The sequence below is a fragment of the Simochromis diagramma genome, unplaced genomic scaffold (genome assembly GCF_900408965.1).
Source record: "Simochromis diagramma unplaced genomic scaffold, fSimDia1.1 OVJJ01000302.1, whole genome shotgun sequence".
Taxonomy (NCBI): Eukaryota; Metazoa; Chordata; class Actinopteri; order Cichliformes; family Cichlidae; genus Simochromis; species Simochromis diagramma.
In genome coordinates this window covers 8,557,421-8,629,509 of record NW_024386792.1, presented here as the reverse complement: position 1 = coordinate 8,629,509, position 72,089 = coordinate 8,557,421, and the positions used below count along the sequence as shown (strand labels likewise).

Below are 72,089 nucleotides of genomic sequence, written 5' to 3'. Positions count from 1 at the left end.
TCCACCAAAAAAGGTGTTTTGTGTCTCTTCAGCTTCTCTGTTTTCGGGTGAAAGGCAGAGTAGACTCCGGACAGGTCGCCAATCAGTTGCACGGCAAGTCAAAAGGTGATTTTTAAAAACAAAAGAAAACACGTTCTATATACGCTACCTTTTTAGACTGTGCCTTTTTTGAGTCTTCACACAAAAATGAACTTTATTTCTTAGTCATGTCAAAGCTTTGAACCAGAAAATATACTCACATCTCCCAAGTGCTTTCAGAGAGAGTCTGCAGTTGTTTCTCTTCCTTCAAGCTTCAGGAGAAATATATTTACTCCTCTGAGCAATACTTAAGCACATGTGGTGCATTCATATCATTGTCTAGTTCCCTTAAGATCAGCGCCTCTGCTTATGAGCGATGATGACATATGCATATGTGTGATTTGCATATTTGCATATTTGTGCATTTTATGTTTTATGTTGATCACTGGTTGCAAGGGAAAATGCTGAATCCACACTATTAAAGTCTACTATGCTGTTCTTGATAGTTTCTTGCTTTCTTGCTTCACTGCTTCTCTACTCTGACTTCTAATGGACTCCAGGAAATTTACCCATATGGAAAAGAAAAAAAAAATCCTCATATTTCAAATGTTTATGTTTTCACATATAAGTCTTATAAGACTGTTTGTCCCTGCTATGAGTTACTTTAAGGCATTCATCATATGAACTCACATCGATACATAGCTGTTTAATAATATGTGGCAAAAAAGTCAAACTGGACACATTTTGGGTTAAACCATAGTACAAGGTTGATGGGGTCGTGTAAACACGTGTGAACCATTAATTTGATTATGCTTTATTGCTTACTATTGTGCTTTGTAATAGATTGTATATGACTGTATATACTTTAGGTGACACCTCAAGTGTCACGAATAAAAGGCCACAGCTGAGCATACGTGTTTCTCTAGTCTTGCTTGTCACAACTTCTGACTAGCTCAGAGAAACGTAGCCCTCAAATTTGCACACACCAAGAACAAAGAACTAAAGAAAAATAACACAAACATAAATACGAAGGCAGTGCCCACAGTCAAACACAGACTGCTTATATCAAACACTTCATTTGCGCTCTGACAGCTAAGTACATGTCTTGGATGAAAAAAACTGACAGTTCAAGGTGACGGCTAACTCCAGTCAATCCAGTGTATTGCTGTGTGATGTGAGCTTTGAGCACTGGATGTGTGTGTGTGTTTATGTGTGAGAGAGAGAGGAAGAGGAAGAGCGTGAGCCCACATGTGTACGTGTCTCGTCTTTTGCGTGTGGTCTAGGTAGGGGGTAGCTGACAGGTGTCCCTTCTTCTTAGCCATGCAATTTATCAACCCTCTGGAGGTAGGAACCTTTGCCCGAGTGCAAGTGTCCAAAACTCTCATGCTTCCCTCTCTTTCTAAACAATTAAACAACAAAAATAGATCAAACATTTCAAACCAAAAACCTTAGGAAGATAATAATGTCACTCTATAATAACAAGACCTGTTTTTTTTCTCCCCTGTCTCTCTCTTATTATCCATATGCTGACAATGGCAGCGAATATATTCTAACAAGAAAAAAAGAGGAGAAAAAAATAGAAAGAAAGTCACGGCATGCTGAGCAGCCACAGAGATTTTAAATCTTTTGTTCTTTCTGGCTTAATAATAAAAAGTGTTTCAGGGCTCGCTATGAGCCAGCTGTCAGAAATAAACCACGGCTATCAATATCACTCCCCAGATATCATTATTTTAGTTCTTTTCAATTAATTATGAGAGCGTGGTAAGACGGCACTTTAGATCTCATTTCAGGGCCTAAATTGGTTTGCGAGCATAAAAACCTTTATTGTGTGTGCCCCGCGGCACACGCACTGGCGCACAAAACAGTGTGAAGAGTTTAGTTATGGAAGTTAAATGTGGAATTTTGCAGCTGCAGATCACAACTTTTTGCCGGATATCAATCAGTTTATCATCGAATGGTTTTTTTTAGGTAAAGCTCTTAATAGTTTGTTTCACTGGATGATTTTTTTTCTTTTCATTGAAATGCACATTCCTTCACTTTCTCCTTGGTAACAGTAGCTTTCTCTGTGGGGAGCTCCTTGCCACCACCCCCGCCACCCTCCCACACTGTTCCCCTACCCCTCCAGTGCTATTCATTCAGTGCTGCTGTACCAAATCAGCCAGGGGTGAGGGCTTTGTGGGGAATGGGAGTGGGCTAAAGGGTTATGAGGGAAGCATGAACCATAGAGAATAATACAAGAATAAAGGCAGGCTTTAAGATAAAGATCCTATTTTTTTTTTCTTCCATTTTTCTTTTTTTTAAGCTTCTCTTGTGTTTTTGTTGCTCTGGCTTTGCTGTCTTCATCTGCTTCATCTCTCTCTCTCGCTCTCCTCTCCCTCTCCTTGGCAGTGGACGGAAGGAGTCAGGGTGATAAATAGGTGGTGTCCGATGTGCTTCTCCTCTCCTGTCGTTCTTCCTCTCCTTCTTTTCCACTCCTCCTCTCCGGATTCGGCTCACCGCACTCCCCAGGCTTACAGCGTGTTCATTCCTGTCAGCAAAAAGCGAATCACAGGAACAACCAGATCTACTGTGCACATGTGCACGCACACACACACACACACACACACACACACACACACACACACACACACACTTGTCGGCACACACACAGGAATAAATGAAGAGTCACACACAAACATAGGCCACAGAAGGCCTGATGAAATAGGCCAATGGTGGTATGCTAATGTGTAAAATGTACTCTGATGCATAGAAAGCCACAGTACTTAGCAGTTCTTGTAGAAATACACTCACAGCCACAGTCTATTAGTGTTCACAATGCACATAGTCTGGATGAATTAGCATCACCAGTGGCCAGCATTGACACTGCAGATAACAATTTATCTCAGGCATTTTCATGCACACAGGACAGAGGTGTTTGGGTTATTTTGAAAGAAATTTGGAGAGAAAGAAAGAAATTAGGAAAAGTTGATCCGTAGTTAGAGCCCTGAAGCTAGAGCTCATGTTAGCTTTATTCCTCCTAACACCTACGGACATGTTTCCTTCTACCAGCACCACATATTTAAACCTTGAAGATGGATCAGTCAAGAAGAGGCCCCTTGAATCTTCCACCTGTGCAACTCCTATCAGGACATCTCAGAAAAGACCAACATACCATACTCTGTTTTTGAGTTTGCACTAACACAGCTTGCAGTGTCAATGTACCCTCTCAAAACATCCCCATTGTAGTGCACTTCCCCTGACCTCATGTATCAGTGGAGTTATATTGAAGAACAATTGGTGTAAGCATCCCCTCAATGGTGCCATGCATCACTTGTTGTATAATTGAAGAGGCTGGGTGCCTTTTAATGATCCCCTGGCTGACCCTGGGCCTGTATTTGCATTGTTTTTCGCTTAGCACATGGCTAATAGCTAGCCTAAAGGTAAGCCGGCCTTACTAAGGATCGAACACCAATTTCCTCCACGCCAAGGGCGAGCTCACCACATCATTTGAAACATAAGAGAAAAGGTGCACGCTCACTCACAAACGTAGCCACCCATTCTCTGCACTGCACAACAGACTTCCTCAGACATGTGCACAAACACACCGTATTACTGCACCTAGCATGTGGCCTCAGGGTGTGTTAAATAGGAACAGTGAAAGGTGCTATTTATTTAGATGATAAGCATGAACCTGCTAATAGAAGGACTATGGGAGGTAGAACTGTGTTTTTTTCTTCCCCTTAACCTAGGTAGACTCCTTTAAAGAGGTCACAGACAGTGAAGTGCAAAGACAGAACATGGCAAAATAAAACTGAGTACAAATAAAACAGGCTAACACATCGACATGCCACACCCGCTGCCATGCCATTCTTTCCCCAGCCTGAACATGTCTTTAAATTGGGTTATAAAAATGTGTATCTATTGGCCTTATATGAGAATCCAATCTTCCACGAGGAGGGGGCGAGCAACAGAGCAAAGTGATAAAAAACAAATAAATCAATTTAGTTGCCAGATTTATTTTCCGATCAGAGGGAGCAGTGAGTGATAAAAACTGTATTACACCCAATGCTAAGCTTCGCTTGCATTTTTTATTTATGTGAACAGAATCTGTGTGTGTGAGTGTGTGAAATATGTGTGTGAATATATTTGTGCGAGATCGTTGCCTTTGTCGGCGGTGAGAGAAATTTTTTTGTGTGTGCGCTTAAGGTAAGTCACCTAGCAGATGTACAATGTCATAACCAATACACTGTAAAAGCCCACTGGGTTCCATTTAACAACAAAGAAATATCTACTATGGTATGTGCACAGATATAAACAATGTTACAGCTCCATCCCTGGCCCACTGCTGCCCTTATGCTGTGTCTATACTTCACTCTCTTTATGCTACTTATTATTGGAAAGTCAACAGGCATAAAAGGATAGGGAAGCCCAGCCAATGTTTTGGAGTGTCATTTGGCAGGTGTAGTGAGGAGGATATTGGGAGATGGGCAACAAAAACATCGCCTCGATTCACAAAACTACATGGGAAATAATTCACTTGGACTGTATGTCTCTAGGCACTCAGCATTTAGAATGGGCTCTGCCACTTTAATTGAAAGGGAAGGGGGAGACAGGGAAAGAGAGGGAAAAGCTGTTACAAACAAGAGCATGATTTATGAAATCCATCCTTCTGTTCGTCCGAGCGAGCTCATTATGTATGCGCAACGGAGAGAGTGTGAGAAGACGGATGAGTCGTCCCCGTGGCGGAGGAAGAGGAATGGCAGCGCTAAACTCCGCCGGTAATCAACTGGTGAAATTAAACATCAAAAAAACAGGAATGATTGTGTGCGGCAAAGCAATTTGTCTGCAATTAGCGACCAGTCGCATAACTCACGCACAGGCACACATAAACACATTCAGTCTTAATGGAACAAGACATGTCACTGGGTGTGTCTTTTCGTGTGTGTGTGTGCAGAAATACGGCGCAGGGTAACCATAAAAATAGTAAGTTAATAAACTCGAGAGACATTAACAGGATCTGGGGCAATTGGTGAACAGCTACGTCATTTGTCAGCAGCTTTTATTGAACGCTTTCTGAAAGGCAGCTGTATTTATGACCTTTTGGCTGTCATTTGTTTACACTAGTTTAGGAGAACTCAGAAAGGGCGTCAAAATATAGCTATATGAAAACAGCTTATATGAAAATGGCAGATATAGTGAAGTTATTTCATAAGGCGTAATATCTGTAACGACAGGGTCAGCGTCGCCTTTTCTCACAGCTTAGGAGCTCTCTTTATTCCTTGATTGCTCTCAGCAGCTTTGTGATTAGCTCTTAAGTAGAAACTCTTAGTAACGCTTAGTGCCATTTAGGAGGACTAAGATAAGATGCTTTGTGAATGCCACCATTTTTGTGAAAGTGTTTTATGAATGTATCCTGCATCAGTATTTGTAGAATATCCAAATTACCAACACTCACATATTACCGTAGCAGAGCGTGTTATTTAGTTGTAACTAGATTTCCTTTTAAGGGCATTTTGCAAGTTGTGTAGTTTTTAGCAAACAGGTTGCCAGCTCTCAGATCTTTAGCTTTTTAACTCGAGTGTCCTGCTCATGAGGTCTCGGATCTCTTATTTGTGAATCAAAAACAGTTAGACAAAGTTGCTGGAGGTCCTAGTTTGCACGTATGAGCCAATAATGAATATAGCCTAAGGTGTTTGTGTTGTTTTCATAAACAAGACTTAAAAAGCGTTATCCACAGGATTCGTGTGTGAGTCAGAAAATCAGAATACTCGCACAAATTAAAGCACAGTAGCAATAATTTCCTTAATTACTTTTAAATCTTCATTATTCTCAAAACACAGACATGATTGGTCAGAACCCAACGCTAAATCAAAATCTGTGCTTTTCAACACCTCAGAGCTGACACGCTGGTTCTACGTTTTTTTATTTATTTATTTTTATTTTATTCTTTTACACAGTGTCCATTTCTAACATTGAGTCCTAAACTCCATTAAAGTAGTTTTAGTACTGCTGCTAAAAACCTGATCATTTCCCAGTTTTCTGCCTTTATTCAAAATATAATTTGCAGTAGAGATTATGCCACATTAACAAAAGAAATTACAGACGTTCGCCTTTAATTCACAAATATCATTGCATTAACCTTGTTTAGGAACTACAGCCATTTTTATGCATTTTATACCCCATTTTAGGGGCTCAAAATTTAATTGGACAATTGACTGACAGGCAGTTTTATGACCAGGTGAGCCCTGTTCACATGTTATTTCATTCCTTTCTCTTAATATCCAGTCGTGATATTTACACAGTACTTGTGAATTGTTTATATTTTCCATTTTGTCTTCTGTATGATCCTTGTTCTGTCATTTGAGTTTGATATTATAAGTTTAGAAGTCTTGATTATTTTCTAATACTCTGTTTGGTTTCTTTATTGTTTAATCTCTATTGTATACGGTGAGTCTTTGGTTCTTTGGTTAGTTTTAGTTGCTGACGACTTTGTGGAGTTTGTTTTTAATTAGCTCCTTCTCTCTTTTTTTGTTTCTCCATCCATCTCATCTTCATTTATCTTTGTCTCCCACTGTTTCCTCATCTCATTCTTCATGTGTGGCAACTCTTATGTTCATGTTCAGTATATTTCTTATAGGTTATTTCTTTCTTGTTAAGTTTCTGTTTTGATTTCTCTGTCTGCTTCCTTTAGTTACTTCCTGTTTTTACTTTGAAGACTGTGCTCTTCTGTCATATCATGTGTAGTTTTACTTCATGCCTCTGTCCTCTCTGATTCTCAGCTGTTCTTGTTACTGACCTGTTTTCTGTTTGCCCAAATGGCACTAGTCTTCCTCTTTTCTTTTTTTTTTTGTAGTACTCTATTGTGTTTTCTCTGACTCTGTAATCAGAGTATTTCTTCCTAGCACACCCGGTGCTTCTGGATTTCCTTATTCTCCTTTTTCTGAACTCTCTGCATTTGGGTCGAACATCAGCTAACTCCAGAACATGACCATACAAAGAGTTTACAATGAAGAACAGGGAAGATTAGACTTTGTCTACCTAACTACCTAAAAATGTTTGGACAGTTCTAAAACAAAATCTTGACAGATGAAATAAAGGTTAAGAGAAAAGTTTGGAGAAGGAGAGAAACAATCAGGATTCAAAGCATTAACACATTTTCTGTCAAACATGGTGGAGACAGTGTTATGACATGGGCCTGTATGACTTCCATTGGATCTGGGCCATTGGTTTTTATTAATGATTTGACTGCTGATAGAAGTAGAAGTGCGAACTCTGAAGTTTACAGATCTGCACTTTCTGCTCTCTGCTGCAAAACCGATCGGACACAGCTTCACAGTGCAAATGGATAACGACCCAAAGCAAACTGGAAAAGCAACCCAAGAGTTCCTTAAAGCAAAGATGTGATATTCTTCAATAGACAAGTCAGTCACCTGATCTCGTCCCAACAGATCATGCTTTTCAGGTATTAAATACAAAACTGAAGGCAGAGAGACCCACAAAGAAGCAGCAAGTAAACATGGCTGCAGTAAAGGGCCTGGCAGAGCAGAGCCCCACATTTTTCTAGTACCATAACTTGCTAGTTACAAATATTAGCATCACACATCCAGTAATTGCAAAATCTGAAAAAATAATCAAAAACAATCACTTAATAATAACAGGATATGCGGGACGTCATCAAAGTGACTTTTTTCCCCCCATTCAAAAACTCTCCCTCACAGCATATATAGGTATTTTGTAATCACTGTAAACAATTTGCAGTGTGAGTATTTAAGAGAAACCATTTTCACGCATGCAGTGCACCCTGAACATTTCTCATCATTAACTGGCCGATCTGAATGCAAAAGTCTGAATCTGATATAACGCAGACTTTAGCACAGAGTTCATGTGAGAATACAGCAGCTTAAATGTCTGGAGAATTCACAGTGACAAAGTGGCCATCGGTTGTCTTCTGCCTGCTGCATGCTCTATGCGGGTGCCGCCGTAAGTGTCTCCAGTAGAGAAAATCAGATCCGTGTGATGTGTCTAATGAATTTGCCGTCATGTAATTTCATATTTTCTTCCTCCCCTCTTAATCATTGATTTTGCCTCCCCACTAAGCTTTAACAAACTTCTCTTTTTGTCTTTCAGATCTACTCCTGAGGTTAGTACTGACACATACTTAATACTAAGATATTAGCTGGCTGGGAACCAGCCAGTCAAAAGTTTCCCGGCCCTTTTCTACATACGATACCACTTTATTTGCTGTGCTAAAATAGTTTCCAGTTTTTATATGAATCAGGTTATGTCTGGTCTTTAAAATGAAAACTCCCGACAAGCATCTTTGGGCATTTTGAGAATTACACACACCCTACAAAGCAAATCATATGAACATTCATGTATACTGGAGAAGCCTCCTGCCCACTGGAAAAGTAGTTGCACGACAAGGTCAGCATATCCTGTCATTTGTTATTCACATTGAATTAACCACTGCTAGTCGAGGCTCATATCTCTGGTTTGCTTCGGAAAAGGGTCGCGATAGGAACTGATGAAGTCATGCAGTCACGCAGCAAATGTGGGTGTCTGCATCACTTCCAAAGCTTTCAAAGTTAAAATGAGTCCACAGAGTTACCAAAAGTCTCCATTTTAGGGATCCTAAAGCACTACAGCTACATGGATTTCAAAAGTTTTGCATCCCACACAAACATATTAGGGTAGAGTCAAACAAGACCATCACATTCCTCTGTCCCCTGAACAGAAAAGCACTTCTGTTCAACCCACAGGGGTGCTATGAGGGTGGGGGGCTTCAAGCATCTGATGATTTGTGTGAAGTGCTCGCGCAGTATGTTGGCTCTTCACCTCATGCCAAGAAGCAGGTGAAATAGAGTTGACCCTGATGCTGTTTTGCTGCAACTTGCAAAGGAAATGGAATCTCAGAGGGTTCATCAAGATCACACAAACCATAGGGCCGAACCCAAAACCAGATCTACCAAAGTTTCTTTTTTTGGACAATACCCGAGCCTCTCAATCTCTATTTACCCCTGCTGTCTTCAATCTATCTTTTCCTCCCTACCTCTGACCTTTTCACTTTTGAGATTCTTCATACCAATCTGCTCTTTCATCATGTCGTCTATTCTTTCTCAATCCCGCCATACTACTGACCTTTCAGTTTCATTCTTCCTACATTTCTCTGCCTCTCCTTTCCTCCTGGTCTAGGCTGTAATTCAGCTTGTTTCAGGGCCAGTTAGGCAGCCAGTGGAGTTAATCTGTCTTTTCAGGTCATAAATCACTGCTTGGCGTCTCTCTCTCTCTCTCTTTTCCTCTTTCTCTATCTCTCTCTCTCCCTTCTTCTCTCTCCCTTTTCCTTGCTCTTACCTGCTGCTCAGACATAGAGTATACTTTGAGGTTATTGTGCCTGACAGTCAATGCTGGTGTTCTTTGTATGCATGCTTGTGTGTGGTTATCACTTCTTTAACGTCCAACAGATAGAGAGTGAAACTGCATACTCTGGAAGTGCCACAGCCAATAAGAAAAGACTGTTAAAATGTCAAGACCAATCAGAAGTGATGCTTCTCTCTGCGGTGCAGTTTGCAACTCTGTGTGTGTGTGTGTGTGTGTGTGTGTGTGTGTGTGTGTGTGTGTGTGTGTGTGTGTGTGTGTGTGTGTGTGTGTGTGTGTGTACGTCAGCCTTTTTGCAAACACAACAAGAGCATGCTCTGGTAACAGATGGAATCTACTGGCTGAAATTTCAATCAAAAGCTGTGCAAAAAGAAAAACATTTTGAGGTTAAAGACATGCTCTTTGCACGTGCGTGCCCATGTGCGCATTTCTCTCTGTGCATGCCTGCATGTGCTTGCTGACATGTGTACAACCGAGCAGGTGCATGGGAAACTGTTGGCCTCTACAACAGACAAAACCACATCAGGAACTAGAGTGGCGGAATTGATGGGGGAAGAAACGCAGAAGAAAGAAGGGGAAGGAGAGAAAACAGATTAGCATAGCAGGAGGGAGGAGAGAGAAAGAAGGGGAACGCAGGAGGAGAGTAAAGTTGAATAGCAGGAGGGTGGGAGTTGGAGAGCGGGTGAATGAATGTGTTGTGAATCTATTGTGCCCGGCCCCTGAATGGAGTGTTAGTAAGCTAAGTAGTAACTGGTGATTTACTGCTCCAAGGCCATATCAGCTGAAGTGGCCAAACAATGCCCTTTCGCAAGCAACATTTACCAACTAGAAGAACCGTGTAGGACTCTGATCAGGATCAGAAGTGGAGCAAAGTGTTTGGGAGGACGCTTCGCCAGAGAGGGTGAATGCAGGGGCAAATGCTACCCAGACTGAAAACTGGAAAATCTGGGAGATTTTAGTGACTTTTCCAGTGCATTGTTTAAGTTCTGAATTCCATAAGAGAACTGATGGAAGATGGAGAAGTGGTTATCATCATATCAGCAGTGTTCACATGTACCACACAGCTGGATTTGTGTGCATTTAGGGTGTATCCCTGGCAGTGGGGATTGTATTTTGCTAATTATATTTTTAACCGCACATTTCTCTCTCTCTTTCTCAGCTTCTCACTTTCTCTGTCAGCTTTTCCCTCACACTCAGTAAAAAAAAATTGAAATGCCAGTAATTATGAGCAAAACCCCCCAGCTTGGGGACCCTGAATTCAGACCTAGCCATGACATTAGAAAAACAAGCCCTGTGACGAATGAGAGAAAATAGACAAGTAGCAGTGTGTGTTCATGTTGGTGAGTGTGTGTGTGTGTGTGTGTGTGTGTGTCCTTAGCTACATGTCTGCCATTCTTATTTGTTGAGAGAGGGAGATTCAGTTGACCACTCTGACTCTGTTGCACTGCAGAATTGCGATAAGGACCACACACACACACACACAGAAACACTCACTCACACAATCATTCATCTAATCTCTAGCTCCATTCCTTACTGCACTGCATTGTTGCTCTGCATATATAGTAGACTGCAACCAAGATAATCTGCATCAGAGTTTCTGCAGGAGTGTCACAGGAAAGAGACACTCAGAGAAACATGATCTCTTTCCACACGGAAAAGCACACACAAGTGCTGCATGAGCAACAGTTGGCTCTAACTTGCCACCAGAAACCCCACAAGACCTCCTTTCAGAGACCCCGGAGACCTCAGCCTCCATCCTAATACTCCTCCATCCCTTTCCAATTCATCCTCTCCTCAGTTCTGTCCCTCCCCCTCCTCTGCCCTTCCCGCCCCAGCGAGTTCTCAGTTCTGACAGAACAGTTAATCATACACTCTCTGCAGGGTCTCATCCTAGGTGCGTGCATGAGGCGAGGGTGTGTGTGGGTGCGTGCGCACGTGTGTGTCTGTGTGTGTGTGTCCAGATGTACACCTTCATTTTCAGCAAAGCAGAAGATTCGTCTTTCTCACAGCTATTTTTCTCTTGTTTTATTTCACTTAAAGAATCCTTATGTCCACGCCTTCATGAACAAGCACATGCAACTCAAACAAAGTTTTTCTTTTCAAATACCGGACGTTACAGCGGAAAAGAAAAGCTCGCCGTTTGGTGAGAATTTCTCTCTGGTTTCCTAGCTGATTGGTTTCATAATTAATCATTCATTTTCGTTTCATTCACAGCTACAGGAGGTTGTTGATTAGATCAAAGATAGAGGCTGTTGAGCTCGATTCCTTCCACGCACTTTTTCAGAATTTCTGCGAAATTCCACTCAGAGTGAAACATGAAAGCAGCGCATGAGTAATGTTAAATAAATCAACCAATTAATATATAAATAAGGCCTGCATATATTTTTGATCAGGCTGTTATAGTGGCAGAGAGAGTCGGCCGCATGTGTTTGCTGTGAAGTGATTTCGGCGTGTGGTGGAGTGCGCCTTTAATCGGAAGCAAAATGATGTGAAATCTTGTCTGTGGAGGAGGGTGGAGGATGTGGAGAAGTCCTACTGTCTCGAAAACAGGAAAAAAAAAACCTGTTTAAAACGGAAACCTGTTACTTACACTGAACGTTGCCACCTTTGCGCATAGTGCGCGATCTCCAGCAATGCATACCAAGTTGTTATAGGAGGGAGTTGTGAGGAAGCCTGTGTTTTATTTGAATCAGCGCTTGCAAGACTTGGAAAATATCTCAGCTAGTGAAGTGTGAACCTACTGGGCTTATGCTCGACTTTGATGCGTGAAACTACAAATGTGGTGCGAAATGTGTCTCTTTCAGTATGCTGGTTCGATTTTAAGTGGACTTTTATTGGCGCTGTCAGCCAAGAGAGGAGCAACCTGTCGACTATCTGATCAACTCAGTAACAGACCAGAGAATTTCCATTAATGTCTGAACTTTAAAACTGTTTTTGATGCTGCAGCACAAATAAATATCTTCACAGTGTATGATTTTAAAAGCTTTATGGCTTTTGGTTTTTAGAAGAGATCTACGGGATTTTAAAAAATGACTACATTAATTTCAGACAGGCTTGTGCGCCTTTGAAACAAACAGAAAGGGTGGAAAAAACATTCATCAAGGTGCAGAGAGGATGAGCCAGAACAAACATCAAATATCGGCAAAAACCACGTGATTTGCTTGTAATTGTCTCTGGAATGTAAATCTTCCAGTTGCAGCTCTCTGACACACACCTTATGTTTTGGGTATTTTCAGTTACATTTTTATCAATAAATGAACATAACTTTGATGTGTTTTATAGATTTCGTTCACCAGGCAAACCTGTTACAAGCTTTTATCTCTGCCAAGCAGGTTATGTTTTTGGTAGTGTTCGTGTCGTTCTGTGTGGAAACATGAAAACTCGAAATGTTTTGAATGAATTCTAATAAAACTTTGTAGGCGTGCTGAGTGGGGCCATGTTAACAATCCACTGAAATTTGGCTTACATCCACGAAGGTCTTCAAGGTGTACTCAATGATTGATTGGTTGAAAATTGACAAAAAAGACTTATAATTTAGAAACTATGATTCTTGCTAGTGTTCTGTTTCATTAACATTAACAAAATGCACCCTATAAAGATTTAAAATTTTATGTCACATCTGATCTCTAAACTCTCCCTCAAGGTCAACAGATTGATCAGAAGGACAAAGTGAAAAAAAACAACACTATTTAATACAGTGTTTCTTACTGCCATTGTTTGTACTGACAACATATAGGCATACAGGAAGTATAGATTTATGGGGAGAGATTGAGTAAGAGATTATGACTTTGTTTTATATATTACAGCAACAGGTTATAACCTTTTAAATGAATAACAACTGAATATTTGTATTTTTAGGGTAATAAATAAATAAATTTGTTACCAAAAACTTGTCATTGATTGATTGATTGATTGATACTAAACACTGAAATGAATGCTGTACTTGTTTTAAATCCACATGAAAAATAACAATAAAAAATCATACTACTCAAAAATATGTCAAATGGATTTCAACAGGGCAAATAACAAAATGCTGCACTTCTTTGCAGTTATGTTTACTGCACTACAAACTTCTTAAAGTTCATTTACAGAGAACAATGAAAAAAAATATATAGAAAATACAATAGTACTTCTTACTGCCATTATTTGTATTGACAACGTATATGCATATAGGCAACGATATATGTGGATTTAAATCTCAGACTTTTTCTTTAATGTCACGTAAATTCATTACAATTTTTTTAAATCAAATTTTCATGATTTTTTTGATCTTCAAAACTATTTTTAAAATTCCACTGCCTTTTTTTGTATTGGTAATATTTAGGAAATACTGGCATATGGAGATTGTAAATATCACATTATAGTTTATATCAAAATATGATGTCACATTTGACCTCTGACCTCACTTTTACGTATCACATCTGCCTTTCTTTCAAGTTGACCCCAAAATGTGTTATATCTTTAAATAAAGTAATGTCAGGAGAAAGAGAATGAGCTTCCAAGTTAATTAGAAGTATATATCAGTATAATATTATATAATAAACTCAAATTATTCATGTCCGGTCATTTACGAAACAGTGCCTATTGTGCATTACCTTCACCTACATAATGTTTGTGTAATCAAAGTAGACACGTGCCACTTTTTTCTGATTTTTCAGCACTACAAACTTAAAGTACTTTAAAAAAGAACAAAGAAAACTAAATGGATGTATACAGTTTTATTCCACAGTAAATACTGCCCAGGGAGTTAGCTGAGGTTTGTCCTCTCTGAGTGCTTCTAGTTTGGTTATTGCATTGTTGATACTTGGATGCATATGTGCAGATTTTAGTTACTAATATTTTCACTCATTTTAATGTTTTTCCTTACGAGAAATGTAAGGATTTAAACTTTGTGAAGAACTGCAGCATCAGTGAAGGCAAAAATGATTGTTAAGACCAGTGCAGTCAAGATGACTTTGTTCTTTAAAGTGTATCCATGAGGAGAAAAATGAATTGCTTTGTTGCACGTAACACATGGAAGAGCGTTTGGATTAACATTTGCTAAAGTAGTCAACCAAAACGCTGAACTTCTCCAGACCACCTTCTCACATTCTCATGTTACATGTCCTCAACTGGAGTCTGCAGGGCAAACCATCTTTCTTCTCCTTTGTGCTGATATAATATGCTTAGGGACACACATCCTCTGCCTCGCACACTCACACACGTCAAACATGCACACACCCAAAGTGCACATGAAAGTGTGGGCGTGAGCGAATATTAAAGTCAGCAATTTTGAGGTGCGAAAATTGCTCTTGCTCTCCGGGATATTTTTAATTTCCTATTAAACATCATTACGCTTGCATGATTATGCATGAAAGCCACACCTATGCACGTGCTCACACACTCACGCTCCCTGACAAACTCGGCAAGTTCACATTGCGTGACTGACCATGTGATTCTCATCCTTGTCCTTCATTTCATTAGACAGGGGGCTGAGAGAGCTATTCTGGGAGAGAATGGTAACTCTTTGTTGGTTGCTCAGCTGAAGAGACGTCTCCAATAGCAACTGAGACCTATGGCCTGCCCCCCGTGGCGTCCAGCGCTCATACTTGTGGCTGTGAGTGTCCACGTCTGCATGGATTCATCCCTCTGTGTGCCGCCTTTAAACTGTGTTCTTGCACGCGTGTTTATGCGTGTGCGGACAAAAACAGCGGCCAACTCGTCTGTCATAGCGGTGCACAGCAAGGGATGAACACGTTAGTGTCAGCTGAAGATGTGAAAGGCGAGCAGAGGACAGGAGTGATGTGACTGTTATTGATCCTGTCTGGTAATTACAGCACGATTTATTACCAGAGGAAGATGAGGGAGGAAGCAGAGGAGGAGGTATCATATTTAGTTTGGGGTTGTAAGTTAGGTTTTTGGCGAGCGTGAACAAGGTCAGAGAGACAGAGACGGATCACTTTACCCTTCCTTCCCTTGAGCACTGTGTGATCTGATCGCTGTTGTGCTTTCTGACATCCTCCCCCTGTACTTTCTCTATCTCTCTGTGCTCCTTCCTAATTTTCTGTTGTTTAAATTCTCATACAACCACATGACATGCGGCTACAACACCGCCAGACTGGTGTTTGTTTTTCTTAAACGCTCGCGCACACGTCTAGCCTTACCGCTACTCGGTGGCTTTTTGTCTGTCAGAAACATCACTTCTAATCAGCGCTGAGATGAAGTGTTGATATGATATGAAATGAAGGTGCGCTCCGTCACTCTAACAAGCAACAAGCCTGCCAGTGTTTGTGGCTTGTAAAAGTGTGGGAGTGTTGGGTTGTTTACAGAGATGTGTGGGCGTCAAGCATGATCTTGTGGGTACGTGTGCGCATTTATGTGTGTTTCTGTTTGCGTGGAGGCAATATTGTTCCTGAATTTGTCAAAAAAAGCCCGTGTTCTTATTGGCGAACCACATCCTGTCTGTCAATGAGTCACACGGAGTAAACAAAGTCTTACCAAAACACACTGCTGCGATCCTGCTCACTGTTTGCACTGCTGAGACATGGAGATCTTTTCCACCTGACCACTGTAATCTAACGAGGTTGCATCTCTGTAGTAAAATACTTCCTAGTGATAAAAATGATTACAAGCAGAAAAACAGTCTTATAATGGTTGATGTAAGAGTTTAAAAAATGTAAAAGAAAACCATCCCCCCCCCCCAGCAGAAATAAAGCAAAATCTGTTTTGCTTCATTTCTGCTGTATAAAATTTGTTGGAGCTGAGAACTTTAATAGCCTCCATATTTTCCCCCTCACATTATACACAAATCCCGGGAAGCATGGGAGGTAAACAAGTCTCCATTACTGCGATGACTTCTTGCATTTTAACCTTTGCTTTCTATTATGTATTATGCGGTACTCTCTCAGTTCTCTGTTGCTGCTCCAACTGTATTGGCAAACTTCAGTACTTGGGAAAAATAAATAAATAACTGTGAAACACACAAGTCTTTACTTCACAACAAGCTCGCTATCTGACCCAACACTTAATATAGGTTTACTGGGTGTGCAGAGCACTAGGATTAGCTTCAAGTAACATTTTATCTAATGTTGTGTAGGTGCTGTTTTTATTTCATGATTTTTTTATTTTTTAGTTTTTTGTGGTGTTTTTTTGGTTGGGGTGAGGGGAGCATATTAAGACTAGAGGCAAAGACAATGGCAGCAAGCACTGATCATAAACTGTGTGTCACACTGACGCAGATACCTGTGAAATAGCTGTGAATTTATCTAATCATTAATCAGATTAAATGCTACTAAACCTCACCTGAAAAGCTGTTGCTCCACCAAGTAAACACCTCAGGAGTGACAGCAGCAGAGGGAGATGGCACAGTACTCACGTCGGTAACCGAATTATTCAAGCCTCTTGTTTATTCTCTGATTTACAATTTTAATTCGTCAGGAGTAAAATTCTCTTGTGTTTGCTGGAGTTTTTAGAATTCTCTCTCTGCAGTGGGGATTTGAACATTTTTCCAGGTGTCTGACATTCAAAACTCATTGTTGCCATTTTTGGTCTTACACCTTTGCACCCTGTAGTGCTGGGATGTCAAACGAATTTTGCATCGAGGGCCACATGCAGCCCGCTTTGATCTTAAGTGGGCCGGACCAGTGAGACTCCAATTTCTGTCATTGTGAATTAGCTCAACTGCACATTTAATCCCTGAGATATCTCAATATAAGGAATCAGAAGTGCAATTTCAACAGTACGTCTTAGATTTTCTACATAATAAAGAAATGCTACTTAAGTAATGCAAGAAATCTGACTCTTTGGGCTTAAATTGTTAGAAAGTCATGTGTAAAAGTTGTTTACTGTAATTCTAAAGCTTTTTTTTTTTTTTGCAAATTCACAAAAATATGCAGTTTTATTTATTTATATATCTGTTTATTTATTTATTTTACTATGGGTACATTGCAAAAAAAACAGACATTTCTATAGTAGACAGTTAAGAAAATAGAAACTTTTAAGTAATTTAATTAATACTTCATTACTGTAGAATGAATGGCTGTGGGGGGGGAGGCTTTATCAGTAGGACAAGCTGTAGAATTTATGAAAATACAGTTAAAAGTCCAAAATTTATGTCCTACTTCAAATTTTCCAAAGCCATCCAGTGGGTCGGATTGGAGCCTTTGCCAGGCTCATTGTGACCCCTAGGCTTTATGTTTGACACCCCTGCTTCAGTGAATACACAGTAGCTGTGGGCTTATTGAATAACATTGCTTCAGGCCTGTTAATTTCATTTATAATTTTTCTGTAAATTGCTCTACAAAGCATCACTGAGCCCTGCTTTCACTCTGGCTTTTTCTTGTAATGAGAGAGAACGTGTACAGTTGTGCTATATGAGTATGTTATATATGTGGTATGAGGCAGGATAAAATTAGCAATTTATCCGTGTTTGTAAAATTAAAAAGAAAAAAAAAACATGTGATATTATTCATAACAGACTATAGTTGCTGCTGTATGTTGCTATGGTAATCCTGCTACTGGCAGCCTTCCAGTGATAGATTGATCCAGGACTGGTTATTCTATACACTGGACCCAAAGATGGGAGAAGAAAATCTTTCTTTCTCCGTGTGCGTGTGTGCATGCACGTGCTTGTTTACTGTTGTGTACGCGTATCTTTGGCTTATCAATCTGCGAGTGCTGTATTGATTGGCCAAAAGATATTTCCTCTAATGTGCTTGGGGATGATGGGTAAGGGGGGAGGCAGCTTTCACTTAGCCTCCAAGCTCTTAAGAGAACATCTATCTATCAACATTTCCAGGCAAGGGGAGGGGTCAGGAGCGGGTAGGTAGTTTGATCTTACTCACTTACACACACACACACACACACACACACACACACACACACACACACAAAGAAGAAGAAGAAGAAGAAAAAGAAAGAGCAGGAATCATTGAAATAGCACCAGCATCAAGCAGCCAACACACCTTAGCAAAGCGAGCATGTTGTTGTTTACACTGTGGGAGGCAAAGAGCTGATACATCTCAGAGAGCTGCTGCTTAGAGCCATAGATCCTGCGCTTTGTGGAAACAGCCAGCAGAAGAGAGTATCGTTAGTAGTGCCCGGGCACAGGTTCCACTGTGTGTTCAGTGCGACGGTGCAACAATCTGTCCAGTGTTTTGTTGTGTTTTTAATTAGGACTGTATAGTGTGAACGATGCTCTGTGTAGATGCCTGCTGCTCTGACTCTTGCGACTATGTGATGCATCGTGGTGATAACGTCCCCTCGTCCCCCTCCTGCTTTTGCACTTGAGCTCCATTTGCTCTCTTCAGGGCCTCGCACAGGACCAGAGACTCGCAGAGCCACCATTTAGCTCTCAGCAGGGAGAGAGAAAAGAGGGGGAATTGGTCGCTCCTCCTCTCTTATCTCTCACTTAACAAAAGCCTCTGATGAAGACAACAAGCATTCTGCCTCCCGCTCTCCATCTCTCTTGCTCTCTCTCATTTATCTCCATGCTCTCCTCTGTTGAACAGTCAGGGTGCTAGTTGAACATGGCAGCTCTGACACTTTTCACATAGTCCTTTGTTGCGTGTGCACTCTCACATGCATTTGTGCGAGCGGCTGCATCCTTTTGTGTTCCGCTGCGAGTTGGAGACAGCGTATAGTTACGCATGTGTGAGCTTAGCATTCTCAGCACTTATTATTCTTGGGGTTTGTGGCAACGGGCAAGTCTGTAATTACCTTTAGGGTTAGCGCAGTCCCGCTTGCACCCTGCACACAGCTGTCTGGTTTTCATTTCTGGCTTATTGTCTCCAACTAGCACCATAGCAAGGGCCGCTTCTTCACTTGTAATGTGGAGGAAATGGGTGAACAGCCTCTCTAATTACACTTCACCCACTGACACTAATTTACATACAAACACAATCACACTCCAATCCAAACCTTCATTATCTCTGGATTCCATTCTGTAGGGCATGATATTTTGGCTGTTATGCGGTATTTCATTCAGGCTCTGTTACTCACCACCACCACTCAGTTATTATGGCTAAAGTGGGAGCCACGAATTGTGGAACTATCAACTCAGAGTATGACCCAAGAGTGGGGAAAAAAATTCTCAAAGTGTATGAGAACTCACATGTTAACAGTTTGGATGTGTTTTCCACCGCGCTACTATGTGCACCTTAAAGTTATTTGCATAAAGTTTCCGGCGAGGCTCTCCTCTCTCTCTAAAGCTGATACATTATCTTTATGCCGTATGCTCTCTGTCGAACACACACTACTACAACAAGCTCCATTGTGATGTGAATGAGGGGCCCACCAGCTCCATGGAGACTTGTGTGAGCTAGAGTGTGTCGCTACAATTAGGTTAAAGAGATTGATGAACTACTAGAATGTAAAAAGGGAACAACTTAAAAAAAAAAGATTAAAAAAGAAAGAAAGAAACACGAACACTCCCCACCCCACCAATACCCCTCATGGTTGAAAAGCTGTGACTGTTTGATGGACATGTACAAAATCAGTCACGTTGAGGCTGAATCACATGTGGGCAAATATGCATGAGTCAGGGTGCTTTGAATAGTGATTATAAGACATTTCCCGGCACTGGTCATATTCTTTGTGACGCGAACCTGGCTGCAGTCTAAAGCGTTACTCCTTTCTTCTTATTCTTTCATCCTTGAGTACTATAACTTGTCCGATGAGAGCGAGAGAGAGTCGGTAAAAGCGCGCCATTAACTTGCACCGGTGCGTATCGGTGTGTGACATCCCTCATCCAACTAACACCAACTAAAGGGCCGTTGAGCTTTTACCGGGTCCGTGATCGCTGATGCCCGAGAAAAAGGCTGTTTGTGTCAATCAAACCGAGCCCCAACCCACCCCTCCTTCCTCTTCTATCTCCCACCTCCCTCTCTCTCTCTCTCTCTCCCTCCCTAGCTCACCTCCACTCGTGTAGGCGCTCTTAAACCGCGGCGTTTACGCGCGGCAGCCAGTCGTTTACGGGCACCTCCTGCGTCTACGGATATCTACCAGCTAATCTCCACCTTAATAAGCTGAGATAAAGGGACAAGTGAGCATAGCTCGCACCGAGAGAAGAGACAGCGGGGGGAGGGAGAGTAAGAGAGAGCGAAGAATGATGAAAGAGGGGAGGAGAGCGGATCATTCCGGCTGGCCGCCCCTACTGCTCTAGTGGAGGGGAGAGAGGGAGAGAGAGGGAGAGAAGGAGAGAGAGATGGCACAACGCCTCAGCATCCGAAACACACGGGAGTGGTGCGCCACCGACACCGGAGCTCTGGACTCATCCGAAGCAGCGTCGCACACTCGCCGCTCCCCTCTCCCCGCACGGCGGTGCCTCGTGGTCGGTTAAAGGTAAGTGGGCGAATCGGTTCTTTAGATAAAGTCCAGCGTGAGAAAGCGGATTGGAAAACTCTTTTATTGCCTGCTGTTAAGTTTGAGTTAGCCTTTTTTCATTCGATCTGCCTGAATCTGTGGTGCGTGCCACCTGCTTTTTTTTTTTTTTAAGAGGTATTGTTGTCTCCGTGGGTCCAACAGACGGAAGACTAAATTTGTGTTTTTTCTCCCACCCTCTTCAGCCTTCCTAATATAGGTAGAAGAACTACATTGTTAATCTAAAGCTTCTTTTTTGTCTTTCGGATTTTAAAGAAAGGTCGCAGATAAAAAATATCATCAGTTATAAACCATCAACAGTTATTTTGTGACAAACACCAAAATTTCCTTTTTTTTTTAGCTAAAAACTGCAGTTTTGAAAAATTCAAAGCTGCACAAACTTTTTGTTTCATATTAAAATTGACAAAATGTGCAAAGCAAGAGCTGTTTCCTATTCTGTTTTTCTTACTAACGACAACAGCGCTTTAAGTTATTAAAAAAGGGGCGAAAACTTCCACATGAGGCGTCCAACTGTCCATGTTAATCCAATTCCAGCGCCCTCCTGTGGTTCCAACAGTGGGGCACATGCATGCATAGAGTAACAGGTTCAATCAGCTCAACCATGCTGTTGAGAAACTCACCTGTCCCTAAGTCATAGGCGCTTCTTTATCCGCCTCTTACGCTCTGTTTCTAAGAGTATCCTCCGCATTTTTCACGCGGGTGTAACTTTTGAACACATTTATCAGAGCTACTACTCCTAATTCAAGTCCCAGTTAGGATGACATATATTTTTTTCAAGTAAATCACACAACTATCTTCTTCATGTTGGCGTAGAGATAAAAAGAATACATTTTCACATCATCCCTGTTTCATTTTCTGGTGTTATATTTAAAGCCCCATTCCTCTGCGACCTTCTTGTTTCTCGTGTTCACTAAAAGCAAGGAAGACAGAAGGGTGGAGAACATGAGGAAAGACTATTGATATTCAAAGAGACAGAAGGAGAGAAGAAGAAGGGTGCAAAATGACAGAACTTGGATTGGAGGATGGGGGGGAGAAAGAGTAAGAGATGCTGTGGGATCTTTTTCTCTCCCTGGCTCCCGGCAAATACATTAAGATGCTAATCCTGGTCTTTTTTGTCTCTTTCTATAATTCATTGCATTTTTTTTCCCTTCTCTGCTCTTTTTCTCTGTCTCTCTTATTCTTACGCTCTTCTCCCGCTCTTCATTTCCTCTGTACTGTCATGGACTCCCCCCAGATTAGTGCTCCTGGCAAAAGGATTCCGACTCTAATTTTGTGGTATTTCAGATGATTAGCCTCAGAAATAGGACAGAGGTGCACAGAGTTTGGCGCAATTAGATGTATTCTCAGTGGAACTTTATAGGAGTGATTAGTTGAGCCCATATCCACCTCCCTGCACAGCCATATTAACACACAACCAGCTGTTGTTTATTCGCGGGGATTGACTTTTGTGTTGTGTCTGTGCTTTTTTAACTGTGATGTTATTTGTGTGTGTGTGTGTGCCAGAGGTTGGCTAAGCCCTAAGGATGCGAGTTGTTTTCAATCAGCACAGTAGTTACCAGCTGTGCCCTCACATTCCCCAGGGTGGCACAACCAAGGTACACACACACCCGCAAGCAGGCACGCAGAGAACTAATGCATACTATTCAACCTTGCCCGGCAAATTCACTCTTTCTTCTTTTCTCCTTGTCCCCTTTCCCTGCAGATATTAATCATCGCCCACCTCCATCTGCGCACGTGATTCCACTACGAGGACTGGGAGTCGAGCACCTCGGCTACTTTGCTTCAATCAAGACCTTTGTTCCCTGACATCCGGCACAGCTCCCTTATCCGACTGCCATGGTGACATGACACACACCTGAGTGGCTTTGTGGGTTTGCTCCTGTCTCACGCCTAGTCAATCGCTCAGGTTTCCAGAAACGCTCTGTCTCCTGGATTCGCTCGCTAGACTTCAACAAACTACAAAAGACGTCACTTCTTCCTACGCACGACCCCTCAACAGGTTGCAATGACTGTGGCCGTCCGATTCCGCCGCCATTTACGAAGGCTCTTGCTCTTATTGGCCTCCTGCTGTCTCGTCTCCCTGCTCCTCTCTGCCTATTTTCTCTTTACGAACTCCTCCCCTTCCATGCAGCTCGGACAATCCCCTGAGCCCGCCTGCTCCCAGCCGCTCTCCATGTCCCCGTATCGTCAGCTCCCGTACCCCTACCCTCCCAACCCTCCTCACACACATGTCTACACTGACCAAGTAGTTTTGGTGCTGGTGGAGTCCCAGTACTCCCAGCTTGGCCAAGACATTGTAGCTATACTGGAGTCGGCACATTTCCAGTTCCGTATGGAGATTGCTTCAGGAAAGGGCGACCTTCCGCCACTTACAGAAAAGGGCCGTGGACGATTTTCGCTCATCATTTATGAGAATCTGTTAAAGTATGCAAATGCAGACACGTGGAACAGACAGCTGTTGCATCAGTACTGTACTGAGTATAGAGTGGGCATCATCGGTTTCTATCGCTCCACGGAAAACTCCCCATCTACTCTCAAACTGCGAGGACTACCGCTGGTGCTTAGGACCAACCAGGCGCTTTGGGACTGTTGTGTGGTCTCTAGTTCACCTCTTCTCCACCTTACCAAACCCGGGACAGATCGAGGACCTTTACCCGGTGAAGACTGGACTTCATTCTCCTCTAATCACTCCACATACCAGGCGGTGCTGCACGCACGGGCTAAGGAGGGTGGAGGCGCAGGCAGCGGTGATAATTCAGGGCCTGGGTTCAGTCAAGGCCTCCAGGCCACAGTGGTACAGGACATGGGACTATACGATGGGGTGAGGAGAGTGCTTTTTGGCCAGGGACTGGCCTACTGGCTCCACAGACTCATCCTGGTGGATGCCATTTCCTACCTCACAGACAGGAAGCTTACTTTGGGTCTGGACCGGCACATACTGGTGGATATAGATGACATTTTTGTGGGGAAAGAAGGGACACGCATGAATGCCAAGGATGTGAAGGTATGATGGTGCTGGGGCATGCGTGTGTGTGAGAGATAATGTGAATTAGAGAGCGAAAGATAGGGATAAGGAGGATGAATTCATGTCGGGTCAGTTGAGTTGGATTAGATTTTTCATTCTGGTATCAACTTCTAAAAACAGTAATTGATGGCAGTGCAGCGGTGGAGATAAGGAGGTTTTTCCGATTGCACTGTAAGTCACCTCAGCAGAAGATTGTTCCAGGAGAGTATTTTAGAGGATTTTTTTTTTTTTAGCTCGGGCATGAGTGCTCTGAGGAGATATTTGGAGGAGCTTTTGTATGTGTGTAAGGCCCCTGTGTGTTTGTTGTATCAAGTGCATATTTGTTGGGGTACAACGAGAGGGTATTCTCAAATGGAGATTTAGCCAAAAGGGGCCATTTAAAGGAACAAAGATGTGGTGTGAAAGGGGGAAACAGGAGGGGTAAGAGAGAGAGGGGGAGAGAGAGAAAGAGAGGTAGTGAATGAGCCAGTCAAAAGATGAATGGCATTTATTCCTATTTCCCACGTTCCTCCTCTTAGGAAAACTAAAGGAGAGTCAGCCATGCAGCCTGCCTCTCAGGACAGCTATTGTTTCAAAACACACGCTTGCATGAACAAACACACACATACACACACGCACACACACACATATATATATATATATATATGCAGATAAAGAGCCGTGAACCTAAGTGATGTATGCGTGGCAAAGTAAAATATTTCCAAAGACTTAAAATCTTGAGTGAATGTAATATTTATGAGAGAAAAAGTATTTCATGTTTGCTGGAGGGTGGATAAATCTCCCCAGCAGGAGGAATTTTGTTTGAAATCATTGGTCACATTCTCCCAGTGCGTTCTCGCTCCGAGAGGTTCAAGCAAAATAAATTGTGTTTTGGGGGGTTTTCATGTATAGCAGTGTGTCGGTCCGTGCGACTGTCGGAGGTGTTTGTGTGTGCGTGTCGGGGGAGGACTCTAAGGAAGGTGAGATTTTTGCTGTTATGTGGTTACGTGCACGAGCTAAGAAGAGAAGAGTTTGCTCATCCCCCTGCAGTCACAGGATATATATACGTGATATAGAAATGTGTGTGTGTGTGGTTGGTTGCTTCCTGAATTACTGCTTTAGATTAGAATGTCACTTTCACCTGTCCTGTCAGGCACTGACAAAAAAATGAGGCACCTGTCCGTGGCGGAAATTTGGGCCGGAGATGAGAGGAATGGAGAGGGCTGAAAAAGCAGGAATGCAGTGTGCGGCGAAGTGGAGAGGAATTCCACCCTTGAATATAAAAAAGGTGCTTCTATCCAAAAAGGATAAAAGAGTGCATATTCACACACGGTCACACACATGTACCTCCACGCAGCGACGCGGGCACACTCTCGCACACATTGCTGAGCGCATTTGCGCGTTCACAAAATGAACACACAAATGCTCCCTAGTTGGAGTTTTCATTTTAAGTCTGCCTGACTCTTCAGCTTTGTAGCATAAATATACATGAGGATGAACCAGTGCCATAACAGAAGGGCAGGGAGATGCGCACGGAGTAAGCGATGGAGAGGAGGAGATGGATAGATAGAGAGAGATAGGATCAGGAAAAAAAAGGGAGGGATGCCATTTGAAACACATTACCTCCATATTTCGACTCGTCTCTCTATACTTCAGGATAGTTGGCAATTGCAGACAGGAAAGCTCAAGGAAAAGATCAAAAAGGAAAATAGTTTGAGGGCGGGAGGGGGGAGGTAGAGAAAGTTAGAGCGCTCAAGGGAAGAGCTAGAAGCTAACTTTGCATTTTCAGAGAAACAAAATGCTGAAGGGAAATGAGAAATCAGAAGGGAGGAAGTAAGGGAGCAGGAATATGATGATTTGTAGCAGCTGTCCCCTCAGAGATGGACAGCCTCGGGTGAAGTTGTCAGATTACAGTATGAGTAAGGCAACTTACCACATGCACCAGCAGCCACAACATTAAAACCACTGACAAATAAGCGAATAACTTTAATCACGTCGTCACAATGCCGTGTTTTTGCTGGGAAACCTTGGGTGTTGACATTCAGCAGCAGCGGCCTACCCCAGCGGGGGTAAAGTGCGCACTGCAAAAAGTGGTCCAGTTGAAAAATGACAAAAAAGAAAAAACACAAAGGTGTTGAGCCAGCCAGCAAAAATCGACTGAGCATCTGCAGAATGAGCCAGAACAATCTCGACTGACAGAGGCAAACCTGCTCTTATGTGTTGAAGCCGCTTTTTTGGAGGCAATATTAGGTGATGTTAGGGCTTTAACATTCATAATGATGTGATCCACCCATTCATTTCCCCTGTTTTCTGCTACGTCTGTCACGGTGCAGAGACTGAGTAGTAAAAGCTGTTGCTTAGATTTCAGATGGGCTCTTAAAAACAAGCCCGTCCCTTCGAGCAGGATGTCACTGAAAAGCTGTTGAATGGGATGACTCATATTAGATGACCCTGTGCGTAATATACATCTGGCTTTGTGTGAAGGTGACAGCTGAAAAAGATGAAAACTAGCAGAATTCGGCAAAATCATTTTAATCACAAAAGCGAGCTGTCTGCCAAGGTCTGATGGAGATAGCTTTATGGAGTAAAATATGTAAATTGTTGTTGATTCAATTTGGGTCAGAAGTGACCGACTGATGACTGTGATGATATTAGAGGACGTTTTTATCTCCCGTAATCAAGCGGCTCGAAGGTCTGTCCAAGCATTTTTTTTGTCATATTTCATAATGGTTTCATTCAACCATGTGACATCTGACATATGATATGAAAAAATAAATGAAAGATACCACAATAACTACTTTTGAAGGACAAATACAATCCTCCCCGGTGCTTTGAAGGCAGCTTATGTTCAACATCGCAGCAAAGTATGTAACACGGAATGTTATCGATCAATTAGTGGAACAAGATGTTTGCAGGAGCAGTGCTCGAAATCCCTTTTTACCTCTGCAGAGCCAACAGTCTCATGTTCTCTCCGAGAGGAGACTGGAGTGAGACAGAGAGAGAGAGACCAATTAAAATGCCACCCTCCTTCTCTCTGCACTCGTCATTAGTCTCACCCCACGAGTTCATCTGGTGACAAACAATACCTACACACCCCCCCCTCCTTTCTGTCTGCATACACACTTACACACACAGCTGTATTTCCTCTATTAAAATGATTCACAGGGAGGCACCCCACGGATGACATTTCTCAAAATGAGGAATGATGCCAGTCAAAAGCTCCCATCAATGATACTTGTGCCAGTGGTTGTGTTTTTTAATTCATGCGTGTAGGTTTTCTCCTCTCCTCCGCCTCAGAGTGGTCCTGAGGGAGGTGTCAGATCCTCATCTTCAGATCTGTCTTTATCACCTCCACCTTTCCACCCTTCCACCTCCTCCTCCTCCACACACCTTCCTCTTCGCCTGAGTCATTGATCACTATCTCTGGCCTATCTGTATTCCTCTCTAAGCCTCTCTCTCGACTCCCTTCTCGTACTCTTCCTCTCCAAGGTGTTTTCTGTAGTGGCATCATCAAGTTTAGAAGAAACACTAGTGTAAACATGCATCTTGCTTGTGGATTCAGATGCCATGACATGCACACTCTTTCAGAACACGGGGCTGCAGTCATCTGAAAAAGATTTTTTTGGATTGTTGTGATTTGCACGGTTGCCTCATGCCAACACAGAACTTTTCTGTGTTGTATAACCTCTCCCCTCATATTCTTATGCGTATATATTCAATTGTCCAGCGCTAGAAATGTCATCATATCTTAGGAAACTGCCCACAGTTTGCCATTTTTTATGTACCCCCAGTCCACATCTTGCACTTGTAAGAAACAAATAGTTGAGTAAATAAGATTAAATTGTGTTTACGGAAACAGAACCAGGCAATTCTTTTTTGCCATTTTCATGATTTTTTTTCAATTTAGCGAGTCAAATAGTTGCCACTTTCATGTGGCCTAATAAACCGTAAAGTACCATTTTGTCTGTAAGATTGAATAGAAGGCCCGGTTTTTGCAGCGTTCCCTGACACAGGGCCGAAAACAATATGCGGCACGCCAGTTTGAAATAAATGTCTGAGCTAAAGTCTTTTATTTTAAAATATCCTTATAATCGCTTTGATTTAACCTTAAATTGAAAACAAAAATGGCATTACACAAAATGAGCAATATACAGATTTCAGTGAAGGTTTTTGGCTTAGTTGTCTCTAATTTATTGTGCAATCCAATTTCTAGTTAATCTTTAGACCCAATTAAGTATGATGCACATTTGCAACTTAAGTCAATCAAACTAAGCTCTTTCCATATCCGTTTGCCAGTTTGCGAAATGCTGTTACGTAACTAATGAATTAAAAAAGACATAAACAGTGGATGAAAGATTAAACAACAACAACAAAATCAGTGCAGAGCCAAGGAGATTCGAGAAAGAGGATTGATTAGGGTCTTTTGTTACAACAGGCACACAAAGCTCTTTGTTTTTGTCTGTGCTACAATCATTTAAAGCACGTACCCTTTAGGTAAATGACAACATTGCAGGTGGGAAAGAAGAAAAAGAAATTATATAGAGGATGCCAGAGGAGAGCGGGATAATGCTTCCAGCATGATGCATCCTGACATCTGCTCTCACTCATCCCCCCGATCAGGGCGAGAGAAATGATCACAGCCAACCCTGCAGAGAACTTTTACAGATATGCTATTAGGGAAATGAATTTGCAAGATTAAATTGTCTTTATTTAATTATTTTTTAAGACCAGTCACCAGTGTTGTAAAGAGTACTGCAAAGAAAGCATTTACCTATTAAAAAAAACATATATGCATATATATCTTTATAACTCGTTTGGTTTAATTAACAGTTGTTGTCAGTGCTCTAGTTTTACTCCAATTAAACTCTAAGAATGTGGCCGCGGGCCATTATTTTCTCCCACAAAATGAGGCAGGTTTTGCAGTCACTGCAATCACTGAAACTCAAACTCCTTGAGGGGCTGCCAAGTAGAATTTAGCGTGAGTATGGCGATGCCAAAGCAATCACAAGTACCTTAGAAACGTAAATGCAAGTGAATAGATGATTTAGTAAAAATGCTTCAATATAATAGGCTACACTGACTTGAATCTGACAAGTGAGCGTGGAAGTGGAATAGGGACGGGAAGAGTGAGCGAAGGGAAGGCTGGCATTAACTAGTGCGGTTTTCTTTCTGCTCATCAAATAGAAATGCCTGACCCAGTTAAATCTGCTGGTCTAGTGTTAACATTACACACACATACAGTGTAGGCACAAAGCACTCATGTAGATGAATCAAGAACTTTGACCCGCTTCGTTTTCGCAGAGGAATTAAAACTCGATAAGTGTTCCTCTCTTGTTTGTTGTTTCTCTCGCCTTTGAATTTACTTGTGTGTTAAAAAAAAATTCGACTTAAAATAAGTTATTTTATAATTGCTCTTATTATTTTAGATATCCCAGTGAGCCTTAGAGCTGTGGAAAGGAAAAGGAACGGGAGAAAAAGAAGCAGTGCAAATGCAAGAATGACAGAATGGGGATATGGTGAAGAGGTGGTTGCTGTAAAGGGTTTTTGAAAGGCAGTGAGTGCCAGCTGTCCAGATGCCTGTCTACCATCTGTTTGAACTCCAACATCTAGCTGGCAACTCTTCCTCCACACACACATGAAAGTACACGCGCCGACGCACACTACCGCTCGCACATACACAGAAACAACTGGCATCGCTTCTGACACTAGCAGTGTTAGGAAGTAGTGGGATTGGGCACAGAAATTAGGGCTATTGCTCGACCGCTAATCCCAGTGTGTGCATTTACCTTCATCGCTCGGATTGGAAGGATCTCTAGCGCCTTGTATAGTCCTGATAGTCCTGCCTCCCAACTCTCACTTTGCCTACCAGAGAGAATCACTTTTGGCCAATTTCAAAACTATTCTCAGGATCCAGCAGACACTCGGGCTCTGTTTTTTTCAGCTCCGCTAAGAAAACCAGCACAAGGAGACATCTCTGTCTCTCTGAGAGGCAGAATTAAAGGAAGGAAGTGAACTCCCTTTATTATTATTATTTTATATATTGCTCACCATCTACCCACGCTTCTCCCTGCTCATACCTGCACATACTTTAGTGGTTCATAAACTCTGAGAAGCTGGGTCTAATTTGAAAGCAGTAAACAGCAATCGTTCACCGAGCGCACTGGGTTCTTTTTTTTTGTTTGGTTTTTTCTGATTAGTGTTTGCTGTGTTTTGTTTTGCTTTGCTATCACCGAGGCATTAACAAAACACTCTGTCTTCTTTGTTTCTTTTCAGCTTACTTTATTAATTTCCCACCAAAATCTAGCTTTTGAATGGATTTGGAAAGCCACTCGAGAACTGACGCACGGTTGAGAACTCTGTCTCAGTTATTTTTTGCTGGTAAAGGTTTTTTGTAATTGCCAAGAGTTTTGAAAAGAAAAAAAGAAAAAACATCACCCTGTCAGTTGCTTCTCTGATGTTTACAATGTGAGAGTTGGCTCCTGAATAGCAGCTTCTTTGATGCAACAATTTGTCAACATCACATTGTCCCTTTCACAGCGCTTCATGTCAGAATAATCCTTTTCAGGAGGACTCAAATTAGAATCCCCAAAAAATGGAACATCAAAAAAAGAGTTTAAAAACACACTCTGTTTACAATTATGCTGCGACACAATAAAAGTGTGTGACGAGTCAGAAATGGGAGGAAAATATTTAGTGAGACACAGGTTTACCCTTATGCGGGTCTAATCTTTCAGAAGACCTGCGTGTAAAGGGTTTCAAAAGCAAAGGAGAAGAGCGATGAGCACTGGTGTTAGTGATTATCCAGCTCTGAAGTTTATCCTTCCACAGATAGGTTCCTTTTTACTTCCCTCTAGATAAGAGAAAACCGTGAGATCCTGAAGTATCTGCACACAAAACTGTCTTTGAGGTCTCTACAGAAGTAAAACACAAGACGAGGACTGGAAGACAGTCGGGTCATCACGCTTCAGTCTCTATCTCTTACCAGACATGACCCCTTCAGGCCTCCAGAGCAGAGGGATAGAGTCCCAAAAATCCATACGATGAAACAGAGATGCCATGATACTGGCTTTCATAGCCAAACATGCTAAAAGCAGCAAACATTTTCTTTGTGACTCTTCTGTTTCCTCTGTGGATGTTTGGTAACAGAATACAAATGAGACGTTCAAACTAATATACCGCACACTTGGACACACACCTACGCCGAGTCTCACAGTTATCTACACACGCGTTAATAATACATTTTGACCAAGTGCATCAGGCAGTGTAGATTGAGTTACGATGCAAAGCACTCAGCTACAAACTTAATTTAATTCTTAAGTCTTTCTATCCACACGTTGGCTCGCGTGTGCATGTGTGCGTAAGATATAGAGGATGTCATAGCAGAGTAGACAGGGGATCAGATTAGGGAGTTGTGCACATCTGTCAGCATGCAGCCATCTTCAGCACCATTAGATTAGAGTTAATGAAGACACTCCACGCATGTGTCTGTGTATCTGTTGGTTTGAGAGACACACTCGGGAGGAAATAAGAGAGGGGAAAACGGAGAGCGGGAGTGGGGAAGACTGCCTGGAACCAATTCCTTGCTCTCAGTTCAGCTGTGCTCAGGTCTCGTAAATCACGGAGGGTTCCTGGGGATCGATTAAAAGCGGCATGACAAAGATTGGTAGTGGAGATGTGGAGCTTATAGCCCAACGGAAAGACCCAGTAGACTGAGATATAAAGAGAATTACAAGAGTTTTATGTATAAACAAAATATTTGCGGGCTCAAATGGCGAGGAAGTGCAACGATAGCAAGAAGAGTGTGAGAGCGCGGGAGAGGGAGCAGGGGTAGAGGGCTATAGAAAGGGAGAGTGAGCGCTCTTTCCTCCATGGTGCTTTAGCCTTCCTTTCAAATTAGAGCAGGCCTGTCTCCTGAGAATGTGACATTTTCACGGAGCAAGCGAGAGAGAGATGGAGTTTGAGAGAAGGGTGGGAGGGGTGGAAGACAAATGGGGAAGGGGGGCAGAGAGGCAGCTGCAGGTTCTCACAAGTGGGAAGATGGAAAAATAGAAGGAGAAAGGGAGACAGAGAGAGGCAGCAGGGATATTCAGGGTTTCACTTGGTAATGTTAGGGATGGATGGAAACGGTGATCAGAAGGGAGGAGACTGTGTGTGTGTGTGTGTGTGTGTACTGGGGTGGGGGTATTAGTCCACCCTCCAGAGGCTACTAATGCACTGACCTTCATTAACTTGCATTACTGTCGGTGTGTGTGTGTGTGTGTGTGTGTGTGTGTGTGCGCAGAGTGTGCGACTCTCTTTAGTTAACACTCATTACAGAGTCTTTGTTTAAAGGCCAGTAAACTAATGAAGTCATTAAATAAGTGAGGAAAATCCTGATTCGAGCACTGAAACTAGAGATTGCAGAAACTTTAAGTACGGGAACGGAAGACTTGTGCATGTAGAAAACAAAAGAGGAGGCTCTAATAATGAGACACAGTGCAAGAGCACATTGGTGACTGCTTCCATTGAGCAGCCATAGTTTAAGTACTGACATGAGCACACGGCCATCCTGGCAGCTGTCGAAGGAACAAGTGCTCACTTAAATATACATCAAAGAAACACAAGATCTAAAATCAATTTGTATGTGTAGACTCGCTGGGGAGAAATAAACATATTGCTTTTATTTTGCATCTGTCTATCTGTCTGTCTGACTGTCTGTCTGTGTTTACAGGCTCTCCTTGATACTCAGAAGCAGCTTCGTTCTCAGATCTCCAACTTTACCTTTAATCTGGGCTTCTCTGGGAAGTTCTACCACACAGGTGGGTTTTCTCATGTTTTTCTATCTAAACTTTGCAAAATACTTTAAATATGATGAATACAAAAAATGATGTGTACATATTTAAGAGAATCAAATAAAATAGAATAGCATAGCCTTTATTGTCGTTGTACACGTACAATGAAATTGTGGGTGCTCCACACCAACTATTCCTCTCCCCAACCAACCGGTCGCGGCAGATGGCCGCTCCTCCCTGACCCTGTTTCCGCTGGAGGTTTTCTCCTGTTGAAAGGGAGTTTTTCCATACATGAATCAACATGACACAAATACATCTTTATAGTTTAATTAATATTCCACTAAGGTGACTCTAAGAAAGGGAAACTTATTGCAGAGAAGTATAAACTACACTGTTTTGGTACAGTTAGCAGCTGCAATGAACCAACGAATACAAACTCCTTCATCACCATTTTAGGACTTGGACACCAAATAATTTGGTATTTTTATGATAAGCCTTAGTGACTTTATAAAGTTTATAATGTGGAGTAACAAGTGTTCAGTCACAAAGAAATTTGAAACTTCAAATGAATGCAAAATGATGCATGTGTAACTATATGCATCAGAACACAGAAAACAATCTCAGAACATACCACCAAGTACTGTGTAGTCCACTAAAATCACACTTTATTAGGTACGCCTGTTGAACTACCCGCTAATGCAAATATCTAATCAACCAATCATATGTTAGTAACTCAAAGCATTTAGCCATGTAGACATGGTCAAGACAGCCTGCTGAAGTTCAAACTGAGCATCACAATATGGAAGAAAGACAACTGAATGTGGATCTCAGTGCTCCAGAACACCTTTGGGATGTAGTGGAAGGGGAAATTTGAATGAGCAGCTGACAGCATCACGCAGTTGCTGTCGTGTCAGCACGAAGAAAAATCTCTGAGGAATATTTCCAGCGCTTTCCTGAATCTATGACACAAACTATTCTTAAGGCAATAGAGGGTCCAACCCAGTACTAGCAAGGTGTAACTAATAAAGTGACCAGTGGGTGTATATGTATAGTATATCCTTGTGTCTAATTAGCAGTGACATGGCATGTAGCTGTGACTATTGAGAACATGTGTTTATTTTTGCGAGCACTGACAGTGTGTTGCTGGCCTTGCTCTTTCAAAAATATTTGAAATAAGTTTGAAGTGATTTGATTGAGAACACTAATGCAATACTGGACAGTATTCAGGAAAGTGAGAGATGAAGGGTACTGACACACAAAGGTACACACGGTTTTAACAAGCTGTGGCATTCAAATGAGAACTGCGTCGACACACTAACAAATACTTTTAGCGTTGAAATACAAATATCAGTGAAGCTCGTGTAAAATTACAGCAGTGTGCATAAAAATAATGAGAAAGCCTAATGTCGCTGGGGAAATGCGTTACTGATTTGGGAACTGCGCTAAGAACAGTGAGAATGACGTTTCTGGTGTGAGAGTTGCACCAAAGCGATTTAGAAAAACTGTAATTTTCGAAATTATGGCCATAGTTAGAGACCAACAATCAGAATATGCATTTGGGAATAGCTACCATATAATTTTCAAGTAGCTGGCATATGACGAATGCACCTCAGTTTCTTAGTTTGATCCACGTATGACAGGTCACACCTGTTTACAAAGCACCAGGATGGTGACAGGCTTTAGGATGGGACTAACCAACAGAACAGGGTAGCTACATCCATCCTTTACATACAGGAATAACGTGACCCACATGGTTCTAATTATAATTATAGTGTGCATATGTTATCACATCATCACTAAAACCAATATATGTTATTTAATAGCTTTAGATTTAAAGTTGCACAGTAACACATTTAACACATTTATGAGGTTATGACATACTGCATTGGATCCTCCGCTGCCTTCTGGCTCCAAGGACAGTGCTTATTGATTTTCTACTTAAATTGTCTAAATCTGCAGTAAGAGAATGAAGGTGTGGGATTCACTGGAAAAGAAAAATCGAGGTGAGGCCGAACATGATTATAATTAGAAGAAATCTGATGCAGACTAGAACACATCTCCATCGCATCTGTTATTGCTATGGCATCATCTCCATGGTATCGGACTACCATATTTAGCAACACAACCTTAAGACAATTGGGTTGCATAGTGATTCTTATCTAACCCTGCACCAGCAGGAAGCTATGGATAGCAGTCATTTGGACGTAATCTGAATCTGCCTGTTGTTGTAAGGTGCTTAATGCTTTATTTCTCCTTTTGCCCTGTTCTGTTTGTGTGTTTTTGTGAGCGTAGGCACAGCAGAGGAGGACGAGGGAGACGATCTGCTACTGAAGTATGTAGATGAGTTCTGGTGGTTCCCCCACATGTGGAGCCACATGCAGCCTCACCTCTTCCACAATGAGTCCTCACTGCTGGAGCAGATGGTCCTCAACAAAGAGTTTGCTCTGGTGAGATGGATGGGCAAGCACGCACACATATTTCTTTCACCGTCTCTGTCAGTGTGGTTTTCGTCTTGTGGGTCCTTGATCATACGAATTTTCCAAGACTGCACTTTTTTCAAGGGCATCTATGTTGACGTGTGGGGCTGAAAATGAAGCCACTGCAAAACTGCAGTTCCTTGCGTGGCCACATGAGGCTGGCTTCAAAAGCGAGTCCGTGCCCAAAGATTATTCCCGTGATAAACAGCCACTTTCGGTCCCTATAGATAATTTCCCTTTTTATGCCAACTTTGCGGGGAATTACATTTTTATAAGTCACCAGTTTGAATTGTTTTCATGCTTAAAATCATGCAATAATATAGGTGTGTCTGGATTTAATAAATTGGAGTCATTAAAAAGTGTATTGGAGGTTTTGGTGCCTTTTTCATATTGCGATTTGACATCAAACACGATAACATATGCCATATAAACTGTGCTATTTTATGTTTGATGATATATTTACAAATGTTTGGGGAGATTACACTTCCTGCTAAACAAATTAGTTGCATATGGGCATGTTTTAACAGACTGAGACTTGGTTGGGGCGCAGCAGCGAAGGAACAATTTTGCTTCCGACAGACAAATAAAATGTAATATCCCTGCTGGGAATGATGCACTTATTTTAAAAGACACCTGAGTCCTATTTAATGTCTCCTGGTTAATCTGAAGCCCTCAAGGTTGAGTGCTTTTTGTTGCTCTGCACTGCTTTATTTTGTCTGCTTTGTTAGTACCTGTGTGTATGTGTTTGTGTTTGCGTGAGCGAGCAAAAGATGATTTGTATGACCGTGCTGGAATTCGTTGTCACACACACGACACAACGAGGAGGGGTTGGTTCATGCTGTTGAAGGTGAGCGTGAACATAAAGTCTGATCACTAGCCTCTGCTGTACACACACACATGCACACTTCACTCCTTCATCCCCTTTGGCCGCCGATGCTTAGCTTTGACAGTGTGTGTAGGTGTGTGTCAGAGCAAAGGACAACACCATCAGTCTTCGGGATGCACCCGGCAACCATCCACCCTCACACACACACACACATGCTCGTACAAACTATATATTTTTTTTAATTTCCAACCCGAAGGCCAGCATCATAACAAACACGGTACAAGGCACGTGCTTCATCTGCAAGGTCAGGCTGTTTATGTGCTACAAAGTCCTTTGTTTGGGAGCTGCAAGCATGCCATTATTTCTTTGTTTATGTGTATAACCCTCATTTTCCGTGTCTTTGCACGTCTCCTCTCTCCAGAACCACAACATCCCGGTGGATATGGGCTACGCTGTGGCCCCTCACCACTCGGGTGTCTACCCGGTCCACCTGCAGCTGTATGAGGCTTGGAAACGTGTGTGGAACATTCGGGTCACCAGCACTGAAGAGTACCCCCACCTCAAACCTGCCCGCTACCGTAAGGGCTTCATCCACAACAGCATAATGGTGAGGAGATGACGCAGGCGATCAGATTCACATTCAGCACATACATGCAAATGCATCCCTCCTTGCTCGTGTGGATAAATACACATTGATTAATTGACATATTGCTGCAAATGCATGAAAACCAATTAGGCTCTTCCCATCTACCTGTTAGATATTTATAGCTGAACATGCCTCGTTTTGTGTGCAGCTAAATGCCAACCCCCTCGCTCCAAAAAACAGGCTGTCAAATATCTCATTTCAAAACATGTTTTTTTTTCCTGAAAACATATTTCAGATTATTTCATTATTTTGTATTTTCCCTGCTGTTTCTTTCTCTCTTTTTTTTTTTTTTTGCTATTTTCATCTTCTCTCAGGCTAGAAGTAGTAGTCATTAAGCTTGTTGTTGCACAGCTCTGTGTTGTGGCGGGTTCCTCTTTGATAGAAGTCAGAGCTGGTGCCGTGTGCAGACATGTTTTTAATAAAACACTTTGGCCTGGCAGACAATGCATAGATGTGCATTTTCTAGTGCTGTGTGACGCTGCCGATTTTGGTATCGATCCGATACTAAGTAAACATGGGGCCAGGATGGCCAATAACGATACTTTTAACTTATAAAGGCAAGTTATCTAGAGGAGATCAGTGTGTCATAACTTTTGCGATGAATCATCATCAATTTGGAAATTCTGAACATATTTTAATGACCACTAAATTACTGTGATTTTTAATTTCAACAAAAGTACAACAAAACAAATCAAACACATCTTTCAGTTTTTCGTGTATTTTTTAAACTGTAAATGTAAATGTGCCCGTCTCTAAAGGAATTTGGTTCGTGTAATAGTCTATAAATAAAACAGATGTGACAGTCAACACAAAAAGGTTCAGATATTTTTCATAGAGCACATTAGAGGTATAGTTTTCATCTTTCAAAAAGTAATTAATTTAACACAATTCAGTTAGAGTTACAACAAAGTATCGATCATATCGTGCTAGCATAGATCCAATACCAGTATTGGTGTCGGTACTATCGATATTTCGATTGATCTGCCCACCTCTAGCATATTCTGACAAAAGCTGGTGAGTCAGGTTGGCCAGATAAAATGATGACTCTTCTCTGAAGACGTTATTCTGTGGGACTGACTCTAGCACTCAAGGCACATTAACAAGTGTCCTTCCCTGCAGATGAAAAAAAATAAAAAAAATAAATATTAGATCTCTGACTGCAATTAAAACAACGGATTCTAAATTTGTGGAGCAGCTGAACTTAAAAAAAGCTTAAATCTGTTTGAATGTTTTGCTTTGTGGCTCTGTTCTTTTATCCTGCTTTGAAAAAACCCGCACGACTCCCGTCTGTGTTTAAATAAGTCTTTGCTGAATAGTAAATTGCGTGATGATTGTTTCTTGCGGCCCCCTAAACAAAAAATCAATGATGCTGTGCATGGTGTGTAACCTCTCTGTGTACGCAGAGGTGTATGTGATATGAATTCTTTGACCTTGTCTCACCGCATGCTCAGCTTCACGTTAATTTTAATGGCTTCCCAGTGCAGTCGACGGGCTGGGCTTTTCTTTAGGTTTATTTTCTATATGTGCAGGATGTACCGCAGACTAAAAAGGTTTGGTAATGAGAGCATTTTTAGCACTTTTATGCTCCAATAAATAATTCATCAGTCGCCATTTGAGACGACAATAGAATAAAACTTTTGTCACCCATTTCACCTAAGCAAATTGCCTTCATCCCTCCCCCTGCCTCCCCCTCTTTTCTTCATTCACTTGTCAGTCAGGCTCTTTGTCAGTGTGCACAACAGTTCCCCTATTGACAAAAGAACCAATCACATCTGACACCAAAATTACCGGTCCGTGTTGTTCTGTCATATAAGGGTCTCGAACAAACAATTTGAACAGACAGCTATGTCAATTTTCTAATCAGTCCCTGAAGTCTACTTTTATTTTCTCATGACAGCATCATAAAAGACATCGACGTAATCCTACTTCCTCTCATTACAATGGCACGCTCACTTTTTGACAGGCTATAATAAGTTATTGTGCGTGATCAATAGTAAGGATTTATGAAAACTTATGGATCAATGAATTCAATAAAGAGAAAAGCAAAACACGAGGGGGAAAAAAGCGGATACATACCTGTTAAACAATTTTACGAAACAACACATCGCAAAGAAAGATGGAAAAGAAGAAAAGCCACAAATAAAATTGTTTGTGTTTTATGTCAGAAGAACTTGAAAAGCTGCTGACAGAAAAACTGAAACAATTTCAGATGCTCAGAAACAAAACAAAGAGATTTCCGTGCTTACAGCTGACAGGAGTGATATCGCTGTCCAAGCATTGCCTTTGAAACACTTGTTCCTTTTGTCTTTCAAACCTAAGTGAAGGCTGTAATGACACACTTTTGAATAGTGAAACAAACTTGTTTTGTGTTTTCTCAGTTGGAAATATTCATCCACATTGACAGTGGGCAAGGACATATGCAAATTAGATATATTCAGCTGAGCTCAGGCAGGAAATGAAGGGACTGATTTCCTGATCGTGTTGCTTCCACAAAATCAGACCGCGGACCGATGGACTCGCCCGTCACTGCTAAGTACAGACTCTGCATTTACATGTTGGAGGAAATGGTATTTAAAAAAAACATGTGGTGACATTGCCTCCGGCATCCTACACTAAACGCAGGTCTGTGAATCAGAATAATCTGCCACTGGTGATCTACGAGGTAACCCAAACATGCTGTGACTAAATCACTCCTATAGAAGCCTTCAAAACAATGCACATTAATCGTATAATATATATAAAAAAGCTCAATTTAACCTCATTAACACTGTGTTTAAAGGAAGTAGTATTATTGGATGTCTTAAAATGTTCATTTTGATGAACTTGCCCAGCTTTTGGTTTTTGGAAAAACACAGTTTAAAAAATTAATCTCACCTCGAGGTGAATTTATTAGCTGTGCTGAAGCTTTTTTTCATAATGTAAAGTACTTGCATTTACATAGCGCTTTTCTAGCCCTACACCCCACTCAAAGCACTGCAGACTACAAGTCTTTTATCCACAGAAGACTATTCTGTGCATTTAAAGCACTTCCATGGCCATACCTCACGTCCATCCAATCAGCCAGTTTGCCTAACATGCATGTCTTTGGGAGTGTGGGAGGATGCTGGAGTACCCGGAGGTAACCTACTGTACTGGAGGAACATCAAAGCTCCTCACAGAAAGGCTACAGCCTGGGCTCAAACCGCTGCCCCGCCACGCCACCCATGCACCCGTGCCATACGAGCTTCATCAAGATCTTTATTAAGATCAAGTGATGTGACTGAAAGCTACACGAGAGCTACTTAGGCGACATTACTGTGGTGGCATCAAACTGTGTTTAAAGTGTAACCAGTGTGTTGAAAAGGCCCATCTCTCGCTCCAAGACATTGCACGCTACACTGACTAAATAGCAAAGGGAGGCCAGAAAAAAAAAACAAAATCAGAGCATAGCTCACGGAGGCAGAACAGTTTTTCTGAGAGGCAGCTTGTGTGGTGGTTCATGTGTGTATAAATGTGCACCTCCACGCAAGTTAAAAATGAAGTTTCGAATGAGCTCACCATAAATTAGCTGATGAACTTTAAGATTCTGATGCTTCATCTCGCTTCCCGACCTATTGTCTTGCTATTCTGGGACATCACTCACATCCTTCCCGTTGTCTTTACCTTTCACATTTTTCACTTCCAATTTTTCCCGCAATTTCTGTCGATTAATCTCTTTCTCCTCTGCCACTCGCTCCATCTTTGTTTGTTCCGAGGAGGACAGGAAGTTGTCTTAAGGCTGTAAAATTGGCGTGCGCGTGTGTCTCTGTCAGCAGATTGAGAGCCACCCACTGGACCCACAGTATCAGAACAAATCACACTGAGATATGGGGCTGTGCTACGTGTGTGTGTCTGCGTGTTTGTGTGTATGCATGCGCGTGCAGTTGTGCAAACATGCATACTTGTGTGTGTGTGTGTATTTCTTTTTAAAATGTACTATATCAGTTTGAGCTATAGCTCTGTGGATAATTGGTTTGGTGAAATAGTGCTGAGTGTCTGTGGCTCTGGTGGCCTTCTCTCTCACTCTCTCCGGTTCCATCTCTCTTTCTCTCTCTCCCTCTTTCTCTTTTTGACTCTGCAGTGTTTTATAGATAAACCAATATCTGTGCTTCCAGCCTTTTACTCTCTATTTCACTCAGAGAAGTGCTTCACAAGAAGTTAATGCACTTATTTTGAAAGACCCTTTCTCTTGTCTTGTCTTGTCTTGTCTTGTCTTGTCTTGTCTTGTCTTGTCTTGTCTTGTCTTCTCTTCTCTTCTCTTCTCTTCTCTTCATTTAATCATTTAATGGACTAATTAAAAGACATTTAGTTTATCAACCATTAAAACCCTCGATCTGGCAACCTCTCATTTTCCCCCATTGTTCCATATCTCCGCAGGAAAATTATTTAAATTAACAGAAATAATGTTTGTTTGCATGAACAGTCTAACTTCTAGTACTTCTTTTGGGGGTGAAAAAAAAGTCTTTACTCAGTTCAGTTTTCTGACGTTTTGGACCAATTTTTGTATGTAGGTTCCTAGCTACACAGTTTGCACAGGGTGTGGGGGTGGGGTGTTTTTATTATGTATTTTTATGGCCAAAGGTGCACAGTGCACCTGCTTGAGGTGGGATTAAAAGTAATCTGTTATCATCTCCTCCTGCTTCAGTAAACAGCAAGTTACCAAAATACCAAACAGGTGCAGGTGAGGTAAAAAAAACTGAACAGTGCCTGAGGAAGATTTAACTAATCACCAATGCCTTGTGCTGCACACCTGCATGAAAACAAGGTCTCTGTTGCTTTGGTGAAGACATCTCGGCTGGATAGCACTTTAGGACACACAGCTCAAGCGCACTTGATGCAGGGGTGGTGTGTCTTTTGACACCATTAATTGGGCTCTGATAAACCTTTTTCACAGTCGGCATGTTGACTTGTCATTACAAGGAAAGTAAAGGTAGAGCTAAAAACCTAATAATAATAATGGCTCTATTATGGCTACGTTCCAGTTAGCCAGCACGGACAATACCAAAGGGCCTGGAAGTGGAACACCTCAATTGAATAAAACCATTAGTAATTACGCCTTTCCTTTTAATCCTACGCCAAGTCAAAGCGCTAGTTGTGAATAAGGTCTGTTGAACTGCGCAAGACTGTGACTTGAGCCATCTGCAGCTGTACGCAGTTAACAATGCCATATGCTGTGTGACACATCAGAATGACCTGCTCAGATGTCTGCATTTTCTGTTTGGATAACGCCACACAGACACACAGCTGCACATTTAATCTTATCATCATTTAATCTTTACATCTGTCATCCGAGTCATTGCTGTTATTTTTTACGCCATCTTTGTACCTGGTTTGTTTGTATGTTGAATTTGAAACGGATGAGTGATCGGTAGTTTAAAAAAGAAGCTCACATAGGACCAGCTGTTGTAGCTTTTTGATTTCAAATCATTGCATCACGTTGGTTTCATATGCCTCTTAAATGGGAATTCCCTCACTTTAACAAGGTGTGATCACAGGAATATTGAGATCACACCATATTACAAAAATATATATATATATAAAGTGCTTTACGGTTTGAAATTGGATAAACTGCTTAAAGTGATGTCATATGAAGATTACAAGTCTGAAAATGAAAACCAGGTCACCAGATGTCTGTAGCTTGCTCCTCATCTGTGCTTGAAGCCAGAGGCTCAAGGCTACATTAGCCTCTACAAAAAATCAGAACTATTTTGCTGTCACTTTTTTCTGATGCTCTGTGAAAACTGTAAACCCAAATTCACCCATTAGTTATTATTATAGTGGTCAGAGTGAATTCAACATTTTGTAGGTTTTTTTAACATCAATATAGCCTAAATGCTGCACTAAAGGTATCCAAAACTTCATTGAGAAAAGGTTCACACAACATCTCCACCCAAGATTTGCATGCAAACCTGGAAGTTTTCTATACATTGATTTGGGCGAGTACCCTCCGAAAATATGTATTTAGCACAAAAATGCATTTATTTATTTTTGACCAGCATTGTTGTGCCATGTTTTCATGGTGCAGTGTTAGTTATATACAGTGGGGCAAAAAAGTATTTAGTCAGCCACCGATTGTGCAAGTTCCCCCACCTAAAATGATGACAGAGGTCAGTAATTTGCACCAGAGGTACACTTCAACTGTGAGAGACAGAATGTGAAAAAAAAATCCATGAATCCACATGGTAGGATTTGTAAAGAATTTATTCGTAAATCAGGGTGGAAAATAAGTATTTGGTCAATAACAAAAATACAACTCAATACTTTGTAACATAACCTTTGTTGGCAATAACAGAGGTCAAACGTTTACTATAGGTCTTTACCAGGTTTGCACACACAGTAGCTGGTATTTTGGCCCATTCCTCCATGCAGATCTTCTCGAGAGCAGTGATGTTTTGGGGCTGTCGCCGAGCAACACGGACTTTCAACTCCCGCCACAGATTTTCTATGGGGTTGAGGTCTGGAGACTGGCTAGGCCACTCCAGGACTTTCAAATGCTTCTTACGGAGCCACTCCTTTGTTGCCCGGGCGGTGTGTTTTGGATCATTGTCATGTTGGAAGACCCAGCCTCATTTCATCTTCAAAGTTCTCACTGATGGAAGGAGGTTTTGGCTCAAAATCTCACGATACATGGCCCCATTCATTCTGTCCTTAACACGGATCAGTCGTCCTGTCCCCTTGGCAGAAAAACAGCCCCATAGCATGATGTTTCCACCCCCATGCTTCACAGTAGGTATGGTGTTCTTGGGATGCAACTCAGTATTCTTCTTCCTCCAAACACGACGAGTTGAGTTTATACCAAAAAGTTCTACTTTGGTTTCATCTGACCACATGACATTCTCCCAATCCTCTGCTGTATCATCCATGTGCTCTCTGGCAAACTTCAGACGGGCCTGGACATGCACTGGCTTCAGCAGCGGAACACGTCTGGCACTGCGGGATTTGATTCCCTGCCGTTGTAGTGTGTTACTGATGGTGACCTTTGTTACTTTGGTCCCAGCTCTCTGCAGGTCATTCACCAGGTCCCCCCGTGTGGTTCTGGGATCTTTGCTCACCGTTCTCATGATCATTTTGACCCCACGGGATGAGATCTTGCGTGGAGCCCCAGATCGAGGGAGATTATCAGTGGTCTTGTATGTCTTCCATTTTCTGATGATTGCTCCCACAGTTGATTTTTTCACACCAAGCTGCTTGCCTATTGTAGATTCACTCTTCCCAGTCTGGTGCAGGTCTACAATACTTTTCCTGGTGTCCTTCAAAAGCTCTTTGGTCTTGGCCATGGCGGAGTTTGGAGTCTAACTGTTTGAGGCTGTGGACAGGTGTCTTTTACACAGATGATGAGTTCAAACAGGTGACATTCATACAGGTAACGAGTGGGGGACAGAAAAGCTTCTTACAGAAGATGTTACAGGTCTGTGAGAGCCAGAGATTTTCGTTGTTTGAGGTGACCAAATACTTATTTTCCACCCTAATTTACGAATAAATTCTTTACAAATCCTACCATGTGGATTCATGGATTTTTCTTTCACATTCTGTCTCTCACAGTTGAAGTGCACCTCTGGTGCAAATTACTGACCTCTGTCATCATTTTAGGTGGGGGAACTTGCACAATCGGTGGCTGACTAAATACTTTTTTGCCCCACTGTAATTAACAGAATGACCCAAGTAGTGTCAGAGTTTCTTTATTTTGCCAGTAAACTGACTTACACATACATCCAGTTCTCAACATAAAAACCACTGAAAAAGGAGCTGGGAATACTGAACGAGTGAATAATTTTGGTCACAGCCCAGGAGTCTAACAAGGCTAGAGATGTCCCAATGCCATTATTATTGCCATGAATGAGTGCTGGATAATGATATTTGTCTTATTTATTCGCACTTTTGACTTAAAATGAAAATATATCATATGTCTGTGTCTGTGTTTTTGTGTGTAGGTGCTGCCTCGCCAAACGTGTGGCTTGTTTACTCACACCATCTACTATAAGGAATACCCCGGAGGACCAAAAGAACTGGACAAAAGCATCCGTGGGGGAGAGCTGTTTCTCACCGTGCTGCTCAACCCAGTGAGTCAGAGAAAACACGCCCACAATCAAACACACAACTTCTCATGCAAATGGATATAGGGAGGGAAAGACAGCACTTTAGTTAGGTTTTTTTTTTTCACCTTATAGAACCAACAGGGCTTCCTGCTCTCGCTCTAAAGGTAGCTTCCTCTCTGTCTGGTTCATTCTGTTTTATTTTTGCTGTGTGTGTCTGTCTGTCTCTGTTCCTGTCAGGGGCTGCTTCTCACTGTGGAGCTGTGTTCATCTCCCCACTTTAAATTAGGTCTCACCACAGGGGGGTTGCTGTCTCACACACACACACACACACGGGCGTGCATGCACGCACACTCCGCACACGCATCCTCCCCCTCTCGCTTACCCCTGCTGTGTATGTCAGCTCAACTCGATTTTGCTTTGAATTAAGGAACAAAATTAGGTTTTGGTGGCAGTTAAGATACTCATCCATGTGCACATCCTCACGAGTGCACGCACTCACACAAGAGAAATTCACAGGAATTGTCCCCAAACAATCTCTTTCTCTCTCCGCCTGTGTCTCAAGCCACACGAGCGTGCATGTGCACAGACGCACACAGCGACGCTCATAGACCAGCAGTAGGCTCTACTGAAGTGTCAGGTAGGGGAGCGCTGAACTAGAGGAGCTGTCAGAACTCACCGAACATCAGAGAGTCAAGTGCGGCTCCGTACAACAACCCAATCTGCCTCTTTTTTTTCTGTCTCTGCACCGCTTTGTCTCCGTCTGTCTTTCTTTTTTCTTGCTCAGGTTTTCTTTCTTCTTTTCTTTTCTTTCCTTCTTTTTGTCTCATTTTCTCTGTTTTTCCTCAGTACTTCCCGTTTTCTTCTTTTAAGCACAAAGTCTGAAGTGTTTTAAAAGGAAATAATGCGCGACGTTTCCATTGCAATAATTGCTGCTCTGCTCTCAAATGACACTTAATAGGAATCAGTATGTATTGAGTTCTACATAATTTTTATAATTGCTTTGAATCAGGTAAGTCTCCAGCAAACATGAAGTGTTTTACATTTCCCCTTGCAGCAACAATAGCTTTCTAATAATAGACAAAACTAGGTGGTTGGCACGGAACAAATACTAGAGGGAGCACAATTTTTTCTGTCTAACCAGCATCGTGATTAGGGGCGCTGCTTGTTATGTATTGTTACGATGAGTGAGACAGATTGTATTAATACACTGAGTTAGCAGGAAAAGTGTAGCAGCAGAAAGGGTCACCTGTGGCTCTAAAAGTATGGCCACTTTGAACATGTCACATCAGTCATGTTAATTACATGCTATTTAGCAAGAGCCTGTCTAATTCATGCCATGGCTTAAATTGGAGCCCAATTGATTCAGGACTTTTGGGTTTGATGCTGAGAAATCTTTTCTGTTCTGTGAAGACATCACTCCTCACCTGCATCCACACCTCAATTTGGCTCTATTGTTTCTGTCATGCCCAGTTGTGATGCTACTCTTCTACGTGGTGCAGACATACTGCTGTAAATACTGCAGACTATAGAGTTGGGACTGCTGTACTGGACAAACTATGTGTTGACATCACCCCGAGCATCTTTTATTGCATTGCTTTCTGTCAAAAGAAAAGGATAGCGGTAAATGCTGGATAATGCAAACAGTGGCACGAGTATGTCTGTGATAAGCCAACATCAGCTGAGTGATATATGGGCTGGCTCCAGCTTGTAAATTTGACTTTTCCCTGATATCTGTGAAATTGAACTGCTTAGGAATCTATGATGATGCCGAGAAAGTACCTGGTGCTTGTTTTTATTAGTTTCAGTGTTAGTTTTACTCTTTTTAATTATTATTGAATGGAGGGCATATGTCAGAGGCAATATTTAGAACAATCAGTGCAGGTATTACAATAGAATAGAATATAATTCAACTTTATTGTCACTGCGCATGTCACAGGTACAGGGCAACGAAATGCAGTTTGCATCCATCCAGAAGTGCTTTAGCCATGATATAGATATATTACAAATATATATAACAATAATATAGATATGTAAGTATATTACAGAAATGGCTCTATTATGGTATGTTATAATGTACACGGTATGAAGTATGTTATGAATATGCTATAACTATAAGTATGTACAGGCTGTAGTGAGTACAAGCTATGTACAGTTTCATAGATCGTCCAATCACAGGCTCCTAGCACAACCTAGGACTCGAATGAAGTCGAGAGGTGACCGGGCTTTTGCATCCGTGGCACCTAGACTCTGGAATAACCTCCGTGTTCATAGTCGTACTGCCGAGTCGATCCAGTCTTTTAAATCACGTCTTAAAACTTGTTTTTTTTACTTTGGCTTTTGATTCTGTCTAGCTGGCTGGTCTAGCTTGTTGTGTTGTTACCTATTGTTTGTTGTCCTCTTTTATTGTTTGTTTTAACTGTCTCATGCTTTTACTGACTGTGAAGCACTATGGTCAACACTGTTGTTTTAATATGTGCTATATAAATAAATTTTGATTTGATTTGATGTACAGGCTATGAACAGGATATAAATATGAAAAACTATACAGAAATATGAAATAAAAAAACTATACAGAAATATGAGATATACAGCTATACAGAAATGTGAACTATGCAAGTTATAAACAGTTGTAGAATTAAAAATGATCGTATTTTACAGAATGATTATTTATACAGAATTATACAGTAGTGCAGTTAAGATAAGTGAGATATGTGGGTAATTTCTACAGAGGCTATATAAAGTGCTAGTGGTTGAGAGTGGTGGTTCAGTCCATGTTATTATTGTGTGTCTGAGGGTACAGTTGTCCATTGTGTGTGTGTGTGTGTGGGTGGTTGTGGGTGTGTGTATGTCCAGTCCATGTGTTAACGTGGGTCAGATGTCAGGAGGCAGAGTTCAGGAGTCTGACAGCTGTGGGGAAGAAGCTGTTCCGGTACCTGGTGGTCTTAGTCCGGAGGCTCCTGTAGCGCCTCCCAGAGGGCAGGAGGGTGAAGAGTCCATGTGCTGGGTGACTGGGGTGACTGTGGTCAATGTAAACACAGAACATTAAAAAGCAGTTGACTCACAGGCTTCATCGACATCACGAGTCTCAATAATCTCGTCCATCAAAGCCTCATCAGGCAAGTTGTGATAAAGTTTTACCAAACTAACAAATACTTAACAAATGACAGATCCTTTTTTTTTTATTTTAGATAGTTTTACAAGTTCACAAAAATGTTTCAATTTCTCCAATTTCTTTTTCTATTTTAGGTGATCAAAAGTATTTTTCACATCTAGTGTAAGTTTTTAGTTTTGATTCAGTTAGCTATGACAGCCTTGCTCCGCTGTGTAACGGTTTACATATTTGCCTGACAAGTGAAAGGTTGCTGGCTTGATTCTTGCCAGAGGAGCAAATCCCTTCCTGATTTGCTTGCTGATGGGCATCCTCTACCAAATCAAACCATGTGGCGCTACCAGCAGTGGTCACGCCTTGTGACAAGGGAGCAGCTGAAAGTAGCTTTACTGAGAAAGTGCCACCTGAAAATGAAAAACATCACGGATTTAATCATATTTTTTTAATTGCCTCCACAAACTTTGATGGAACATTTTGACGACTCCAACACGCAACTCCTTTCTATTATTGTGGCACAGGAGTGAGTGGGTTGGAAGGTTGGAGGTTCGCTTCCTCAAGTCTTCATGTCTGTGAATGTAGTAAAAAAACACTTTGGGTGCTCACTAAGAGTAGAAAATTACTATGAAAATACTGGACTACTTACACAATTCCCTAGTAAACACAGGAGTGCAGCGCTGTTTGACGCAGTAAGGCCGAGCATGTCGTCAAACTGACATGCTCCAGATTTAGGCCCTAATTTTTGTCATGTAAATTCTGACAATCCTCATTAAAAATGTATTAATGTCATGCTTTAATAGCAGTATACATTAATACAATTGTGTAGCATTAATTCTTAATGAATATATAACACAAATAAACCAACCTCCAGCATATTCAGGGACACATTGAAGTAAAATAAATAATGTGAACTCAGCATAATCCGAAAACACTTTGTCCTCTTTGTCCCTCTCTTGTACACACACACCTACACACACACACACACACACACACACACACACACACACACACACACACACACACACACACAGGATCTATACAAGAATTTGAAGTTCTTATTGAGAGCCAGAAACAAACACACACACACACACACACACACACACACACACACACACACACACACACACACACAAGCTAATTACACCCTCCCAACCCCCCCTCTATTTCCACTATCTTTTGTCCTCTCTTTCACTTTCTTAATCAGTTTAAAAAGGGAGATGAAACTCTCCTCTTGTTATATCAAGAAAAAAAAACGCAATTTTAGCTCTAAGTGGGAGCTATCTGCCATGAATACATCTGCACACACACAGTCCATACACATACAGACTGATGAATCATTTTCGCTTTCTCGCTGCTATGTTTCCATTTTGCAGACGTAAAAACGTAATTAGTGTGTGCACTTTGCCCATGTAATCAATAGCGTTCTCTAGCTTGCTGCTTTAGTCCCCGAGGGTTTCCTATTGTTCCATGATCTGCACATTGGTAACATTGACACTTTCTGTGCAGTGACTTTAACTGACCTTTTGTAGCCGTTCACTCCTGGCAACAATCAAAAGCACGCATGTGCGTGCATGTGTGTTTGTAGGGTCTGGATACTTTTGCGTCAATCCAGTCTGTCTTACTGAGCTCAACTCTCATATACAGTAAACAGTACACTCAGCAATTGATTGAACTCTGCAAACAGCCAATAGGCCACAATTCATTCCCCAATAAATGGCCAGAGAGATGTCGAGAAAGATGGGAGAGAGAGAAAAGGGGGAGCAGGGTGAGAAGGTGGCAGACAGATTGAGATTTAATTTTCAGGTCACGGCATCTTGTGTCACTTGAGAATCCAGACACATACAGGGAGGAAGTGATGCACATATAGGGTCTCTCTCTCTCTCTCTCTCTCTCTCTCTCTCTCTCTCTCACACACACACACACACACACAAACACACACCGTTGCAATGTTTGTGCATCCAAGGCATCTTACTGCAGTACGTGTGTGTGTGTGTGTCTTTCTTTCTTGTATAAATGTGTGTCGAGCTGGCATAAGCAGAGCTATAGACATATATCAGGGCTGACATTTAGCGCTTAGCTCTGCCACTAAGCTTATTAGCCAAACACCAAATATCAGCACAATCTCCCTCCCTCCTAGCCCTCTGTTTTACCCACTTCTCACCCTCACATGCTTCTTCCTTCTACTCCTGTCAGGCTGTCTCGAGGCCTCCCTTCTCTCTTCATCTTATCTTTTTGTTTTTTTTCTCTTTTTCTAATTTTCAACATTTGCATGTTGACTGTGCTCACACGTGTGAATCTTTCCACTCGTTTTCCTTTTTGTCTCATTTCCACTCCTTTCCACCTTCCCTTTTTCCTGCTGATTGCAACTGAAGGCTTTGGCAGCTCGTCAACACATCAAGCCCCTCAAACACACACATGCTCACACAAAATGAGCCACAGTCCAAACAGGGAGAGAAATTACAAAGTGAGAATAAACCTGTGAAAGATGCCAGTATGGATGGGGCCAGTAGATGTTGACTCGAGCGGGCAGAATAAATTGAATTGAAATCATTTGCTGTATTGATGTTCAGCTTTCAATTATCCACTGATGAGGCAGAGACAGTGAGATGGCCTGTGAGACGGGAATAGAGAGAGCCACTGCGAGAGCAATAAGAAGAGAGAGGGTGATGGCGAAGAAGGAGGAAGAACTGGGGGTAGGGATTTAGGCTTCTGTTTAGTAGCAATAACAGTTCAATCAGGGAGGAATGTATGTGGAACTAAGTGGTCTGTAATGGGAAACAGGCTACTACAGCTACACATTTAGGAGAATAAAAGCACCAGAGATTGGTTGTGCTGGTTTGGAAATGGTTGAGGGGAGAATAACACACAGACACACACACACACACATATACGCATATATATTCAAAATAATGGAGTGGGTCTGGGAGAGCATGAGTAAACAGAAGCAATTAAGGCTGCATAAATCATCAGTAGACCTATGGAGAACTTAGGTGAAGTTTTACACAGTTTTTCAAGGCACTTCTACGCTGGAAAGTTTCTGCTGTTTGAGAAGCTTCTGTTGGAAAGTGTGTTCACAAAAGAGGTACTGATCTTATTATTTTCTGTTTACTAAACTTAATATGAAGTTAACTGTTAGATAAAACCGTGACATTTTTAATTAGCGACTGTATTTTCTCTGCGAACACCGTTGCTGTGTTCTGACGTTGCCTTTTGATACCAAAATTTTATTTTGTGTGTGTGTGTGTGTGGGGGGGGGGGGTAGTACTATGCAGGATAGTTGACACACAGCTTCACATGGCACACATCTTAACCTCACTAGCAGCTAAACACATGAACAGTAGCACAACAAACACAGTGAAACATTTTAAGAGGCCCTCCTCTCTTTGTGCAGAATTCATGAAGCTTCCATGTCAACAGCCTTTAAGTATGAACTGTGATCATGAATGTTAACCTGGCTGGCCCACACATTAGCCATTTAACATTTAGCAATCTGAATTTGAAGTTACCATTAGGCTAGCAGCTATGGCTATTAATAAAATGATAACATTAAAATGGCAGCAAGTGTTATCAGTTCTGCTCAATTGTGCAGTGTTAACAGGACAACACAATTATTTGTGTGTAAAAAGTGTTATTTTCTTCCTAAAACTCCAGATAAAGATAAAAGTCTTCCAGTAACCTAGCAAAACCTGTGGCAATCAAGTTGACCAACTTTCTTTGATCAGTAATAAAATCCAAATCACCAGACAAAAAAATGTGTAATCTTAGTATTTTTTTTAAAAGCATGGACGTTAATTTTGTCTTTTTTTCTCCTCCATGGTGTCAAAAAAGTGCTGACTTTGAACAATGAAATCAAGTAAAATTAAGAAAGAGGAAATGGGATAACCCTCCCTCACCTATGGCCACGAGCTGTGGGTAGTGACCGAAAGAACGAGATCGCGGATACAAGCGGCGGAAATGAGCTTCCTCCGAAGGGTGGCTGGCCTCTCCCTTAGAGATAGGGTGAGAAGTTCGGCCATCCGGGAGGGGCTCAGAGTAGAGCAGCTGCTGCTCCACATCGAAAGGAGCCAGCTGAGGTGGTTCGGGCATCTGGCAAGGATGCCCCCTGGGCGCCTCCTGGGCGAGGTGTTCCAGGCATGTCCCACCGGGAGGAGGCCCCGGGGCAGACCCAGGACACGCTGGAGAGATTATATCTCTCGGCTGGCCTGGGAACGCCTTGGTGTTCCCCCGGACAAGCTGGAGGAGGTGGCTGGGGAGAGGGAGGTCTGGACCTCTTTGCTTAGGCTGCTACCCCCGCGACCCGACCTCGGATAAGCGGATGAAGATGGAGATGGAGATGGAGATGGAGAAATGGGATAAATGTATTTTTAAAAGTGACATTGTTAAAATTGTACATTATGATAAATAATTAAGGTATCATGATCAGATCAGAGGTGTTTTCCAGACAAAGTGTGCAATGTGAACGTCTTGAAAAATTCCTTAAGAAAGTGTGTTTGAGAGACAAAGAATTCGTGTGACACATGACAGATCACAAAATTAACATGAGTAAAGTGTAAACTCCCATAATCCCTTATTATTTAAATAATAAGGGATATTTATTATTATTATTTAAATAATAAGGGATATTTATTATTATTATTTAAATAATAAGGGATTATATCCTATTGATGAAAGTATATGTAGTTTTTTGATATATCAATATACTCCAAAGAATAGAGAAATTGTTGTTTAATAAGTGAAAGAAAGCAGAGATGTCGATTCGGTATAGTTTCTATAATCGTCCTAACAAGCGATGGCTCAGAAACACATTTTTTTCCACATCTCAAACAAACGCTACTTGCCCAGTACGCAAATAAATGAATGAACAAAACAAGAAATGCTGCCAGCTGGCTTAACGTTAATGTTGAGGAATGGCGGTGAACAAAACTGTGACATTCTTCCAATAAGACAACATTTCAGAGCTGCAGAAAAAGTAATTTTCACAAAATCAGCAACTTAGACAAAACAGGGCAGAGTTAAATCTGCAGAATTTGAGTCTGTGTCGCTTTCTCTGCATGAATTTATAAACTTCAGCTGCTGTGGTCACCACCAGTCTCATCAAGGGGCCTTGAATGACATACTGTTTAGTCAGGCAGCCAGCCATTATTATAGCTTGCTTAAAGTTTTACACTTCCTTCTCTGTCACCTTTATCTCTCTCTTTCTCCTCATCCTGCTCTTTGTGCTGCCTGCCACCACTATTGTCGGCAGCGATGGTGGTGACATCCTGAAAAGGGCCTGTAGCATGCACATGACTGTTTTCTGCAGTTTCAGCCATATTTGCCTGAAGGGTCTATTTTTTGGGGCCCACAGTCTCTCCCTTGCGTTTTTTCATATCCATTTTGGAAATCTGACTTTGTTTATTGGTGTGCATATTAATGAGGGGATTAAGCCAAAAGGGGAAAGGTTTTAAAGATGGGGCTGAGCCAGCCCAGTGTCAGTTTTACTCCCCAAAACATTAAATTATTCCACTGTGTGACTCATCAAAATCTGATCCTTCCACAGCTCTGTCATCGAGATGCACCGATTGCAGTTTTTCTGGCCATTGTGATTTCTGTTTTTTGTGACCTGTCAATTCAGATTTTCTTCTAAGAACTATAACATGACAGCTTTTACAAACAAACTAACAAAACAAAACAACTTTCATTCAATGCAAAATATTATTTTTACAATAAAATCAAATATTAAACTTTACAATTTCCCTCAAACTGCAATAACTTATCGGATCTTCTTGTACTGAAATAACTGAAAAGAGGTGCTGTACACCTACCTTTACCCGACATCTTTACACTTCCAAACCAATAGATTCATATCACATAACAGATAACTGGTTCTTACATCATTTCCCAGCAGTTTTTTATGAGTTCACCAGATAGCAGGCCATCAGCCCTTTTCTCTTCTTCTCTCCTTATAAATTTCCTTTAGCTTTGATCCTTCGCTCATACTATGGCTTCTGGCTTGTGGCTGGCTCTGAGCTCTGGATAGCTTCAGCTATCACTCGTTAGCTTCTTTTAAATGTCCGGCTGTGTGAGGGTGATTTAAATGTCTGATTAGGTTTGTAGATACAAATGTTTTCATGTTGGTACCCTCGCAGTTACTTTAGCAAATTTAGTGTCTTCCTTTCTCAGTGCAGAGCTTTTGCTCTAATGACAGCTTAGCATATTATGTGAGTATGTATGCAAATATTTGTCTGGGCCATTGTGCACTTACAGCATAGGCATGAAATGGACCAGCTTGTAATCGGATGTAGGTGACGCCTACAAACTCAGAACTCTGGATATCAGCTGACTCTGATCCCTCTATCAGTGCATCTATAGTATTACCTGCTAAACTTACATGTATGGTATCAGTTTACCCTTGAACTTCACTGAGATGTGACTTCTAGTCAGTATCAGTCACAACTATGGTATCGTATAGTTGTAATTACATCTATACACCTTGAGTATAACAGAATATCGATGTGCATATTCTCCTCAGGTAAGCATTTTACAGTCACACCAGCCAGCACATGAATGAGGATGGTCAGTGTTGTAATACTGCACTTAACGCACTTACAAAATCCATGACAGTCTACATATTGTATTGTACTGTCTTGTCTATATGTATATATATATATATATATATATATATATATATATATATATATATATATATATATGACAACACAGCCCCATCTTTAAAACCTTTCCCCTTTTGGCTTATATAAATTTTTTTAATTTATTTTATCAACTTTTCTTCTGACGATGCTGTCTGTGTTGAGCGCTCAGTGGATCTGCGTTCGACTACTCCGCCTAGGCTGCACTGTCGAGCGCAGATCCACTGAGCACAGCGCAAGCTAGCAAGACAGAAGCTAAGCTTGTTGCAACATGGAAAATTGAACCTCCCTCACCCTCATTCAGATCTGGCCTTTGGAACTATTTTGGTCTTCATGTGAAGTATGACCCTGAAGGTAAGCGTGTCATGGACAAAAGTAAAACAGTATTTCGAATGTGCCACGCAATGCTCAATTGGTGGGAACTAGTGTGTTAGCGCAGTTTGCTCGTTAACATGTTGACACCGTCCAGCCCCACGCACGGGGCGATCCGCGGTAGCTCGTTAACGGAGATTTGCCGTGTTGTGGCGTTAACGTTATTTCAGATTAACGCTGACAGCACTAGTGGGAACAAAATGAATATGACTGCACATTTATGCCGACATCATCCTAGTGCAAAGACAAGTGGAAGCAGACAAAAACAACAAGCACGCATGCTACAAACTTTACCCGAGTCATTTAGACAGCCGTTAGCACATGATTCTCCATATGGGGACCTGATATGTTTAATATGCTGCTGAGAATATAGCCCAGAAGAAGCGTATAGTATAGCTTTTATTTTGGAAAGAGCCATTTCTCTGTAATAAACTCTCTTTTCCAAAGATGAGTGATTTCTTGATCAGATAGATTTATTTTTTATTACTGTGTTGTTTCAGCAACATTAAATTTAAAAACTGTACTTTTGAGTTAAAATATATATTTATAATTTTAATAAATGACAAATTAAAAAAGCATGAACATTTTTTTGTATTGAAAAAATGTCGAACCTTGACACCAAAGTATCAAACCAAACTGAACCCAGAATTTTGTGTATTGTTGCACCCCTAATAAATAAATATATATATGTATATATATATATATATATATATATATATATATATATATTTCTCATAGATAGATACAACGTAGATACAAAGATAGATAGATCAGTAAAACAAGTAATTTCTTCCAAAATGCAATAATGTTCAAGAAGATTGGCGCATGTTACAAACCTAAAATACATGACCCATAATCTTCTAGGACATGGTATTTATGTTTGTACGTGAGTGTTTCTGTGCCCGCGTGTTCATGTGTGCATGGGGTTTGAAGAACATCACTCCATGTTGGACTGACACGCCTCATCAGATCATCTAGGTCAGCATGAGATTGGAGAGAGGAGGGGAAAAAAAGATGATGAAAAAGTGACTTTTTCAGGCAGATGAGAAAGTGAGAGGAAGACATTAAATGGATGAGAGAAGAGAAAGGAAATGAATGTACGCGGGGGGAATGAGGGGAAAAAGACAGGGGACAAAGATTAAAAGAGGGAGACCGAGGAGTTGGGTTTATTTCCCTCATTTTTATACTTCTCTTCGAGTCTAGCGCCGAGTATGATTCAAGCCCAATTCTGCTGTTAAATTATTAGGATAGTATTCTTTATTAAACGCACATATGGGGCTCAAAGCTATCCAGTATTCAGGAAAAGTATCCAATATTCAACAAGAAAAGGTTTATATGGTTCTGGTAATTGAATTCTTAGCCAGAGCGAGCCCTTCCACCGAAAGGGTTTGGAGGTTTTGCTGTGTCGGGAGATTAACATTCTCTCAAGTGGCTTTTTTTTTTGTTGTTTTTTAATTCAGACTCACCTGCCAAGGTTACTCCTGCTGTCTCCTTCCTTTGTTAGCCCTCTCTGTACTTTTTCTCTTTTTCTGCAGCTCTCCAATTACAAACACAAATCATCTTTCCTTTCCCCCTTTGTTTAATTTGGCAGCCAGTGCTTAAGCTCCATAATGAATAATTTCCATGTTCAGTAACACTGGGATTCTCTCTCTTGCTCTCTTTGTCTTTCATGCATATACACCTGCACATACGCCACATAAACACACACACACACACACACACACATACATACATACAGCACAGCCTGTCCCATTACAGCCATCATAGGCTATTGAGTGGTTTGAAAGGAACATAAATCACTTTTTGATCATCTTGCCTTGCTTTCAAAAAAAAGCACAAAACAACACAAAAAATGAGATTTTGAAATCATTCTTATTTACACAGGTAGGATTTGCCTGCACTCAATTTATGCCACTCCAAATCCTCTTCATTTATATTCGCAACCCACACGCTCCACCCTAAATACTGAGCCACAATATTCATTCTCAATCCCAAGTGGGGCTGTTTCCAGTGAGACATGGTTGGATTTAATTTTACACTATTCTAAGAGTAGTGCTTCAGCTATGTTTTTTGTTTTTTTTTTTTTTTTTTTGGTTCATCTTCCAAGGAAAAAGGTTTTGAGGTTTTCACATTACAATTCATTGGAGAGGATGAGCTAGCAAACAGTTTTTAGTGGAGTGCCTTTCTGTTGTTGTTCCTGGCTGAGTGCTCGGTGATGCCTTGACAGTGGTTCCACATTGTTGCTCTAACATCAAGTAGATTGATATGAAGCAGGCAAGCCTGGGTGGTGCACTGCTGGCTGCTTACAGTGAGCACAAGATAAGAAGACACCGGCGGATGCACTCAATTGCGTTGGAATTCACAAATGCACAAATGCATAAACATTTGCGGCGGCACACACGCATAGACACTCGCGTGCACCAAAGAAAAGGAAAGAAAAATTTGTCTGACGTGGATACCATTGCATTCTCACACAAGTATCCCACAATTCATCTGTTCCCCTTGTCTCCTTTCCACTGTGTCTCTCATGCTAACACACTCACATCAATGTTCAGAGGCGATCAGTATTCTGAGCAGCTTTCCAGGTCAGCCGGACGCTGATCCATCAAACCCCCGACACTGTGTCGCTCTGTATCTACAGCAACCTTCGCCGTTAGAGACGAGCAACAACAGTCCTCTGTCATCAGGAAATTCACTCTCTGTGCTTGAATGACTCGTTGTATGTTTGTGCATGTGCACGAACTACTTTCATTTTAGGAACAAAAAAAAAAAACATAAGGTCAATATTAACATAAAGGGGAGGCAAGGAAAATGGTACTGGTAGGGTCCGGGTAACTCCCCAGGGAATGAAAGTAGATAATGCAATGTAACTCTGTAATGTGATGTATTTTAAAGGTGAGGTTGTTTTGAGGTTGTAGTAAGGTTCGGGTTATGGTTGGGGTAAAGAGAGGTTCTAATTAAGGCAACACTTTATAGCTATGGTTATATCATAGTTATTGTTAGTCTCCAAGAAATCAATGTAGTCTAAAGAAATCATAGATACACGGCTGTGTGTGTGTGTGTTTGTGTGTGTGTGTGTGTTTGTGTGTGTGTGTGTGTGTGTGTGTGTGTGTGTGTGTGTGTGTGCACGCACGCACGCATCCACACACATACTTCTACACAGACACATTTATTCATGCATACTGACACACAAGCTCACATTCAACAAATAATTCATACCTTAATGGCTGATGTTACCGTTTCATCCGGACACATTCTCAAGCTCTGTGCAATCACAAAAGAAGCATGTGTGTGTGAGTTTATGTGCGCACACTGACTCGCGTGCATTTGTCTGTAGCAGCTATCTTAGCTTGTCTCTTTGATCAGCCTATAAAAGCACTGAGCCGTGGACAGATAGCCCGGACCGGCACACTATCGCTCCTTCGCTCCCTCTGAGTCTTACCTTCTTCCTCGCAGACATTCACTGTCGTGAACACAATCTGAAACACTGCCCCATGTGTAGGTGCATCTTTCCGATCACCCGGTGGCTACGAGGAGCATTGTGCTGCCTCCTCAGCTTTATCTAGGAGTGGTGAATACATCAGTTTCACTTTATCTGTTTGCCTCTTTGTACTTGAAAGCGGCGTTGTGCTAAAAGTTAATGTACAATCTTACATAACAAAAGTGACTGTGTCACTTTGCAAAGTGATAGCAAATATTTATACTCGCTGGACAGCTGCTCTGTTAGGGAATTTAAAGCCATCGCACTCTGAGAAATAATCTGTTTGCTTTCCACTGCACCAACATCAACAAACATGGGGAACTTGGGAAATGGGTTTTTGACTTTATCTCAATTTTACAAAATATAATAAGTACATATTTCCCACTCTCTATTTACATCCCTTTCCCTCTCCACCACCACCTTCTCTGCCTGTGTCCTTTCCAGATAAGTATATTCATGACCCACCTATCTAACTACGGCAATGATCGACTGGGGCTCTACACATTTGTCCACCTGGCCTCCTTCCTTCGCTCATGGACGAACCTGAAGCTTCACACCCTCCCGCCGCTCCAGCTTGCACACAAGTACTTTCAGCTCTTTCCTGAACAAAGAAACCCACTCTGGCAGGTGTGTTTGCTATGGTATTTTCCTACAGGTATGGACTTGTATTGCTGCTTCCATTTGTATGGTTTTATCGGTGCTGTTGGGAGTAATAAGATGTTCTTATTACTGAGATTAAAACATATTCTGGAGGACAAAGAAAAAGAAATCCTGAAATATTCAGATGTACAAATGATCTAAAATTAGATTAGTAATGTCATGGTCAGAAAACACTACTTAGGTGGTATTTGCTTTGGTTGATTGTAATTGTTTTTGCTTGCGTATGATCATGATTTTTGTTTAAATATTACAAATAACAAGGTTTTTTCTTCAAATATGATGCTTTTAATAGTACTGTTTGAGAGTGTAGAGTATATAAGCTTACACAAATTTGTAGTGACTTATGAGCAGTATGCATAAAACAAAAACAAATGCTTATCTCCTCCTTTTTGTGCTGCAAATCCTCTGTGGTATGGATTTTCAGGGGCATGTTTGTGTTTCTGTGTATAATATGTGCATGATTGCTTTAACCTCTAATCCCTTTTTTTCTGTGATGTAGAACCCGTGTGATGACAAGCGACATAAAGACATCTGGTCTAAAGAAAAAACCTGTGACAGATTACCCAAGTTCATGGTAATAGGACCACAGAAAACAGGTAAAGATGCAGAAAAAAAGCCCACAATCAGACATGCACAAGCAACAAAGAGACTGCTTCTGTGTGCCCAGGTGTCTGGAACTACCACATCAGAGCCTATTCATTTAATCCCCCCTCGCTCTTGTGGTCCTGTCAGAGGCAGACAAAGGAGGAGGCTCTTACCACCTTTCTTCCACCCACATGTGATCTACTTTAGATGCACAGATAGAGAACCTCTCCCTTTTTTCCTTTTTCTTTCACTGGGGGTCCTTCAAAGACTTAAAAACAAGGTAGTGTGTATACATTACACAAGTCCTGAGTTAAGTCCTCTAATTGCTGCTGTTTGGTGTGAAAGGTTAGGAGGTTCTAGCCGCTCATTAACCAGGTGATAATCTCCCAAATGGGAGGAGGGGGTCATTATAGCAACATTAGCAACCAAACAACAATAATTACAACCCTCTACATCCTCATTTTGTTAGAGGGTAAGTCAGAGATGTTGGAACAAACAGGAAACAAGACTTGAAGGAAAAATAGCAGGATTGTGCCTGAGATAGTGTGAGGGGGACTGGGTGAAAAGAGCTGCTCAGGGCGAGACAGAGGGCACGACCAGAGCCCCAGTGCTGATTGGTGTCAAATGGTTTTAAATCATTTGATGGGAAGGCCTATGATCACTACACACACACACACACACACACACACACACACACACACACACACACACACACACACACACATATTCACAGAATCAGTTCTCAGCAAGATATAAATCTTGCGGAGGGAAAACTCATCCAGTATGGATCAGTGGATGACAGCTCTCACACACACTGATGAACACACACACTCACATACACACTGACTACTCTCTCCTGAGCTGAATTAACAAGCCAGTTATGAATTATGCCCTTTCTTCCAGGAACGACAGCACTTTATCTCTTCCTACTCATGCATCCCTCCATCTCCAGCAATTTCCCAAGTCCAAAGACTTATGAGGAGGTCCAGTTCTTCAATACCAACAACTACCACAAAGGAATTGACTGGTAAGAACAAGCACAAACACACACACACACAGCCTAACCTCTGTTTGTTGTCTTTGCCTTTTATTAGTCAGTGCTTAAGGTGAAATGAAAGATTGCAAGCCTTTTTGTGAAGTTGTTATGGATTGTCCTATGTCTTGCAGACTCGAGTGATCCATTAAGCAGTTTAGCAGCGTCTTCCAAATGATCTTTTTAAGTCTGCAAACATAAGCCAACAGACATATGGCTGCCTAAATTGACCCATAAATGGGTTGCTTAGCTGACAGAGACACAGCTGGTGCATTCTCCAAAGTCATCCATAAAGACCTGACTGTGAAAATTCTTCATTAAACACAGTTTAAAATATATCACGTTTATTTCAGGATCATTGTCTGAGCTGTAAAGGCTGTAACTTTGTGACTTTAGAAGTGACTTTGAAAAAAAAACTGCTTAAATGCGGCTGGGTGAGTTTGCAGTGATGATTAATGCTTGTGCATGAGGGGTACGTCTTGAGTGTCTGCATATGTTTATATGACTACTTAATTTTCCCTGTGTCTACTGCCTCAGGTACATGGAGTTTTTCCCCGTGCCCTCCAATGTTAGCACAGACTTCCTATTTGAGAAGAGCGCCAACTATTTCCCCTCAGAGGAGACCCCACGGCGAGCTGCTGCCCTGCTACCCAAGGCCAAGATCATCACCCTGCTCATCAACCCTTCTGACAGGGCCTACAGCTGGTATCAGGTAAGTACTGTGCACAAACACACACAGAATACATTAGATGCTTTTGCCTGCTCACTTATTTTTTTTAAAAACTTGCTACAGTTGCCTGCTTCATCTGCTGCATCTCTGTATTGATTTAAAATTGAGTTCTTTATCCAAGACTGTGCTTGGAGTCGCTTGCATGCACAGAGTTAATGAGCCTAATTATCTATATATTTATCTATGAATATCATTACAGGAAATGTCACAAGATCCCGATATCTTTTCCTTAAGCCTGCTTAATTAATGAGATATGAATGTCAACTATGTGCCAGCATAAATGTTATATCACTGACCACAATGAAAACACGCTCTCACACAAAATGTGTGAACGTATTAATCGTCCAGAGTATTCTGTGAAGCTCATTTGGGAGTTGTGATCCTTCTCCAGCATCAGAGGGCTCACGAGGACCATACAGCCCTGCGCTTCACCTTCTATGATGTCATCAGTGCGAAAAAGGGTGCGCCAGCCGAGCTGCGCTCCCTGCAGAACCGCTGTCTTATCCCTGGTCTGTACTCTACACACCTAGAGAGGTGGCTCACGTACTACCCTGCTAACCAGGTATGCAAAGACACAGACACAGGGCTATGCACTTGAAAAAAGTAAATAAGAAGTGAGATTAGCTTCTTAACAGCTCTCTGTGAATTGTGATTGTCGTAAAAAGACATGGCTGAAACAATGGTAATCGTGTCTTCATTTTAATGATTAGATTTTGCTTTGACAAAATGAGAAATTATTGATTCAGCTTATGAAAAAAATTTAAGTAAATTGGTCTTAACCCCTAAATGCCTAGTGTGTCATATTTGATGCATGAATAGTAAACAAATAAAAGTTAAAAACTAAATAAATTGCATAAGAAATTTGCAAAAAAAAAGAAAGAAAAAATCTGCTGGATGTAGCGAATATGATGCAATTTAAAATTCATATGCTTATTCATATGCTAATTAACATATGATCATTTTTTATTTGTCAGAATTAAATAATAATAAATAAACATTAAAAAAAAGAAAAATTGAATTTTGTGGCAACTGTTCTATGGTTCAAGCTTTAAAGTGTTAAAAGTCAGAGTTCAGATCTGAGCACATGATTGCATCTGTGTGTAGTTGATGATCATAGATGGCCATCAGCTGAGAACTGACCCTGCAGCAGTGATGGATGAAGTTCAGAAGTTCCTTGGTGTCACTCCCCATTTCAACTACTCCCAGGCCCTTACGTAAGTCTCTCCCACAGTATCTCGCTGACTCTCTTCTTTCTTCTTAGTGTCAGTCATGACTGTCTTCCATCTCTGGCATGCTGGAGTAACCGAGTGTGCACTGAGGTGGAAATAATTAAACAAATTAAACCCATAACAAGACCCTACTCCAAATTTGTGTGAAGCCTGACATCTACTGGTGAACGGTGGGGACAGCCTGCCAAGTGGTGTCATTATCTGAAAAAGACACAACAGTGACATCATATGCCTGTTGCTTAAGAGTTATTAAAGGTCAACCTTGGAGTTTGTGTGCTTATTAGAGAGACTCCAATCCAGACCACTGGACAGTTTTGGAAAATGTGAAGCAGGGAATCGATTTTGGACTATTTTCACGAGTTTTCCTGTTGATAAAGACCTCCACCATGGCTATGCATATATATCAACAGAATTAAATAACAGATAAACAATTAAATGATACTCAACATGAATGTTTTTCACTATCTAGTATAGAAATTTCAATTTTTTACAATGTACCCACAGGAAAAAAAACTGAATTTTCGCTGAATTAACAAAAACTTTCCATTTTATAATTACAGGACAATCAAGTCAGTGAGCTACAAGAATTCATTTCTGTAATTTTAACACAGTTCATACAATTTAGCCCCAAGCTGATAAACTGATAAATGTATTTGGTTTGCTACATCAGCATTTCTTTATGGTGTAGAAAAGAAATGGAGGTGGGGTTTTTACACTGAGATATTTTTATATTTAAATTTCTTTTCATGGACAGAAAGGGGACTTTGGTTCAGCCCTCATAAGATCAAAGTGGGATACATTGGCTCACGTTACAAAATGAATTTGACGTCCCTGGTGTATGAGGATATGTGTAGATGGACACAAGATATAAATGAGAATGTAAACCTTGAAGAGTAAAGTGGCAGTAGAATGATTGAAGAAGTTTATGTGCATAAGAGAGAGGGGAATACTTTTTTAGTGCAATGGCAAATTAACAAATAACAAAATATTTTTGATGTTTTAAATTTGTTGAGGAAGTCTGAAATATTCTGATTTGCAAATACTATTAGATGTTTACCTTTGGGCCACACTTAGTGATATCACACCCCATCATTGGGTATATTAATGTCTAATTGCATTACTTGCATTTCGGAAGTAATGCAATTAGACATTAGACATGAAAGTATTGTGTATGTATATTTCTGAACAAGTATGTAAGAATTACATAATCACTGTGTACCACATTTCTAGATGTATTTGTGCAAGAAAGAAGGGAATAATTAATGCATATTTTTGGTAAAAGCTATTCAGCTGGTGAAGCTTCCACCTTCTTTAAACACAGGACAGTAGCTGTCCTCACATACTGTATCTGCTGCTTGAGTATTTTGTGTTTCAGCTGCCTGAATAAAAAAAAAAGGGTAAGTCTGCTGCACAGTGTCAATCCAAAAGAACTAAAATAGCAACGACAACAGTGCCAGTTACCAAGATAAATAATGAACACATCCATTGCAGTCTTTCACAGCAGATAAAAAAGGCATGTGCACCAAGCAAGTCAGAAAGATGGTTTCAATTGTGTAGCCAATGCGTGCTGTTTGCAACCTCAAATACAGCATGTTACACGTATGTGCTCAAATTTCTTTTCACGTGTAATCACTAAAATGACCCCAGGTTCATTTTTAATCACGCAGATCGATATAATACACTGCATATCAAATGTTTTCAGAGACGAGTACATCTAATATGTTGGTTGAGCTGCCTAAAATATGTCAATCGAACTGGGATAACAACACAGGCCGGCTGGATGCAATCTGGCCCACTAGATGGTTTTTAAAAGTGTGAAAATCGCAGAGAAAAAAAGCATCATTTCTTTTGGACTTCTTACTGTTTTGTTTGTTTGTTTGCAGCTGGAATGATTGTGCAGAAAAACATTAAGAAATGATCAAGAGAGCAGTTGTGAGAGCTGACTTATTATTGTGGCAAAGATGTTACAGATGGTTTGCCATAGCCAAAGAGGGTCCTTGTTGTGTTGCTTTGTAATGATAATAGAGTGGCACTTTTCAAGACATGTTGGCTGTTCAGTAACATCCATCCATCCACACTTCCATACAGCTTCTTCCGCTTAACCAGTTGAGGATTACAGAGGGGCTGGGGCCTATCCCAGCTCTCACAGGCCCAGAGGCAGGGTGCACCCTGGACAGTCCACTATCATATAGTGTCTGTTTTTCAAAATAGATTATTCATTAAATAATTGATTTTTGTTAAATTATTATATAGTAGTACAACTGCTCCAGCCCACTTGAGCTCAAATTTAGCTGTATGTGGCGCATGGACAAAAATGAGTTTTAATGTACATAACTTAAGAGAATTAGCTTCCACCTGTGGATGCTCTGTTTCAACTCATTCTCCATTAGAGATGTTGCATTTGACCTTTACGTTTTGGAGGAGCGCTAAACTGTTTATTTCTCAAGCACCACTCATCAGAATGCAATCTGCTTGCAAGCCCTCGAGTCTACAGACAGGGACATCTAGAATTTGTAGCTCAGATTGGGACAGAGTGCATCTGTCTTGGATCACACACCCACATGCATACAAATAATTTGTAAAGAGATGCATTTTGACAGAATAATAAGGAAGCTGCGTGTGCGCTTGCGAGGTTGTGTTTTGGCTGAAGACCGACTTACACAAAAGCCTAATCTTTCTTTTCTCCTTCTCATTCTTTTGACATGGCAGCAGTCTGACAGATCCTCAACGCTGGAGCCTATTTATTTAATCCCCCTTTCATTTCTTCCTCCTGTCCTGTCAGAGGAAAACTGAAGAAGAACCACTTAACTCTTTTTTTTTTATACTTCTATACCCGCTGATGCATGCAGATAAAGAAAATATTTGCATCTTTCATTCATATCCACATTAGCCCTGATCCTCCGTCTGTCAAAAGCAGTTAACAATAATATGCATCTTTTTTTTTATTTATCTCCTTTTCACCTCTTTTATCTCTATATTTGTGCTATTGTAATCGACAAAAATCTTCCATGAAACTAAAACGATCTAGTATTGTTTTAAAAAAATATAGTTCTGACTGGTCAGGTTATGGACACAGGAATCCTTTGGCAGCTGATCCCATGTGTCCTGTGCATTGTGGGGCAGGTCTATATGAAGTGTGGAGGCTAGGACAACACATTGGGTTTTATTGTGTTACATGATCTTCAGCTGGACAGTTTTGCGGGGGTTATCATGTTGGATTGGCTGGTTTTAATGTTATTTGAATCTCAAGATACAAGTTCCTTATCGGTAAATGGCCACATTCACAAAATTGGACGTTTTACTAATGTGTTTATTATTATTTGAAGAGCTATAAGATTAGACATCAGGTAGATTGATATGAAATAGCTGTATTTCTGAGATAGGTTTCCATCAGTGGTGTACATGCCCAGATATTGACATGTGCCAAACTATGGAAAATATCAGAATCTTTGAGCCATAGGGTTCTGATGGCGTTGTTATGCTATTATCAGCATAATTTGTATCTACATGCCCCTTACAGGAAAGAGTCACTGCAGATCAATATTCAAGTTTTTCTGTGTATTTGATGAGTCATTTTTTTCCTATTCTGGTGGAAATTGGTTTCTTTCATAGTGATTATACTCCTGTCCAGAGCACAAGGGGTCCCTGAATGGTTTGATGGATCGTATGTTATGGCATGATGTCAACCCAGTTGAAGATCTTTGCCTGACGCCTCAGAGAGCACGCTCCACCACCACCATCAAAATCTATTGGGGAATGAGTTTTGCAAAAGTAGTCCAATCCCTCCAGCAGAGTACAGTAATTCACAAAGGCACTTTGCTGTGAAGGTCACCCACTATCTTCTTGTCTTAAAAAACAGGGAGGGGGTGCAATGCTCTTTTTTTTTTCTCAGTGTTCTAATTTCAACAAAACTCACAAGGAAAATGTAACACAGGGTGGAGAAATGATACTGAGGTCACAAAGTGGCCAAAAGCAGCACATTCATTTACCTGTGACACTACCTCTTCTATCAGAAGCCATGTTTCCTGATGGCTGCTCTTTCAAAGTGCAAGATTGCAATTAGCCACTCTGTGCCTGATCATTTACCTCTTATTCATGGCAGTCAGGAACGTCTTGCAGTTGTCCTTGCAGTTGTTTCTGTCACAATGAACAAGTATTAGCTGTTTGCTGCTGATTATAAGACACATGACATCTTAAATGCAATGCCATAAATATGGATTGGTTAAAGTGGATTAAACAAACATACCATTTAATGGTTCTAGCTTGCGTGCTCCAAGCTAGAACCATTAAATGTAGAAATTTTTACGTAGAAAACAGAAACCGTTCCAGTGAATAAACAGGCTATAGCCTATGCATATTCTCGTATTTCTTTTTCCACCGCAGAAGAGGATTACTGTATTAACCAATCAATAAACTGTACTTCTTCCTACTGCGTGACTCCGTTAAGACGACGAGAGAGCAGGAAAGGTGAAGAGAGAGTGGGCATAACATAGATGATGATGACAGAAAAGATGGGAGCTGAATGCAACCTTTCTGTTTAGTTTGTGCGAATAAGATGTGTCCTCTTTTTCAGCTGTAGCTGCTAAAGAATGGAGCACTTCTAAATAGGATGGCCTTGACAGCAGCACTGAGGTTTATTTTTTTAAGTATTTAATTTTTTTTTTCCTATTGTCACAGCTTTGACCCTCAGAAGGGCTTTTGGTGCCAGCTCCTTGATGGAGGAAAGACTAAATGTTTGGGGAAAAGCAAAGGAAGGAAGTACCCCCCTATGGAGCCAGAGGTAAGATGGTTTTTACTTTAATTAGAACATATTATGCTCATGAAAGTACTTACATACTCCCTGAATGAAATGTTTGAAAAAGATGTACAAAAAAGAAAAAAAGAGCTGCCAGACTGATTGACAGTGACAGCCCACAATCCCCTCTATCATTGTGGCAAAATTTCCCACAGGACTCAGCATTGGATGGAAACAGTCACCCAATCAGATCTAGCCAGAAACTTACAACCTAATCATGAGGACTCGATAGTGACACAACCTCTGTGTGAGAGAGAGAGAGAGAGAGAGGGAGAGAGAGAGTGGGATGAAGGAGAGTAAGGTGGAAGGAGAAAATCCAATCCATAAATCTTTGTCCTGGCTACTGATTCCACAGAGGAGACCAGACCTGCAGACAATGAATCACACATTTGCTCTCACGTGAAGACAAACACATAGATGCAATTTGTCTTCCCACATGTACTCACACATGGCTAATGGTTGCGCCTCACTGTCGCCTATAATTAAACTGTTTCTGAGTTTCCACCAGGGGGACGGAGGTAGAGGGCAAAGCAGGGATGGGGAGGGAGGAGGCGGAGGTAGCACTGGGGAGACAAGAGAAGTAGAGAGATGAGGAATTCACACAGGGGGCGAGAGAAATAATGGATCTCATGCATCCTTCATGTAATTTTCTTCCCTTTATAACTTCATTTTTTAGCTCTGTTGGTACCACTTGGCACTTAGTGGCTCTAAAGTCCTACAGAGGAGAAATAAACTGATCTTGGTTTGTGGCTCATCATTAATCTCTCTCTATATATATCTCTCCCCCTGTCTCGCTTTTATTGTTTGTCTCTTCCCAAAATGCCTCTACATATCCCTCCTTTTCAACCCCTTTTCCTCGTCTTGTGCTTCTTTTCTCCTTTTCACCCAATACCTTTTCTGCTTTCCTTCCTATTTCTTTATTTTCCTGTGTTGTCTTTCCAATCTACAACGTATCGAATCCTGATGGACCAACTGTTCCTATTTGTGTTGCTGCCTCTTTGTCTCCCTTACTCCCCCTTCTCTTGGTCTTCTCTATTTTCATTCTTTCATCGTCTCTCATCGTGCTACTCTCTTCAGGCACGGGCATATCTCTCCAGGTACTACAGAGAACACAACGTGGAGCTGTCAAAGCTGCTGCACCGGCTCGGACAGCCTCTTCCCTCTTGGCTGAGAGAGGAGTTGCAGAAGGTCAGCAGATTGCTCATCTCACCAGATTACACAATATATGTTAGTTAAAGAGTCTGAACGAATTAATAGTGTATTAAACTGAGCAGTGAAATATACAGCAGCAATTCAAGTTTTATAGTTTTTTTTATTGATTTAATTTTAATTTTACAGTTGAAAACACTGCACACTTAAAATGCCCAAGGCTAAAATAGGTTAACTTTATTGAGCTTCCACGTTTAGAAAACTATTCAAGACAATGGTTCACTGGACTCTGTGTTGGCAGAAATGTTAATGTTGGGGTTAATCAAACAAACTAAAACTAAATTGTTATAACATGGTTATACATTTAGTCTGCCAGTCACAGTTTTGTTTGTCCTCTGCTCATCATTTACAACTTAATGATGATACGAAAACTTGAGTATAAACCTGAGTCAGAATAATATGTAAATATTGAATATAAATATCCACACCAGCCCAGTTTTAAACAGGGAATTTTTAGGCAAACATAAGTTCTGGAGGCCAGAATTAGCAAGGCAAAAACTCCGATCTGGTCACTGGATGGCAAGTAGGGCATAAATTTTGAGTTTTCAGATGTATTATCAAAAGTTTTACACCCTTTTCTTCTGATAAAAACTTCCCTCATGCCCATTTATACAACACCAAAGTAATTGAGTTTATAATTGCAGGGCAGTCTTGCCAATGAGCAGTTTTACACATTTCTTTCAATTTACCCCCAACATGTAAAATGAGTTTTACCTCATGGCTTTCGAGTATGTTTAGAGGTGATAGTGCTGAAAGCAATCATCAGTCATCAATGATTTCAACAAGACAGAACTCAGCACAAACTTATATAACCAGTTGTAATATATTTTGGGGGAAAATGTTGTCACAACCCCCGTTTAACAAAAGACATACTTTTTTCATCTCAAAGGTGGGAAACACCTTGAGTACAGCAGTTATACCTAAGGTATACACAAATATGACAACAAGCTTAAATAAGATCAATAAAACGGAACACAACATGACCAAAAAAAATAATAACAAGATAAAAATTAACCTGGCATCAGTATAAATACAATAAAGTTGAATAATTGTGAATATTAAATATCGATCAAACAAAACTGAATTTAAAATGGCCTGCAGAATGTAGTTAAAACAACTATCAGATGCTCAGTATAATCCGGTCTCTAAGTGATGACATGAAACCTGCTTCCAGGCCTAAACTACTAAGGCTGTTGTGTTTTTAACATGGTTTAATGCTGTGCATCTTGTTCTATTTAATCTCAACAAGCCCCTAAAAACAGTCAGTGATCACTGTCGGCCTCTCTCGGTTTTTACTACATGCTATTCATTCATTTTTCCACATTAACTTGTGGAAAAAAGTTAGTGTTCATCCTCCAGCTTCACTGTTTTTATATTATGCTAACATAGCTATGTCGCTAGCGATCGTATAGTACATTATTGTATACCAGCTAGTCCAACTTCAGTAACCCTACAAAGCGTCACTGCAGTTTAGTCTTCATTTATGTTCTCTGTGATAGCAGAGCTGTACGTTTTAATTTTTTCAGAAACCCCTCAGTCAGAACATGATATATCATGTTTAGGTGAAAACTAGCGAGCTAACTTCCTGCTAACTTCTACCGCTGTTAAATTTAATAAATTCTCTTTTCATGGATGGCTGGAAAAAGTACAGACATTCTGTACTTATGTAGAAGTATAAATGCTACTGTTAAAAATACTCTACTAAAAGTTGAAGTACTGATTCAAGTTCTTTACTCAAGTAAAAAAGTACTTGAGTACTCGCAGTGATAAAACAATAACTCCCCCCAAAAGCGTTAAAGCAAAAGTTATGAGTTGAAAGTACAGATATTTGTTTAAAATGTAGGGAGCAAAAAGAATAAGTTGACAAAAAACACTTCTCAAGTTAAATACAGATACCAAAAAATTGCACTTAAGTGCAGTAACAAAGTATTTGTACTTTGTTACTTTCCACCCTGGTAATGAACAATGCAGTGCAATAAAAATGCTGAGTGTGTGTCACGATTTGTGACGTTGCCCTGCTGAAAAAAAAATAGATATTCAAAGCATAGAAGATACACGAAGCTTCATAATGTTGTTGTTCTCTTTTTTTGGCACACTTGAATGTGCTGCATTTTATCACGGTTTATGAGTCAAAGGCAGTCAGCCACATGACATAAGTTTTCTAGTCCACTGACAGCATTCACATCATGCTCCCGTTCTATTAACCTGGTTAGCATTTAGATCAATAAATCAACAAAGTGCAATTAAATTACTTTATCCCATTTCTTTCCCTCGTCTCTGCATTTCCCTCTGAATCCCCTCCCTCTCTCTTTGCTGCTTCCTGAAGGTTAGATAACCTTTGCATCCATGAGCCATGGTTAAAAGTCTTGGGGTCAGGGACCAGGAAAGCAACCAGGAGCACCTGACCTTCAGATGCACTGTCTGTGGCCTTTTAGTGCACCCTGAGGTGAAAGCGAGGACGGAGCGCCTTGGTTCACCGAAGAGCTGTGACCCTGCTGAAGGGACCAGAAGTAATGAAAGCGCAAAGAAACTTTGTGAGCTGATACAGAACTCTTGGATGGATGGGTAGATGGGTGGGTGGATGGATCTGTCAGGTGAATAGACAGCTCTGAAGAAAATGGGACTAAAGGAAAGAACCACATGACAACAGTGACGCAAACTGTGGGGGACAAAGAGAATTTGGAAAGTCTTTGATGCCCAAACCCTGTTCCGGTGAATTCTCGTGCACACCTACAGTAAATTCAGCGATCAATAATTTTTATTTTATTATCACCTTAAATTATGTTGCCAGAACAGCGCTGGTCAGCTGTGCGTGGTTCTCATAGACATGAGTTTGCACTATGTTCTGCTCTATGTATCTCCAATACAAAAACACATGCTATGAGGTCTCTTTTTACCTTTTTTTTAAAAATTTTTTTTAAGTTCTCTGTTTTAATGAAAGAAAGAAAGCAAGGAGGACACATGCATAGACTCAGGGTGAGAGAAAAACTGTTACTTTCCATGCTAGGTTCTCATTTTTTGTGATTTCTTTTTCTTTTTTTAAGTACAGCTAGTTTTTGGTAGATCTGGTAGCTTTGTTAACCCTTAGAGATGTCACTTGTGGCTTTAGTGGGAAAGTTTGGACTGTACATGAGTCACTGAAGCAAAAAGAATTGCCTGCTCATTATTTTACTGTGACAAGACATCCAGGGGAACATTGTGTTCATTAAGCAAAGAATGAGTGCTGATGATTTCAGCTCTGAGGAGATACGAGTTTGTGGGTGGAAGTCAGCCTAGTGGCTATGACAGTTAAAGTAGCTATGCTAACTGCAGGCAGTTTTTGTTTTGTCGGTGTCTCAGTTAAGTCTCAACTTGACTTTTTCTTCCCCTTTTTAAAAGCAGTGGCCTCTGTTCTTTAGCTTCAGTTTGAATGCAAAATCCCTAAATGTCAAACACAAAAACCAAAATTAAAGAAATGGATATGACTGACAGCTGATATTTTTTAACGAGTATTATATTATTGTATTACCTAAATGCGGGATCATACCTGAAGCCACATTTGTGAACTTACACTATGCTGTTTCTACTCTTCTAAGGTAAGTGAAAATGACATGATGAAAGTATGCAGTGCAATCTGGTATTGTATCAGAGAACATTTAATCAATACAACAATACTTTTCTGCTTTGCATACTGGCTAACACTTTTTATTTTTTTATTGTTATGAGATCAATATTTTACTTTTGATGTTACTGATTTTATTTTATTATTTTGT

The 72,089-nt window shown here is 41.1% G+C and overlaps 1 protein-coding gene across 3 annotated transcripts; it reads left to right on the top strand.

Moving 5' to 3' along the window:
• The first annotated feature begins 20,249 nt into the window (after positions 1–20,249).
• ndst3 (N-deacetylase/N-sulfotransferase (heparan glucosaminyl) 3) lies at positions 20,250–71,807 on the top strand. 3 transcript variants are annotated; one of them, XM_040024206.1, is made up of 16 exons: positions 20,250–20,691; positions 22,234–22,325; positions 22,433–23,734; positions 32,445–32,532; positions 34,798–34,952; positions 36,230–36,415; positions 44,404–44,532; positions 58,541–58,723; positions 59,256–59,352; positions 60,245–60,368; positions 60,912–61,086; positions 61,496–61,666; positions 62,209–62,318; positions 67,011–67,113; positions 68,206–68,316; positions 70,669–71,807. In XM_040024206.1, exons 3-16 carry the CDS (start codon positions 22,736–22,738, stop codon positions 70,696–70,698), a joined length of 2,661 nt encoding a protein of 886 aa, XP_039880140.1. In that variant the 5' UTR covers positions 20,250–20,691; positions 22,234–22,325; positions 22,433–22,735; the 3' UTR covers positions 70,699–71,807. The 3 variants fall into 3 exon arrangements, with proteins under 3 accessions (XP_039880140.1, XP_039880139.1, XP_039880141.1); XM_040024205.1 differs by lacking the exon at positions 22,234–22,325; XM_040024207.1 differs by lacking the exon at positions 22,234–22,325 and having other exon boundaries at positions 20,251–20,691; positions 70,664–71,807.
• The last annotated feature ends 282 nt before the right edge of the window (positions 71,808–72,089 follow it).

Bases quoted from the DNA above. Each gene is read 5' to 3' on its own strand.
- ndst3 (XM_040024205.1), top strand. From the start codon at position 22,736: ATGACTGTGGCCGTCCGATTCCGCCGCCATTTACGAAGGCTCTTGCTC. The intron at 44,533-58,540 runs GTGAGTCAGAGA...TGTCCTTTCCAG, and splicing joins TCACCGTGCTGCTCAACCCA to ATAAGTATATTCATGACCCA. The intron at 61,667-62,208 runs GTATGCAAAGAC...ATCTGTGTGTAG, and splicing joins CGTACTACCCTGCTAACCAG to TTGATGATCATAGATGGCCA.